This window comes from Indicator indicator, chromosome 3 (genome assembly GCF_027791375.1).
Source record: "Indicator indicator isolate 239-I01 chromosome 3, UM_Iind_1.1, whole genome shotgun sequence".
Taxonomy (NCBI): domain Eukaryota; kingdom Metazoa; phylum Chordata; class Aves; order Piciformes; family Indicatoridae; genus Indicator; species Indicator indicator.
Window position 1 is genome coordinate 11,282,321 of NC_072012.1, and position 69,924 is coordinate 11,352,244.

The 69,924-nt window shown below is 49.3% G+C and overlaps 4 protein-coding genes across 4 annotated transcripts in view; 1 reads left to right on the forward strand and 3 right to left on the reverse strand.

Annotated features, from left to right (window-relative positions):
- The first annotated feature begins 15,658 nt into the window (after positions 1–15,658).
- On the forward strand, positions 15,659–20,118 carry LOC128981049 (tubulin alpha-3 chain). Its single transcript, XM_054399693.1, has 3 exons — positions 15,659–15,899; positions 17,818–17,966; positions 19,135–20,118. Exons 1-3 carry the CDS (start codon positions 15,698–15,700, stop codon positions 20,116–20,118), a joined length of 1,335 nt encoding a protein of 444 aa, XP_054255668.1. The 5' UTR covers positions 15,659–15,697.
- A 5,854-nt stretch (positions 20,119–25,972) lies between these two features.
- Positions 25,973–29,223, reverse strand: LOC128981045 (tubulin alpha-3 chain-like). Its single transcript, XM_054399687.1, has 3 exons — positions 29,001–29,223; positions 27,719–27,867; positions 25,973–26,950 (listed from the first exon to the last, which is right to left on the reverse strand). Exons 1-3 carry the CDS (start codon positions 29,179–29,181, stop codon positions 25,973–25,975), a joined length of 1,308 nt encoding a protein of 435 aa, XP_054255662.1. The 5' UTR covers positions 29,182–29,223.
- A 5,704-nt stretch (positions 29,224–34,927) lies between these two features.
- On the reverse strand, positions 34,928–35,413 carry UCN3 (urocortin 3). The gene has a single exon (XM_054399878.1). It carries the CDS (start codon positions 35,411–35,413, stop codon positions 34,928–34,930), a length of 486 nt encoding a protein of 161 aa, XP_054255853.1.
- A 20,621-nt stretch (positions 35,414–56,034) lies between these two features.
- The window catches only part of LOC128981110 (collagen alpha-1(VII) chain-like), a 112,463-nt gene continuing 98,573 nt past the window's right edge, over positions 56,035–69,924 (reverse strand). Inside the window, 8 exon segments of the mRNA XM_054399765.1 lie at positions 56,035–56,196; positions 56,952–56,968; positions 57,626–57,694; positions 61,290–61,457; positions 62,512–62,560; positions 64,151–64,204; positions 65,719–65,796; positions 69,775–69,891. Coding sequence (XP_054255740.1) covers positions 56,035–56,196; positions 56,952–56,968; positions 57,626–57,694; positions 61,290–61,457; positions 62,512–62,560; positions 64,151–64,204; positions 65,719–65,796; positions 69,775–69,891 — 714 coding nt within the window.

Sequence of the window (69,924 nt, forward strand, 5' to 3'; positions counted from 1 at the left end):
GAGAGGACATCACACTGTCAATAAGTTCAGGTGGGATGCTGGGTATCCAGGTTGCAGCTGGTGATGTCATAGATCTATGACATGGCCTTCTAGCTTCCAGGGGAGCCCAAGTGTTCCAGGGTGCGGTAGGAAGTCAGCATGAAGCTGTGTGTGGAAGTTCCCTGTCTTCAAATCGATTTGCAGAGCTACAGCTTGGATCTGAATGACCTTTGCAGGAGGCAGTACAAGGGGGCTGTGAGAGACTGCTGCAGTTCAGATGTAGATTTGCTGAGTATTCAGTGCAGATGAACCTTTTTGAAGGCCACACTTCATTCAGAGTCAGTCACAATTGGACTGAGCTGTGCTTTATCCAATGTTTCTTTCCAGGTGCGAAACATCTCCTGGAACCTGAACTTGAGCAGAGTCAGGTCTGCCTTGTGATCAACCTCTGTCACACCCACCCATCTTTGGCTTTCAGTTACATGTTCAAGACAAAGAAAGTCTGCATCTGTCTTCAAGGAGCAGAAGTCTGACAGAACTCAAACTGCCTCCACTCTTGGAAGTCTCACCAGCCAGTGCCCAAATCCCACATTATTTTCCCAAGGGTACAGCAGTCCCAGACTGTTGGCAACATCTCTCTTCTCACTGTGAAAGTAGAAGAGTGGACACCAATCTGAATTTCAACAGTGGTGAAACATGTTTGCTGAAGGGAGGTCAGGTGGCAGTGGAAGGAGACGATCAGAGAAGAGAGAAGTAGACTGAAAATCAGAGGTCATAGAACCATAGAACTGTTGAGGTTGGAAGAGACCTTTGAGATCATCAAATTCAACTGCTCACCTCGAGCTTAAAATCCCACCACTACTACTAAGCCACTACCACTAAACCATGTCCCTCAGTGCTGCATTTAGTCACAGTTACCTTTTTCTAGAAGAGTCTTAAGTCTTTATATAAGATGAGCTTAAACTACAGAGACTCACCTACAACTGTCCTCAAACTCACGTCCATCACTCACCATAGCTATGGGATCTGCTGAAGGCAAAAGGGGAATCTCAAAGTGTTGGCCACAGCTCAGAAGAGGGAAAAAATCTCTTGTGGGCCACAGAATTCCTACTGCAGATACTTTCATAGAATCATAGAACAACAGAATAGTAGGGGTTGGAAGGGACCTCTGGAGATCATCTAGTCCAACTCCCCTGCTAACACAGGTATGGCTAGATCAGGTTGGACAGGATCATGTCTAGGCAGGTTTTGAAAGTCTCCAGAGAAGGAGACTCCACAGCCTCTCTGGGAATCCTGCTCCAGGGCTCCAGCACCCTCACAGCAAAGAAGTTTCTCCTGATAGAATCTCCTGTGTTTCTCCACTTTGTGCCCATTGCTCCTTGTCCTGTCACTGGGCACCACTGAGAAGTGACTGGCCCCATCCTTTTGCCCCCTACCTTTTAGCTCTTGCTGAGCATTGCTCAGATCCCCTCTCAGGCTGCTCTTATCCAGGCTCAACAGCCACAGGGATCTCATCCTTTCCTCCTCACAGAGATGCCCCAGCCCCTCAGCATCTTTGTAGCCTCTGATGGACTCTCTCCAGTAGTTCTCTGTCCCTTTTGAACTGGGACACTGAGAACTGGATACAGTACTCCAGATGCAGCCTCACTATGGCAGAGTAGAGAGGGAAAAATAAAGCTTCTCAACTTTTAAGAAAGCTTTTTAGGAAAGCCAAGAAGCCAATTCAGCTCAGAGATCCTTTTCATGTCCCTTGTAATCTTCTTTATTAGATTCCCACCAATTCTTGGTGTCTCTTCAGTGACTGTGGGCTCTGGGGCTGGATGGATGCATTGAACATCTGCTTCCCCAGTCCTTTCTTACTAATGAATGACCCAGAGGAGCTTGTCCATTTGTTTGGTCATGGGCATGGGCACTGTTGTTGGACCTCATGTTCCAGGCATTACTGCATCTCTGTGAGGAGGAAAGGATGAGAGCCCTGGGGCTGGAGCTGAGTCTGGAGAAGAACAGCCCGAGAGGGGATCTGCTCAATGCTCAGCAAGAGCTATAGGGTGGGAGGCAAAGGATGGGACCAGACCTTTGTCACTGGTTCCCAGGAACAGGACAACGGGCAATGACCACAAACTGGAACCCTGGAGGTTCTATCAGGAGAAACTTCTTTGCTGTGAGGGTGCTGGAGCCCTGGAGCCGGCTTCTCAGAGGGGCTGTGGAGTCTCCTTCTCTGGAGAGATTTCAAGCCCCCCTGGACATTGTGCTCCTGGGCAACCTGCTGTGGGTGACCCTGCTTTGGCATGGGGATTGGATTAGATGATCTCCAGAGGTTCCTTCCAACCCCCACCAAGCTGGAATTCGATGGTTCTCTAACAGTTGTGGTGCTCCAGGAGAAATTTTATATTTAAACTTTGCTCCATGCTTCAGCTTCAAAGCCAGAAAATATTTTTGCTCACAGGAGGGCTTTTGCCTGCCAGGTTTTCTCATTCCTGCTCTAAGCAAGGGGTAGTAGAGACTCTACTGACCTAAATGTCTGCCTTGTTGGCACTATCTCTTTTTGGAAAGATTTTTTGGATTAGGCAGGGGATTAGCAAGGCGTGCAGTAAAGGCTGATGGTTCTCACATGAGCAGGCTTAATTAGACAAAGATTAAAGCACACTTTATTGACACCCATCTCTTTCAGGATTGAAAGTATCGAGTTACTGTGTTGAATTTTATATGCTTGGCAACTTATAACTGCTTCAAAAGTAGTCATCTGGAGGATTCAAGGCAGCTGAGACATTTATAGTGCCATAAAACCTTGGGCCATAGATTGCCCATGATAAGGGTGTGTGTCACCATCTATACTGAGAGCCACTTAAAGGGGAAAAAAAAGAAAAACAACCAACACCAACCTGTCTCCTGTTTTCATCTAGAAAAAACAACCCTGGAATATCATGGGTGGTGTTTCCCAGGACTCAATATTGGGGCCAATTCTCTTTAATCTCTTTGTCAATGATCTGGATGAAGGGATTGAGGCACCCTCAGTAAGTTTGCAGATGACACCGAGCTGGGTGGAAGTGTTGGTCTGGTGGAGGGTAGAAAGGTTCTACAGAAGGATCTGGACAGGGTGGATTTAAGGGCTGAGAAATATAATATGAGGTTCATAAAGGCCAAGTGCTGGGTTCTGCACTTGGGTCACAACAACCCCACGAATTCACCAGGTTTGGAGAACAGTGTTTGGAAACTGCCTGGTGGAAAAGTACCTGGGGGTCTTGATTGACAGCTAGCTGAACATGAGCCAGTGTCTACCCAGGTGGCCAAGAAGGCCACCAGCATGCTGGCTTGGGTCAGCAATAGTGTGGCCAGCAAGAGCAGGACAGGGATTGTCCTCCTGTACTGGGTACTGGTGAGGCCCCACCTCAAACATTGGGCTCAGTTTTGGGCCCCTCAGTGATGGGCTGGAGCATGTCCAGAGAAGAGCAATGAGGCTGGGGAAGGAGCAGCTGAAGGACTTGAGGGTTGTTCAGCCTGGAGAAAAGGAGGCTGAGGAAAAACCTTCTGGCTCTCTACAGCTCCCTGAAAAGATCCTGGAGTGAGGTGGTGTTTGGTCTCTTCTCCCAAGGAGCAAGTGACAGGAGAAGAAGACTTAGCCTCAAGTTGCACCAGAGGAGGTTTAGGTTTGACATTAGGAACATGATTTCTTTACTGAAAGAGTGGTTAAGCCCCAGAAGAAGCTGGCCATTGTAATGGTGGAGTCCCTGTACCTGGAGGGATTTCAAAGCTATGTAGATGATATGCTGAAGGACATGGTTTAGTGGTGACTTGGCAGTGTTAGGTTAATGGTTGGACTCAGTGATCTTGGAGGTCTTTTCCAATCTTCATGATTCTGTGATGAAAATAAGTGCCATAAAACTCAGTGAAAGTCACCCTTGCGTTCCGGGGAGTCAGCAAGTGCTAGGCTAGATAACACATGTGCTTTTTTACCAGCCACCACAGGAACTGGGCCAAATGACATAAGCAGCTCATGAAAGGTCTCAGAACTCTTCCATCAGGCTTATGGGAGCCCAAGCTGGCCCAGCTGCTGCTGGAAGCCTCAAGTGATGCATTTCCCGACTTGCACACCAGGCAGAATTGATTCCTTTTGGAAAACAAATATTAAGCAAGTTAGTTTGGATGATCCAAGTCACTCTGCTCTTCCCTTCTCACTTCTGCAAACCTTCATGTTGAGCCTCACTTGTGTTTTGTCTCATCCAGTGAGCCAGCCATTAGGAAAGCCCCTTGAAGTGCAAGGCATGAGCATTGTTGTGAGTTATCTGTTGGCTTTGTCTGTGGCAAGGGCAGAAGCCTTTGCTCAAAACTTCTCTCCACACTTCAGCACAGCAAGGGAACAGGTCTCTAGCACAACATGACTACAACGTGCCCTTTTGACACTGCTGTGGATTTGGTTTCAGCAGCTCCAAAACAATCCTTTCCCCCAGGGAGCAGGGATATGTGCAGGAATGAGAAGGTCCCATGCAGCCAAGAACAGTCTGGACGATCAAATGCGTCTAACCTACCTTTTCCAGCCATGCAACAACTCTTTGTACACCACACAGTCAGAGTCATCCAAAGAATTCAAATTACGCCTTATGGCTGAAATCTGATGCTTCTAAAACACTCAGTGGAAAGATTCAGTTTTCAACCTCACTAAAGGCATAGAATCCTAGAAGCGTAGAATCACCTGGTTGGAAAAGATCTTGAGATCATTGAGTCCAGCCCTAACCTTATAGCTGTTAGACCATGGCCCTAAGCTCCTCATCCAGACATCTTTGAACCCCCTCTTTCTCCCCCCAAGGGCTAGTGACTCCACCACTTTCCTGGGCAGCCTCTTCCAGTGCTTGATGACCTTTTTGGTAAAGAAATGTTTCTGAAAAGAGACAACTCAGTTTCTTCAAGACATGTGCACACATGCAGGCTCTTGTGTGACAACAGTACCTGAAGGGGATCTGCAAGAAAGCTGGGAAGGGACTTTTTACAAGGGCATGTAGTGATAGGATGAGAGGGAATGGATTGAAGCTTGAGGAGGGTAGATTGAGACTGGGTGTTAGGAGTATATTCTGTACAGTAAGGGTGATGAGACACTGGAACAGGTTGCCCAGGGAGGTTGTGGATGCCCCTCCCTGGAGGTGCTCAAGGCCAGGTTGGACAGGGCTGTGAGGAACCTGCTGTAGTGGAAGGTGTCCTGCCCACAGCATGGGGATTGGAACTAGATGATCTTAAAACTCCTTTCCAACCCAAACTATTCTATGATTCTATGGTTCTGTGACATGGATTCAGCATTGTGGACAAGGAAATGTAGGAGAGAGATCAAGAAGTTAAAAAAACCCTGGATATCAGAGAGATGAAACCAAGTCATGGAACAAAAAGTTTGTTGGAGTCCTGCTGAACAAACTGAGGCTAAAAGTGCCCATGAGCTGACACTGATGTTGGACAATGTTCAGGGCATGAGAAGAACTGATGGAAGGGAAATGCATTGAGGGTGATTGAGTATGTAGAAACCAGATATGGTTAGGAAAGTCCTTGAGCTGAGTGAAAATCGGAAGAGAGGTTTCTGGAGCTATGTTATACACATTTCCCTGGCCCTTTATGCTGCTCCAAGCAGCCGCTCCTGGCCATGGTTGGGAGCAGGGCACCGTGAGGCAGATGTTTGCTTGACACCACTAACCCATGTCCTTCAGAACCACATCTATGCATTTATTAAACACTTCTAATGACAGAGATTCCACCACTGCCTTGGACAGCCTGTTCCAGGGCTTGACAACCCTCAAGGGGAAGAAATTGTTCCTAAGGTCTAACCTAAACCTCCCCTGGCATGAATTTAGGCCCTTTCCTCTTGTTGTATTGCTTGTCCTTGGGAATAGAGACCAAGTCCTACCTGGCTCCAACCACCTTTCAGAAAGCTGTAAAGAACCAGAAGGTCTCCCCTCAGCCTCCTTTTCTCCAGGCTAAACAATCCCAGTCCCTTCAACTGCTCCTCATAAAATTTGTGCTCCAGACCCTTCACCAAATTCATTGCCCTTCTCTGGGGACCTTCTCCAGCCCCTCAATGACCTTCTTGGAGTGAGGGGCCCACAACTGAAGCCAGGTAAGGTGAGGCCTCATCAGTGCCAAGTACAGGGTGATGATCCCTGCCCTGCTTCTGCTGGCCTCACTGCCTTTTGATCCAAGCCAGAATGCTGGTGGCCGCCTTGGCTGCTTGGGAACACACTGGCTCATCTTCAGCTGCTGTAAGCCAGCACCCAATATAGATATCATAGAATCATAGAATGGTTTGGGTTTTAAAGAGTCTTTAAAAGTTACCTAGTCCAACCTCTCAGCAGTGAGCAGGGACATCTTCAACTAGACCAAGTGTTAAAAACTTGTTAAAAACTTACTTCTTTCTATCTAAATGTCTCCTCTTTTAGCTTAAACCCATCATCCCTTGTCCCGTCAAAACAGGCCCCTAAAACATCTGTCCCTAGCTTTCTTCCTTGCCCATTTAAGCCTTGAAAGGCCACCAGAAGGTCTCCCTGGAGCCTTCTCTTCTCCAGGCTGAACAACGCCAAACTCTCTCAGTCTGTCCTCACAGCAGAGGGCTTCCAGCTCTCACATCATTTTTGTGGCCCTCAAAGTAAGTCCACCTGTCCTCCAGTGACTTTAGGAGAAGACTCTTCCTGAAAGCATTGAAGTGATAGAACAAGAGGGAATGGCCTCAAGCTGCACCCTGGTAGGTTTAGACTGGACATTAGGAAAAGGTTTTTCACAGCAAGAGTGGTCAGGGATTGGAATGTGCTGTCCAGGGAGATGGTTGAGTCACCAAGCCTGGATGTGTTTAAAGGCTGTTTAGATGGAATGCTTGGGGGTGTGGTTTAGGGGTGAACTTCGTAGAGTAGGGTTATCAGTTGGACTTGGTGATCCTGAGGGTCTCTTCCCATCTGAATACTTCTGTGATTCATTACTCCGAAGGCAAAGGGAGAAGAGGAGAAAAAAATGCTTTGTGACTGATATTAGAACTAAATCCTCACACTCTTGCCACAGCCTAACCCCACCTTGGAGAAGCCTATGTCCCACAGCTGGTTCCTATCTGCCTTTGGGAGCGCAGAGCAGAAGCACAGCTGTGCAGGCACAAAGGTAGGGATGGTGCTTTCTCCACCCGCAGTTACGGGAATAGCTTTGAGGCAGATCTGGTTGGGGGAATTCTGCTGGAACGAGGTTCTGCTGAAATATGTAGTTCCACTCCAATCAAGCTGTCTAGCAGAAGGGGATAGAGCTGCCAGGGTTTTATTGGGAAGGAAAAATGAGGGGAGTAGGGGAAAAAGTTGGATTGTCAAAACATCCTATCTCTGAGAGCCTTGAAATGAAGGGTTTCAGTTTTAACCACTTTTTGGAGTGATTAAATGGAGTTTGGCTGGAGGAAAAGCTGTACTTTGGAGGGAGGGGAGGGGAAGGAAACCACATAAGGAAAAGAAGCGGAGTTGTCCTGCTGGTGTTTTTCACGAGCACAAAGCAGACACCAAGGCCAGAGGAGGAGCAGTGGAGAAACAAACCCTGCATGGACAGACACACAGAGTGAAATGCTGAAGATATGCAGGCTAAGGCCTGGATAAATCATCTCTGGTTATCAGTAACAGATGCCTGAGCTGAGGTTGGGGCCTCACTGCATGATAGATAAAGGACAACACTCTCAAGAGCAGCTCTTCAGAGTCAGCCCTGACAAACCTAAATTAGGGTACCAGTGGCCTGGAGCATCCCTACAAGGAGAAGCAGGGATGTCCAGAGCAGTAGTTGGCCCATCTATAAGTGGGTGTCCCTTGGGAGCTTCCTCATTTGGTCCTCAGGCATGAGGCTGAAGGCCACACAGTAAAGCTTGCAGGGTCCACCATGTGACGGCCACCAAAGCTCCTGAGAGTCACAGTGGCCTTGTGAGGTATCTGCTGACTGCTGCCTGAGCTTTAGGAATCACTGGCACAGGGCAAGTCCCTACCCTGGCAGAGGCTTGTTGATGGGTGCTGGTGTTAAATGGGATGAGCCCAGTTTTACCCAGCTCACTAAGGAGCTCCCATTAAGGAGAGGAGTGGGGGAAAAGTTGGGTTGTCAACTTTGGTGGCTTGGGATTGCCACCTGGATCGGGGCAGTCCCAAGCACAAATACAGGCTGGGTGACAAGTGGACTGAGAGCAGCCCACTTCAAGATGCTTGACTTGAGCCAACAATGTTTTCTGGCAGCCCAAAAAGCCAACTGTGCCTTGGACTGCATCAAAAGATGTGTGGCCAGCAGGTCAGGGGAGGTGACTCTTCCCTTCTACTCTGCTCTCATGAGACCCCACCTGGAGTGCTGCATCCAGCTCTGGAACCCTCAACACAAGAAGGACATGGAACTGTTGGAGATGGTCCAGAGGCTACAAAGATGATCAAAGGGCTGGAGCACCTCTCCTATGAGGACAGGCTGAAGGAATTGTGTCTGTGCAGCCTGGAGAGGACAGGGCTCTGTGGAGACCTAATAGCAGCCTTCCAGTACTTGAAGGGGGCTACAAGAAAACTGGAGAATGTTTTTTGTAAGGACTTGTAGGGACAGGACAAGGAGCAATGGTTTGAAACTAGAGCAGGGGAGATTCAGAGTGGACATTAGGAGGAAGTCCTTACAGTGAGGGTGGTGAGACACTGGAACAGGTTGTCCAGAGAAGTTGTGGATGCCTCATCCCTGGAAGTGTTTAAAACCAGGCTGTCTAAGGCCTTCAGCAACCTGGACTAGTGGGAGGCTGGAACTAGATGATATTTACATTCCCCTCTAACCCAAACCATTCTCTGATTCAATGATACTGGTATTAAGTGGGATGAGGCCAGATTTGCCTGGGTCACAGGGGAGTGTCCATGAGTGATGTGAGTGGCTTTATCCCTCTGGAGGACAACAGGGGCAGGTGGAGACCTGCTGGGGAATGGGATCTGGCATTTGAGGCTGATGTGGAGGATGGAGATCTCCAGGACTGTTGTTCTGCATATTTGGCTAGCACTGAATTGACTTGAAAAGACAACAGCTGCCTTCAGGGAGATGAGGGTGTGGAAAGTTGGCAGCTTCTGCTCCCCAGAAGGAGGCAAATGAGAGCCAGTGGCTGGAAGCTGATGCTGGGGAAATTCACACGTGAAACGGAGCAAATGTAACTAGGTGAACAATTAAACATGGGAGAAAATTGTTCTGAAATTGCTTGATTTTGGAACTACATCAATAATTGATTTGGTGGGGGTTGGGGTTTTGTTTGTTTGTTTGTTCAGTTCATCCAACACACCAAAAATACAAACAAAAATCCCACATTTGGCTCTGCCTGAAGCCAAGTGAGAGTTGTTTCCCCCCTCACTTTTTCCTGCTCTGGCAACACCAACAATTAATACTAAATTAATATTTTCCTTTCCCAGGGTGACTCCGTGGAGATCCCTCTAACAAAAGCAGGTGGTAGAACTGAAGGGTGGCATTTAAATGCCACTTTCTGAAGCAGCATGGCAAAATCATAGAATCATAGAATGGTAGGGATTGGAAGGGACCTCCAGAGATCATTGGGTCTAAGCCCCCTGCCAAGGCAGGGTCACCTAGGGCAGGTCACACAGGAAGCCATCCAGATGGGTCTTGAAAGTCTCCAGAGAAGGAGATTCCACAGCCTCTCTAGGCAGCCTGCTCCAGGGCTCCAGCACCTTCACAGAAAAGAAGTTCTCCCTCATGCTGAGGGAGTTTGTATCCATTGCTCCTTGTCCTACCACAGGGCACCACTGAAAAGAGCCTGGCTCCTTCCTCTGGACACCCAGCCTTCAGATGTTTATAAACATTAATCAGATCTTCTCTCAGTCTTCCCTTCTCCAGGCCAAACAGCCCCAGGTGGCTCAGCCTTCTCTATTCCTGTACCCTTCTCAGCAGCCTGGTGGGTCAAGTGCCTGCTCAGAGCATGGCAACAGTTCAGTTCTCCCCTCCTCATCCAGCATGTTTTGGGACCCCATCCACATCCTCATGGGTAAGGATTTGCTCTGTAGAAGAGAACAGCTGGTGTGAGACCACGTGGTGTGGGCAGCAATAGGAAGACCAGGGAGAATGAGGAGGAGATATTTAGGACATGGGAATGGGAAGAAGGAGGCAGCAGCTGTGAGCTCTGGCTATAAAAAGGCCAGGAGCTGCCACCACGGGTCCTCTGGAGGAGGGTGGTCTCTGTCCTAGTTGTTGATCCCATTCTAAATATGTCTTGGAGCTGAGATTGCAGGCAGGTTGGCTGCCTGCACCAGACCACCATCTCCTCTCTTTTGCTTTCCATTTCTCACAAAAGACAGAAATCAGCCCCAAAATATTTTAACTTGGGTTTGACCAAAACCACACCATTTAGGGAGCAAAGGCTTCATTCTCTAAACTGCCTGAGATCCTCATTTTCTCTGTTCTCCTTGAGGAACAAATGCCTTTTGGAAGACTTTGTCTTGGTGCACACGTTTGGGAGGCTCTTGGTTTAGGCCAGAAATGAAGAGCTTCTCTATACTGAGAGGCCACCTTTATTCCCAGCAGAGGTTTGGAAGCCACAATACTGACAGCAGTGTTTACATGATGCTCTGTCTGACAAAAGAACCTTGCCTAACCTAATTATGGCTGAATTCCCTCACTTTCAAAACAGGCATAGCCGTGTGCCTGACCTGCTTGGCTTGAATTCCCTACAGCAATGGCACAGCCCCGGGCAGGAATAGGTTGATGCTCCCATTTGCCCTCAATGCAGACGTTGGGCTGAATACGGCAGTGAAAGAGAGGTCTTCCATAGATGCCTTTTTCTTGCAGGTCAGCTCATGTCTTTGTCCATCAAGGCTGCAGTCTTGTCCTCATGCCTTGGCAGAGCTGAGGGATCGATACCTGCCATGCTTCAGCTCAGTTGAGCCCACACATGGTGCTGAGAGCATGAAGGGAATTAAAACTACTCTAAAGAAGTTCACCCTTTGGCTGGAGATGTTCTAACAGATCCTGTGATCTGTGATCCTATGAACTATCAGGTTGGCACACACAGGTCCTCAGTGTGAGGGTCCATTTTGCCTCCTAAAAATTCCTTGAGGTCAGCTTGGAACAGGTTGCTTGTTCACTTCTGCAGGTAAGGTTTGAATATTTTCAAGGATGAAAATTTGCCCATTTTTAGGTTCCTGCTCCAATATCTGACCACCTGCATGGTGAGTTGAAAAGTACCCCCATCTTCAAGCCCCACACTTACCCTGTTGTTCTACATATGTCACAACCATCTTTGTGGTCTATGCTGGGCTTGCTCCAATATATCACGGTTTGTCTTGTACTGGTCAGTTCAAACTGGACCCAGTAAGCAGAGAGGGTCTTACAAATACTGCCCAGAGGGAAAACTCCCCATCCTTGACTGCCTGGCTGTGCTTATGCTGGTGCAGACAGTGACTGGGTTGTCTCCCCACAACCCCAGAGCTGTCAACCTGTTGCAGCTATGGCTGAAGCCAAGAGGGTTTGGCAGCCTTTTAGTGGGAGAATCAAGAGGTAAATCATAGAATGCATCAGGTTGGAAGGGACCTTCCAATGTGATCTTGGCCAAGCCCCCTGCAGTGAGCAGGGACATCTTCAGCTAGATCAAGTTGCTCAGGGCCTCATCAAGCCTGACCTTGAATGTCTCCAGGCAAGGGGCCTCAAACATATGTTTAGGCAACCTGTTCAGTATTTCACCACCCTCACTGTGAAGAGCTTTCTCCTTATGTCTAACCTAAGACATACAGGAGGGAAATAGTAAAGAAGCTACTACTAACCACTCTTGTCTATCTCTTGCTAGTAACAACACAGGCACTACTAGAGATTTAAGGGCAGATTCAGAGCAGTCTTAAGGATGTACCTACCCATCTTCAGGATAGGGCCAAAACTGGCTCAGATTCCTTAGATCAGCTCATGGAAGGAAGGTCAAATGAACCCTTAATAGTGGGTAAGGACAATGGCAGGTCTGAGCTGACACCTGCAAGTCCCAGAGGTGCAACAATCAGCAGATTCCCCTAAAGGTCACTGGGGATATGGAACAAAGACCAAAAGTTGCAGGATTGTGCCTAAAAATAGCCAAGACACAGTTACAGTGCTCTGAATAATGATAAAGGGAAGACTGTTCCTGCTGGACGAAGCAAATCATGTCAGGGCACACAAACTTCCCCACAGTTTCCTTCTTTTTAACCAAATCCAGACTTTGGCATTTACTATTTTTGCCCCCCAATCAAGGCTCTAGGTGGAAAAAAAAATAGTGATAAAAACTCACCCTGTGCTGTCTTCAGGGCTGTTGAATCCCAGAAACCACACCAGCTAGAGAGTAACAGAGCATTTTATCCCTTTCTAGCTCTGGGGATGCAAAGGAAAAGGAGCTCTGCTCCTTTAAGCTAGCAGAGAGCTTCTTTATATTCAGGTGGAGTCAAAGCCTTCCTGGGCTATAAAGTTGCAGGGAGAGGCAGGGGCAGCAGCTGTTTTGCTTAGATCTTAGCAAGCCTTCAGCCTCATCATGGTAAGATCTATGCTTTGTCTTTGTGTTAAGCTAAGCTTAAAATACAGAGATTGTCTTTTTTTTTTTTTTTCCCTAAGTGTCCTGAACTAAATATCCTGCTTGCACTTTTCCTCCCTCCACCTTGCCTCTCCTTTCTCCTGGGGCTGTTAATTCTGAACAGCTTTGTTTAATTGCTGATTGAGGTTTATTGATTCAGCTTTTGCTCCTTATAAGGGAAAAGTGAGGGGATGTGGTTGGAGAAGAACTATTTAAGTGGCCTCTTGCTGCCTTTTCACACTGAATTTGCAGCTCCTGAGCTGGGGTCTGTAGAGTTGCAAAGTTTCTGTCTCTTTAATGCAAGCTGGAGTTTAGTTTTTTTTGGGGGGGGTGGGAGAGAGGGAATCAGCATGTCTTGATGCACAGCTGTGTGATAGACTGAATACATTTAGGCACTGGCCCTTTTCCCAACATTTAACACTTCAGCTCTTGCACTGCCACAAAGAACTAGTGCAACTTGCAGAGACCTTTAGGATTTCTTTCTTTCCTTAGGAATGAGCTGCCATGTTGCCTTTGTCTGCTGCAAACCCTTGGGATTAGATATTTAATGAATCAAGCACCCTTTCCTTAATCAAGTCCCCCTTCCTTCTAGCCTGTTAATGGAATCTTTGCTCTTGACGAGCTTGCAGCTGTGAAAGTGGAGGGGATTGATCTGGTTACTAAAAAAACCTGCAGCCCTGGGAAGTGCTGCCTGATCTGTCTGAAACTACTTGTAAAGAATAACACAACTGTCACCTTATTCTGAATGCAAAAGAGCAACTTGCTGGAAAATCTGATGGTGTCCCTTTGCATGTTGAAGAAAACTTCAAAGTCTCTCCCAGCCAGCCAGCTTTTGAACTTTTTTCCTTTTGTCTGCTGACTTCTCAAGTCTGTCTTGGCTAGAAAACAGTTAAATATTTACATGGTATTTCCAATGGGAAAATCAGCTGGACAACAATAGGCTGCCTATAGCCAGAGTCTGTAAAATCCAGTTCATCTTGATGCAAATGTTGGAGATCTGGGATCTCAGAAAACATTCTGGTGTGCTTGAGGGAGGGGGGAAAAAACTGCAGAGAAAAAAGGCTGCAGTTTTCTTCTTTCCAGAAGGCCCCTCTATTACTTTATTTTTTCCCCTTTCTTTTTTCTTTTTTTTCTTTTTTTTTTTTTTTTTTTTTGTTTCCCTTCCCTATGCTCTAGGCTGAAAATACCAGTGGCTCCCTTGAAGCAGGTGCTGGGGCTAGTGGAGATGGAAGAGGATAGTGAGTGGAGCAGCTGTCCCAGCCAGTGCTGGTGAAAGGGGCTGTGGCAGTGACCCTTGCAAAGTGTGGCCAAGAGCTATTGCAACCATCTTGGTGATGAGAGGGTTGGGCAAATGGCAGTCAGCATTTCCCACATAGTGCAAATATCAGCTTGGAGAGGGAGGACTTAAACAGAGCCTCCACACCCAGCAGAACTGGTGGGCTCAGCCTAAACTGGGTTTAATGGTGTTTAGTCAGCTGTGAGTAAAAGGGGTTGCTGTTCCCCTGTGGGACCAGGAGCATTCACCCAGTTTTTGTTTAGATTTATGGTGTATGACCACTGGTGTTGCTTCAGGGCTGAGAAATGTCTTGGCACATAGATGCTTGGAAATTAAGAGGGAAGAAGTTGCATTGCATTCTTCTCCAGGTGGTTGGTGCCACAAAAATGGTCAGGGGTCTGGAACCCCTCTGCTGTGATGAGAAGCTGAGAGAGCTGGGCTTGTTCAGCCTGGAGAAGGCTCCAGGGAGAATTCCTGTGGCCTTTCAGTACTTAAAGGGGGCAGGAAGAAAGACTTTTAAGCAGGACCTGTTGTGACGGGGCAAGGGGTGATGGGCTTGATCTAGAAAAGGTGAGATTTAGACTGCAAGGGAGGAAGCTTTTTGCAGTGAAGCACTGTTCCAGCTTGCCCTGAGAGGTGGTGGTAGGTGTCCCATCCCTGGAACCATTCCAGGTCAGGTTGTTTGGGGCTCTAAGCAATCTGCTCTAGTTGCAGATGTGCCTGCTGACTGCAAGGGGATTGGACTAGATCACCTTGGAAAGTCCCTTCCAATCCTGAAAATTCTATGGTTCTATGAAGTGGTTGGTGTCCAAGACTGGCCAGGGGATACAGTCCTTCTGGTATGCCAAGAGATGTGCACATTGTCCCTTCAGCTCTGAGACAATTGGGCTGTCACTGGCAGTTACGCTCTGCTCAAGGTGAGCTACTTGGAGTAGGAGATCTGGACTTGGAGCTGGGGTTCTCCACAGACATGTAGCAGGGGGTGGTGTTGTGAAAAGAGGTGAGACCCAAACCAAGCTGCCCATCAGCATTACAAATAATGGGATCAGCCACAACAGTTGCCATCCCCAGCTGCCTTTCATGGTGACCCCTGGGGAAGCAGCACTGCCCCCTGCCATGCATGGCAGTAATTTGGGAGTTGGTGATTGTGAGCTGAGACATGAGCCTCTGTCATTGCTGCAGCAGTGCTTTGATCTTGGTGTGGTGGTGGAAACAGCAGAGATGCCAATTACCCAGGGAAACACACAACCATCAAAAGTCCCCAGAGTCTCCACAACATGCCAGTACCTGCAGTACTGCCCTGGAGGTAGTTGGAGGCTCCTGGAGGGTGACCTGGTTAAATCAAGACTCTGAACCTCTCCCACAGTGTCACCCTGCTCTTGTTCTGGCCCTGGGCCATTACTGATTTCCTGCTGTGACTCCCAGCTTGGCTGTGGGTTTCCCAAGTTTGGCTTCTCCCTGCTTGGTGCAGATGGTTACTTGTGTTTTTTTTCCGATCAAGCAGCCCAGAGCTGTTGTCCCTGGGACCCAGGGTCTTGACAGCTTCTCCTCTCCATGGCAGGGCCAGTTGAGCATTGAGCCAGCACTGCTCAGCTGCTTCCTGCCTCTGCATAAAGCCCATCACCTCCTTCCTTCCTCTTCTCTTGGGAGGGAAGAGCTCTTCCTAGAGTTGCTTCATGTGCAACTCAGCTGTGTCCAGCTGCCCTGCAGACCTTGGCTTGATCCTTGCTCCAGATCCCAGCGGTGGGCGGAAGCCCTTCCGCCTGTTTCCCTAATCATCCACGCTAGCAAAAATGGCTCAAAACCAGCACTGTGGGGGCTCCTGGCAGGTCACAGGATGTCTAAAAATCACCTGAACATGTCGTTTCCCCTTCCAGAGGGAGTGCATTTCCATCCACATCGGGCAGGCTGGCGTGCAGATGGGCAATGCCTGCTGGGAGCTCTACTGCCTTGAGCATGGGATCCAGGCTGATGGAACCATTCCTGGCCCCAAGCAGGTGAAACCTGCAGAGCCAAAGTCTGAACAAGTGGATTCCTCCTTTGAGACCTTCTTCTGTGAGACAGCGTCTGGCAAGCATGTGCCCCGGGCGGTGTTCATAGACTTGGAGCCCACTGTCATCGGTAAGTGTGGGGCAGCTGGGGTTTGGGACACCTTTGACTGTGACTCTTTCCCTTGGGGTTTGTGTTGCTGCCCAGATGGCCCACAAGTTCCCACTCCTCTGCTCTAGTAAAATGTCTCCAGCCATCAGAAGGAGACAGAATTTGCATTTCCAAGCAGACCTGGGAGTGACAAACCAGTGACACTTACTAAACTGACTTGATCCTTCCTATTGAAAGACCTGTCTTGAGCAGGACCCTCAGCAAGTGTAAAATAGTGTGGATTTATGAACCTCAGTGGTTCTGAACTGAATGACACCATCCACATGACACCCATTGGGCATGTAGCACTAGGGCAAGGGACAATGGTTGTAAACCAGAGAAGGGTAGATTTAGACTGGACATTAGGAAGAAGCTCTTTACTGTGAGGGTGGTGGAACTCTGGAACAGGTTGCCCAGGGAGGTAGTACAGGTCCCATGCCTGGGGATATTCAAGATCAGGCTTGATGGGGCTCTGAGCAACCTGATCTAGTTGGAGATGTCCCTGCTGACTGCAAGGGAGTTGGACTAGATGACCTTTAGAGGTCCCTTCCAACCTAAACCATTCTATGATCTGCTGAAGCACATCTGTTTTTAATGCTACCTGTGAAGCCTCTTTGGGCAGATGGGTACCACAGATTTCATGATCCTATGGAAACTGGATGTCTTGCTACTGCAAACTTTCTCTTTCCAGCTCCATTAATGACCTCAGGGGCTGATGGTGGCACTTTAATTTGATTTAAGGTACCTTCCTAGAAAACAAATTCTGGTTTTGCTCAAGGAACTGGTGGAAATTGCTCCCAACAACCTGCATCCATCTACCTGCTTTTGCCTTCTAGGCTTCTCCTGGGTGTTTGATCCTATATTACCATCAAGATGTGACTCATTTCATCTAATGAAAGGAATGTAGAGTTTTGTTTTGGTTCCACTTGCTTTTTAGGCACCTTATCAAGGCACTAAATTGAGAACCTAGTGAGCAAGCCAGTAGAATATGAAACACATCCAATATTGAGACTGACTGGGTTTAAAGACCTGCTGGAGATGTCTCCAACCTCATTGACTGGATGGAGCCCAGAGAAACTGCTCCTAATGCCTGTCTTCATAACATGCCTGAAGCTGGCTTACATACATCTAGCAGAAATGTCAACACTGGAGGCACTCTGTCTCCTCTCCGGTGTGCTGTGAAGCAGAGGATGAAGGTAGTGCTTCGAGCCACCTTAAGATGCATTGCAACAAACAGAAACAAGCTGCATGTGGGGAGTATGATCACAGGATGTTAGTGGTTGGAAGGGGCCTCTGGAGATTGTGGAGTCCAAGCCCTCTGCCAGAGCAGGATCATAGAATCTAGCACAGGTCACACAGGAATGCATCCAGATGGATCTTGAAAGTCTCCAGAGAAAGAGGTTCCACAACCTCTCTGGGGAGCCTGTTCCAGTGCTCTGTGACCCTCACAGTGAAGAAGTTCGTCCTCATGTTGAGATGGAACCTCCTGTGCTGTAGTTTCTATCCATTGCCCCTTTTCCTATCACAGGGTGTAACTGAGCAGAGCCTGTCCCCTCCCTCTTGACTCCCAGCCCTCAGATATTTATAAACATTTATTAAATCCCCTCTCAGTCTTCTCTTTTCCTACAACCAATTTGGACCTCTAGGCAATGTCCTAACTTTTGAAGCCAAATGACACTAAGATCTCAAAGTGGCTGCTAGGTGAAGGTGGAGGACCTTGGCAAGTAGCCTGGTCAGGCTTATTCTTACCTCTTCCGTTATTCTCACTCTGAACCAACCATGCCATGACCATCATCTCACGTGGGCTCCTGGTAGATCTGCTCTGTGTTTTCCTCTGTCACACTGAAGCTCAGAACCTGTAACTGTGTGCTGCTTCCCATCACTGTTCCTCCTTGTGTAGATGAGATCAGGACTGGGACCTACCATGCGCTCTTCCACCCGGAGCAGCTCATCAGCGGCAAGGAAGATGCTGCCAACAACTATGCCCGGGGCCACTACACCATTGGAAAGGAGATTATAGACACTGTCCTCAGCAGAATTCGTAAAATGGTAAGAGAAAAGGGTCTGCACCCTTAAAAGCAGCACAGCATGGACAATACAATTAAACTTCATGGCTGGCCTCAATGATCTTAAAGGTCTTTTCCTACTGAAATGATTCCAACTTTGGGTTTGGGGTAAAAGTCTTAAAAAACCCCTCCCAACCCTTTGAAGAGCTCCAAAGGTGGCTGCTGCTGTGCTTAGATTTGTGGTTCAGTGAAGCAAGGGACCATTTGAAACTCTGTATCACACAATCCCAGCATGGTGGGGATTGGGAAGGACCTCTAGAGATCACCTAGTCAAACTACCCTGCTAAAGCAGGAGCACCCACAGCAGCTTCCCCAGGACCACAATGTCCAGGTGGGTTTGGAATCTCTCCAGAGAAGGAGACCCCCCGGGCAGCCCATTTCAGTGCTTTGGCAGCCTCACAGGAAAGGGCATAGAATCTTTAAGGCTGGAAAAGACCTCTAAGATTTTCAAGTCCAAAAGTCAACCCAACACTACCATGACCACTAAACCACGTCCTGAAGGGCCACATCTACATGTTTTTTGAACATGAAAATGTTCAGATGGGACCTCCTGGATTCCAGTTTGTGCCTCTTGCTGCTTGCCCTGTAGCTGGGCACCAGTGGAAAGACTATCACTGCATACCATACAGTGTATGGTACACTTCACATACGTGTGTCAAGGGACAAAATACTAGGCCTAAGACAGAAGAGAAGGACTTTTGACCACAGAAAAAGCACATCCCGGTTGTGTAATTTGCGATATTAATTCTAAATGAACAAATGGCAGCCAGGCTGGGAAGAGCAAACCCCAAATTTGATGGGACTGGACCGGGACTGTAATAACAAACCTGGATGCCTATCAGCAGAAATGCCTTTGAGATGTCTCCAAAGGGTCTAGGACAACATGCTACCTCATTTCTGAGGTCATAATTGAGCAATTGCCTGAGAGTTTCCATCTGAGCATACAAGACCTACCTCTGGTAGCTTCTTGGCAGTGCTGCAATCCATTACCATATATATTTAAGATGGTCTATAGGGCGATATACTGTGTGAATCCACTCTAGGATGGTCTTCTGGCCATTAAGTGCTCCAAGCAGGATTTATTCCTGCAGTATTTGGGATAGCAATTCTAGTTCTTAGCAGAGAGGTAAATGCACGTTATTTTGCTGCAGGCTGACCAGTGCAGTGGCCTCCAAGGGTTCCTGGTCTTCCACAGCTTTGGGGGAGGCACAGGCTCTGGGTTCACCTCCCTCCTCATGGAGCGACTCTCTGTGGAGTACAGCAAGAAGTCCAAGCTGGAGTTCTCAGTGTACCCAGCCCCACAGGTGTCCACAGCCGTGGTGGAGCCCTACAACTCCATCCTCACCACCCACACCACCCTGGAGCACTCAGACTGCTCTTTCATGGTGGATAACGAAGCCATCTACGACATCTGCAACCGCAACCTGGATATCGAGCGTCCCACCTACACCAACCTCAACAGGCTGATCGGGCAGATCGTCTCCTCCGTCACTGCCTCCCTGAGGTTTAATGGTGCCTTGAACGTTGACCTGATTGAATTCCAGACCAACCTGGTGCCCTACCCACGGATTCACTTCCCCCTCACCACCTACGCCCCCATCATCTCGGCAGAGAAGGCCTACCATGAGCAGCTGTCTGTGCCGGAGATCACCAACGCCTGCTTCGAGTTCTCCAACCAGATGGTGAAGTGTGACCCCCGGCGGGGCAAGTACATGGCCTGCTGCCTGCTGTACCGGGGGGACGTGGTGCCCAAGGACGTCAACGCCGCCATCGCTGCCATCAAAACGCGCCGCTCCATCCAGTTTGTGGACTGGTGCCCCACGGGCTTCAAGGTGGGCATCAACTACCAACCCCCCACGGTGGTGCCCGGGGGCGACCTGGCCAAGGTGCAGCGAGCGGTCTGCATGCTGAGCAACACCACAGCCATCGCCGAGGCCTGGGCACGCCTGGACCACAAGTTCGACCTGATGTACGCCAAGAGAGCCTTCGTGCACTGGTACGTGGGGGAGGGCATGGAGGAGGGGGAGTTCTCGGAGGCCAGGGAGGACCTGGCTGCCCTGGAGAAGGATTATGAGGAGGTTGGAAGGGACTCAGCTGATGGAGAAGATGATGAGGCCGATGAGGATGAGTATTAAGAAACTGCAGCTGGTGCTTAACGAAGCCAAACCTCCGATGAAATCCAAGCCCTCTCTCACCAGGCTAAGCTGATCCCAAGTGCCTGGAGGTGCCACAGGGTGCCCTGAACCTCGACGCTGCTGTTTGCCATATTAAACCTTTCCTGCTTGCATGGTCTACGTGCTCATAGTGCTCTTCTCTAGCATGGGTGTCTTGAGCTTTATCACGCTGCTGTTTATTGCTGAGCAGAGCCCAGAAGGTGCATGACTTGATGTTGAGCACCCATCTTGCCTAGGCAGAGGAACCTGCTTCCTCCTGCAGGGGAATGTGGTGAGATGCCTGCTTTGGCTGAAATGGCAAAATCTTGCTCTGGCTGTTACTGTAAAAGCACCTTTTTTAACTAGAAATGCAACTCTCCACCTCTTTGCAGCTGTTTGGGTTTTTTTTGTATTTGAATAAACCCTTTTTTTTTTGCCTTGAGTTCTTTTGGATTTGACCAGGGTGAGGTTCTTACCCATGGATGGATGGATGTTGTCTTGGGGAGACAAATGCTGTTAAGTGGGTGCTCTGAGTAGGCCACCTATGAGGATCCCAGCAGTGTGGGGTTGGAATGAACTTCTGGAGGTCATCGAGTACCCCTGTCCTGCTAAACCAGGGTCACCCACAGCAGCTTGCCCAGGATAAGAATGTCCAGGTGGCTTTGGAATCTTTCCAGAGAAAGAGACTCCACAACCTCTCTGGGCAGCCTGCTCCAGGGCACCAGCACCCTCCCAGCAAAGAAGTTTCTCCTTATGTTCAAATGGAATCTGGGAGGTTCTAGCTTGTGCCCGTTGCCTCTTGTCCTGTCACTGAGCACCCCTGAAAAGAGTCTTGCCCTGTCTTCTTGTCCCCCACCCTTTAGCTCTTGCTGAGCATTGAGAAGATCCCCTCTAAGCTGCTCTTCTCCAGGCTCAACAGCTCCAGGGCTCTCAGCCTCTCCTCTTCACAGAGGTGCTTCAGGTCCCTCAGCATCTTTATAGCCTCCATTGGACTCTTTCCAGTAGTTCCCAATCTCTTGAACTGTGCAGCCCAGAAGTGGATCCAATACTCCAGCTGTGGCCTCACTAGGGCAGAGTAGAGGGGAAGGAGAACCTTCTTCAACCTGCTGGTCCCACTGTTCTTCATGCATCTCAGCAGACTATTAGCTTTCTAGGCCATTAGGGCACTTGGCTGGCACATCAACCATAATTACTGTTGTTAGGGAACTGTCCTATATCCACGGGGACTTGCCTGTCTGCAGCTGTATGTTGCACCTCTCACCTCCAAGAGTAGCCTACAGGAGGCATGTCTGGCAGGAAATCCCCACTTTGACAACTGCCATCATGGTGATTGGTGCCTTGGTAAAGAGCACCTTTCTGGTGGGGTTTTCTTACCTCACCATCTTTGCTACAGCTTCTTTTGTTGCCTGAGCAAGTCCTGCTCGTTGGGGTGTTGCTGTAGCTTTGGGCTTGGGTCAGGAGCTGGTGTGAGCACAAAACCAGCCCCGTGTGCCTGGGGCTGGAGTTTGCCTGGAGGAGGTGAAGCAAGCCCATGTGATGGGATGACTCAGGAGAACAAGTAATGAAATGCCCCTGGTAAGGTATGGAGAAGAGGTGCTCACAAGCCTGTGGGACAGCAGAAGGGGCAGCTCTGTGCTGCGTTCAGTCTCCATGCTCATGGCTGTTCCACTGCTCTTTGTGTTTGTTGTATGCTGCAGCTCCACATTCACCTCTTCCTTCATTGCTGGGTTTTGTCTCCAAGTGGAGTCAGTCTGTCCTCCCAGGACCTCCTCCATGCCCTGTAGCTGCCCTCTCCACTGATGAGGACATGACTCTGGACATGCTTTCATGACAAACTGGGAGGTACAGCCAAGGATGGCTTGAGGGATGGGGGAGTGCTGTTGTGTCCTGTGCTTGGGAGATGAAGGTGGAAAGACTTCAGAACTCATTGTTGGCTGCAGTTAGCTTAAAACATTGGGTTGCTGACAGCATGAACAGGCAGTAGTTGGGCCTCTAGGATGATCCCTGTTGGGCTGAAACCTCTGTGCTCATCAGGACTGTTAAGGGTGTCCTATTCCTCTGGAGGAGGCTGAGCATCAGACTACCCTCTGAGACTGGTCCTTCTGGGGATGGTAACCTGCTCCTGACTCACTGATGAGTCTTCTGCTTCATCCAGCTCTGCTAGGGTGATGGAGCCCATTGAGAAACCCCAAAGTTGGTCAGACCAAAGACCTTAGGGCTGACAGAGTCACCTCTCATTTAGTCTAGGTGGTCACTTTCCACCCCTTGAATCCCAAGGGCCAACCACCCTTCCTGGGTTTCTAGTTGGTTGTCCCCACACTGTGCCCCTAACACTGACAACCCTCCCAGAGGAACAGCAACCGCTCCCATTTGTCAGAAATGAGACTGGTCTGGGTGCTTTTAAAAAGACCAAAGACAACTTGTGGCTCTGGTCTTGCAGGTAGATGTGATAGGAAGATTTCAGACATGGTCTTGAGGCCTACCAGCTGTCCCTGGTAGCTCCATTCCCACATAGACAGCTGGGGCTGGAAGCTGCTGGTGCAATGTCCTAAAACATGAGTGACAGCAACCAGTGGTAGACATGGGACAAGCATCACTCCTGCTTGGAGCCATGAGTCAATGAAGCATTGCTGAGCAAGGGCAGGGGTGGAACCAGGTGCTCCTACTTGGAAAGCCATCAGCAGAGCACCAGGGGTGATGTCATGGTTTATGACTGACATCAATCATTCCAGTGCATCCTTCAGTCCAGACCTGCTCCTGGCCTCCCACAAATGCAGGGAGGAAGGGAAGAAAAGGATTTTCCTTCAGGAAGAGCAATCTCCTGGCTTCTGGGGAGTGGGCATCTCTAGCTTAATGGCCATAGGCAATGCTTTGGCCTCCTCCATGAGCAGTGGATCCTCAAGACCAACACCCAAGAGCAGCACACACTTCATGGCACAGCTTCAGCCAGAAGGGCAAAGCTGGTCATTAAGAGTGACCACTGACCAGGCACACATGATGCCCACAGAGCAGCATCCAGGATTCATGTCACCACCATGTTACCCCAGCCCCTTCATCACCATTCCATCACTACTTTGTTACTCCCACAAGGGTAGATCAGAAGGCTCAAGGCTGATTTAGTCATCATCATCCTGCAAGGGTGAGGCTCAGGGTGCCTGGAGAGCTCTATCACTGGCTTCTCACAAGGTCTTGGGCATGTTTCCTCTTCCTTGGTGCTATCCAGAGCAGATTCAGCAAGATCTGCTGTCTCTCGCTTCCATCCTGTGGCACAGTAGAACCCAAGATTTGTCTGGAGTAGCTTAGAAGTTGTGCACGGTCCTCCTGAAGCCAGTGATGAGGCTGTTTGGGGGTGGGGGCATTTGGTCTTCAGCACATCAGAACAGGGACTTCCTATGGTTGGGAGGCAAACTGTCTCACTCCACCACTTCTGGGCCCATCTTAGGGCCATCACACAGAGATGGGACAGAAAGGATCCTGCTGCCATCACAAATGGGTGAGCTTGAAGCTCATGAACATTCACAAAAATATCCTTCTGGGGCTGCCAGGCTATTGGACAGGACAGTGCTGTGACAGTAGAGATGCACATGTCCCACATTCAACCAGCAACTGGACCTTTCCTCAACTCCTACCACAGGTAAGAGCTGTGCACCACCTCACACCACACAGCTCTGCATTCAAGACCTGTTTGGCCCTCCAGAAGATGCCCATGGAGATGAAAGCTTTCCAGCATCATAAAATCAGATAGATTAAATGTGACCTCAGGCCATCAGATGTCGCACAGCTACTCCTGCAAGATAACCTGCTGTGCCAGAGGGTCACAAAGTGGGCAGGCCATGAACCACAAGAGGGCCTCTATCCCAGGATATCTGTGCTGAGCAGAAGAGAACCTCCCCTCACCAAAAATAGTCAAGCAACCCTCACTCAGCTCCTGGCCAAATACCCAGGAGGGGAAGGCAGATCTGGTGCTGCACCTGCCTGAGCTGTGTGCTGCTTTTCCCCCCCTCTCTTTGACTTTGAAGAGTGGTTTGGACACCACAGAATCCCAGCACAGTTGGAAAGGACCTCTGGAGGCTTAGTGTGCTTGTCCTGCTAAAGCAGGGTCACCCAGTTTGCCCAGGATAAAAATGTCCACGTGGATTTGGAATCTTTCCAAACAAGGACACTCTACAACCTCTCTGGGCAGCCTGCTCCAGGGCTCCACCACCCTCACAGCAAAGAATTTTCTCCTTATATTCAGATGGAACCTCCTGGATTCCACTTTGTGCCGACTGCCCCTTCCTTGTCCTGTCACTGTGCACCACTGTAAAGACTCTGGCCCCATCCTCTTGCCTCCCTCCCTCCCTTCAGCTCTTGCTGAGCATTGAGAGGATCCCCTCTAAGCTGCTCTTCTCCAGGTTAAAGAGTCCCAGGTCTCTCAGCCTTTCCTCCTCACAGAGATGCATCAGAGCCCTCAGCACCTTCATGGCCATCCCCTGGAGTCTGTTCAGTGGTTCCCTGTCTTGAACTAGAGAGCCCAGAAGTGGAGCCAGTGCTCCAGATATGGCCTCAATAGGGCAGAGGATTGCTTTGGGGTCTATATTGGGTCTCTGCAGAGACATTTTCCAGCATCTAAATCTGTATCTGGAAGTCCTGTGAGGCTCAAAGGTGGGACAGGAGAGAGCTCCTTCACTCTTGGGCAGTCATCCCATTGCCAGCCCCATCAGTACAAGCAGCATTGCTCCCCCAAGCAGAGGGCAGCTGGAGGTGAGAGCCCCCATGAGCTCCTACCTCAGTGAACTTGGGAGATCACCACTGCCAGGAGCCCAGCTCCTGGCAACTGGAGATAGGCTTTAAGAACAGCCACCTCCCTCCACCCTTGCCTCAGGTGGTTTAAATTTCCTCCAGTGCAACCCAGAGCCAACCTTGTCATCCCTTCAATTATGTCCTGACTACAGATCCAGCTGCTCCACCACATCCCAGCCAGCTCCTTTTCTTGGATCACTTACTGGGAGGGGAGTCCCCAGCGGAGAAATAACCTGCTGCAGTCCAGGAGAGCTGCAGGGATCAAGTTAAATCTCCTTTTTCTGCTCATTAGCTGCTTGCAGAGGTTCTTGCATCATGTCTGGGGAGCAGCTATCATCTAGCACAAGAGGGAAGAAGTCCCACTGGGGAAGAGAGCTTCCATGCTTCACAACTTAGAGCTGGGACACGATTTGGAAGCTTTTGCAGGGATCTCCCAGACAGCAGAGGTATTTGAATTCTCATCTCAACACCAATTAGACTTCCAGGCAGGCCCTGTCCTGGCAGAAAGACGTGGATTTTTTTTTTTTAGCAGGGTCTTCTGTGGCAGCAGTGGACCAGAGAAACCTTGATCCCACTCCCTGCTCTACCTTGGAGTAGTGAGAATAGAAAATCCAGACCCAACGCACACAGAAGCCATGGACAACTGCTTCTTGAGTGGAGTCATCACCCACATGTTCATTTTAGTGCAGCAGTTCAACCCCAGGGCAGATGGTCGCACAACAGCATCACCTATCCCAGCCCTCAGGGCTCACCTCAGCAGGAATGGAGTGACCAAGGCAAGGGAACAACTACCCTGCAGTCACCACAACACAGCCACTCATCCATGAGCTAGTCTGGTGGTACATCAAGACAGGAGAAGATGTTTTGCTACTCATTTATTCAGGCAAATTCATGTCTATATACAGATCCTGGCCAGAGAGACACATATGGCCAAGCTGCAAAGTTTTCAAGTTACATTTCCACAGACCGAGGCCACGACTCCTCTTGCTAGAAGGAGCTGTTAGGACCAGGCTACAAAAACCTTCATCCAAGCCACTTTCACACAGATAAATTATTATTCCTCGTCGGTCTCATCATCGCCTCCATCTGCCCAGGCCCTTCCAACCTCCTCATAATCCTTCTCCAGGGCAGCCAGGTCCTCCCTGGCCTCCGAGAACTCCCCCTCCTCCATGCCCTCCCCCACGTACCAGTGCACGAAGGCTCTCTTGGCGTACATCAGGTCGAACTTGTGGTCCAGGCGTGCCCAGGCCTCGGCGATGGCTGTGGTGTTGCTCAGCATGCAGACCGCTCGCTGCACCTTGGCCAGGTCGCCCCCGGGCACCACCGTGGGGGGTTGGTAGTTGATGCCCACCTTGAAGCCCGTGGGGCACCAGTCCACAAACTGGATGGAGCGGCGCGTTTTGATGGCAGCGATGGCGGCGTTGACGTCCTTGGGCACCACGTCCCCCCGGTACAGCAGGCAGCAGGCCATGTACTTGCCCCGCCGGGGGTCACACTTCACCATCTGGTTGGAGAACTCGAAGCAGGCGTTGGTGATCTCCGGCACAGACAGCTGCTCATGGTAGGCCTTCTCTGCCGAGATGATGGGGGCGTAGGTGGTGAGGGGGAAGTGAATCCGTGGGTAGGGCACCAGGTTGGTCTGGAACTCAGTCAGGTCAACGTTCAAGGCACCATTAAACCTCAGGGAGGCAGTGATGGAGGAGACAATCTGCCCGATCAGCCTGTTCAGGTTGGTGTAGGTGGGACGCTCGATATCCAGGTTGCGGTTGCAGATGTCGTAGATGGCTTCGTTATCCACCATGAAAGAGCAGTCTGAGTGCTCCAGGGTGGTGTGGGTGGTGAGGATGGAGTTGTAGGGCTCCACCACGGCTGTGGACACCTGTGGGGCTGGGTACACTGAGAACTCCAGCTTGGACTTCTTGCTGTACTCCACAGAGAGTCGCTCCATGAGGAGGGAGGTGAACCCAGAGCCTGTGCCTCCCCCAAAGCTGTGGAAGACCAGGAACCCTTGGAGGCCACTGCACTGGTCAGCCTGCAGCACCAAGGAAGAAAGCAGAAGGACCATGTTAGGAGTTATTTTGGTCTACTTGGGCTTAAATTAAGCTGGAGTGCCATGTTCAAGCATCAAGTCTTTTTTTTTTTTTTCTTTTTACCCCTGCCTACAAACCCCTTCCAGTTCCAACAGCTGGGATCTGTTGGACACAGCAAATGCAGCTGCTCTTACACTATCACCTCTAGCAAGAGAAAGAACCTGGCCTGAGAGGGTGATATGATGGGTCAGACTCATGACACTAGTAAATCAAGAGATTAGAAGTCTGAAGGCTTCTAAATGGTTCCACCTAAAAATCAAGAATGCCTTGGTGTTAATCACAGTGCTTGAGAGCATCCACACGGGTGAAATATCATACTCCAGAAGCTACTGCAGAAACTACGAGATGTAAAGCAAGACCCTGGCCAGAAGCTGAGTTGTTTGGTTGGGGTGGGATGCTGGATCAGGGTTGACACAGCAGACACTACACCCATTAGGAGAAAGCCATCTTGCCTGAACACTTATATCACGGCTCCTTCTTTCCCTGCTGCAAATGGAGGTATCTTTAGTCCCTTGGTTTCCCCCCAGGTCCCATCCAGCAAGCCACACCCACATACATCCCATCCTGTTGTTGTTCCAGAGCACAGTGGCATGGTCAAGCCAGGCCTGCTTGTCTGTCCTGCCCCCACCTCCCCGACCGCTGCATCACTTGATGGCCAGGTCAACTGCACGCAGAGTGCTAATGCAGAAGACCTTTCCCAGGGCCATTACCATTTTCCGAGCCCTGTCAACCACAGAATCAATGATCTGCTTCCCAGCAGTGTAGTGGCCCCGAGCATAGTTGTTGGCAGCATCTTCTTTACCACTGATGAGCTGCTCCGGGTGGAAGAGTGAGCGGTAGGTCCCAGTCCTGATCTCATCTGAAAGACAAATGAGGTCCCACAAGTCTCAGTCACTGTGTGGTAATTTTAGGCTGTGCCTAGAAAATTTTTCACAGATCTTGAAAGAAGTAAAATGTAAATAAATCACTATTGGATGTAGAAAGGAAAATAATGGTAAGTTCTAAAGAATCCCACTGGTCAGAGAACTAAAAGAGTTAGTTTGGTAAACTAACTTACTCTCTTTTCAGCTTCCTTTGCTCTAGCAGATGCTAACTTGTGCTTCTGCTGGCTTTGCTGACCTTGAATGTGTCCAGAGAAGGGTGACAAAGCTGGGGAGGGGTCTGGAACACAAGCCCTGCCAGGAGCAGCTGAGGGAGCTGGGGTTGTTTAGCCTGGAGAAGAGGAGGCTCAGGGGAGACCTTATTGCTCTCTACAACTACCTAAAGGGTGATTGTAGCCAGGTCTCTTCTCCCAGGCAACCAGCACCAGAACAAGAGGACACAGTCTCAAGCTGTGCAGGGGGAAGTTTAGGCTTGATCTCAGAAGGAAGTTCTTCACAGAAAGAGAGATTGCCCACTGGAATTGGCTGGCCAGGGAGGTGGTGGGGTTGACATCCCTGGAGGTGTTTAAGAAAAGCCTGGATGAGGCACTCAGTTGATTAGCCAGGGTTGGGTGACTGGTTGGACTTGATGAGCTTGGAGGTCTCATCCAACCTGGTTGATTCTGTGATTGCCTTCTTGTACTAACAACAACTCTCTGCTCTTTCTCTTGTCCTGTGTGCAGGGGGAGGGAAGGGAGCAGGGAGGGGAAGCTATTAGTAGCCCCTGGTTTTGTCCAGGGGGTTTCTTCTGCTATTTGTAAATATATATGTAAATATTGTATATTTTCTACATATTCAGTACATTTCATATTTAGATTGTGGGTTTGGTTGTAAATCCAGCTTCATTTGCTTTCTAACTGAGTTGGTCTGGCAATTGTATGTTGGGGGGAATTTTCAACCCACCACCCACTGGCACAAGATCCACTATCTACCAAGTTCCTGGCAGTAATTTAGATGCATTTATCAAAATGGAGCAGCCTCACCAGGAGTTTAGGTGGCCAACACAACACTTCAGGACAGAGAACAGTCTCCCTTGACTCCCAAAACGGTTTGGAGACCTTCCATGACTTACCAACAACACTGGGCTCCAAGTCAATAAACATTGCTCTGGGAACATACTTCCCTGAGCCTGTGTCATTGAAGAAGGTTCCAAAGGAAGAGTGTAATTGCTCTGAGAGTGCACTGGGGGAGATGGTGCCATCTGGCTCGATTCCATGCTCCAGGCAATACAGTTCCCAACAGGAGTTCCCCATCTGGACACCAGCCTGGCCAATGTGGACAGAAATACACTCCCTCTGGATGGGGAAGGGAGAGAAGGATGTTAGGAATGTGCATTGAGGAATTAGACTAAAGCTGGAGCTTCTGGGTGTCTTTACAGAGCATGAGGCCAACAACCTATGGACAAGAGGAGTATTAACCCAGCTTGGAAGCAGTCAGGACATTTTCACCATAGCAGGCACCCAAGACCTGCTGAGTGAGCAAAAACTAAGCATTAACCCTTCAGAGAGAGGTTTCAGTCTCCCACCAGGGCTGAGGCAGAGGTTAGTCCATTACAGTAGGTCCTTCTACATCCCAACACTGTCCTGACATTGCTCAAGAGCCCTGGTCCCAGGAGCAGGCCATCAAGCCCAAGAGCTGAACCTAGGGCACATCATGGCTGTCGAGTCCAACTGCTCAGTTTCTTCTCTTTGCTTTGCTCACCCTGCCTTGAAGCAGAAGAGAGAGCACAGAAAAACCTGCCCAGGTACTTCACCTGATGTGGGAACAATCCATCTCACCCAACCTTAGACAGCAGTGCAAGCACTGCCCTTGCTCCCCACCCAGATGGGCAGCAGCAGAGGACCTCTGCCTGTCTGATGGGAGAAGCTTGGGCTGTTTGGCTTCAGGAATCTGAGCAGTTTGTCATCTCCAATTACACCAGATACAACCTTGCAAGATCACCTGGCTGGAGATAGCTAGAGAGGATCCAAGTGATGATGGGTAGGGACCATCCATCTTCTTCATACAAGACTAACAGTTGCTCCATGAAGCAACTGCTTTGGCTGGAACCAAAGGGAGGAAACCCTGTGCAGAAAGGGTGGCTGAGTACTGAACTCCTTGCCACAGGAGGCTGTGAAAGCCAAGCTTTTGGGTTCAGAGGAACTGGAGCAAGACTTCTGCTGAAGTTCACCAGGCAGGGAAAACCCTACATCCACTTCAGGAAGGCCTGAGCTACAAGATAGAAAAGCCTCTGATGGGCTTACCCAAAACTTAGACTGCCCTCACCACCTGCTTCTAGGTGTAGACTGGGCTGGAGACCCAGCACTGCAACATTCAGATTTTCTTCTTGCACAGGAGGACCCCAGCCAAGCACAGAACCAGGACAGCAAATTCTTGCCCTAGGGTCCTGTCTAGTGTATCAGTCCACAGCCACCACTGCAGCTTCCCTTCCATGCCAGCAGTGCCAGAACAGGGATGTAAGGCCAACCTCCACAAGGAGAGCCCTTCATCCCCTGCTCCATATCTGCCCAAGCTCCACAGCAGCACCAGGTGAGCAGCTAGCTCAGCCTTGTGTCAGAGGCCACCAGCAAGACCTTCAAAGTACCTTCACACAGAAAGATAGAGAGGTGTGAAGGCATCTCAGAAAGGTAGACCTCTCCAGGTCAGAAGGAGGTGGATACCAGCCTAGTAGCTCTGGACACCCTCAAGCACAAGCTCTGCACTGCTCAAGAACCCCTTCTCCAGGGCTCACAATGCTCCTCTAGAGCCTACAACCACTTTTGCCCCCAGAGAAGCCCACAGCCAGGAGCAAGACACCTTCCTGCAGCTAGAAAGTAAAAGCTGCCTTCACCGGCACCCTCTTACAGAACTGAGGACGACCAGTCCATGGCTGTCAGAGAGCAAACCCAAGCCCCACAGCTACTCACCATGGCTCTGAACCTCCTGGGCTCCTCACCACACACACCACCACCCCACTGAGATCAGACTACATCCCACCCACCTCCCTCTTGGACCTTTTATAGAAGGTGGAGCTGGGATGTGCTGAAGAGGTGGCAAAGAGGCCAGGTGTTTCTGCTCAGGGAGATGTAGCCATGTGTGGTCATCAAGATGCAAGGACTTGCACCTGCAGACCCATGGAGCCTGGAGTTTCTTTGGCTTTGAATCTCCTGGGGATAGGCAGGAATTGCATTGAGGGGGCAGTGTCATGGGGCTGGACTGACTTCTCCATCACTGATACCACAAGAAAACTGAACTCTTTCATCTCTAGGGCAGTGCTGGCTCCTCTTTAACCAGTGCCACAAAAGCTGGATGCCCTGGAGGACTTGGGGCAGCTGTGGAGAGAGGTGACAATAAATGACATAAGGCCATGACTGAGAGGCACCAAGACCATCCCACTGCAAATGGACAATGGTTTTATTTTCCATGCAGCACACACAAAAGCAAGAAACTCCCTGACATGGGATGTCCCAGAGACCAGAAACACAAGTTCCAAGAGCTAATTTAGACTCAAGGCATGGAGATAGCCTCTAGAGGAGCTACTAAAGCTACTAAAGTGTCTTGGACATGGGAGGGATACGCTCTGTCCCACTGCTCTTCTTGAGTTTGGTGGGAGGTTTGGAGCCTGCCAAGAGGGAGAACAGATAATGAAACTCTCCCTGGGGTGAAAGCTGGAGAAAGTGGCCTGGAAGATGGAAGTCCATGAGTGAAAGCAAAAGCACATGACAGGACCATGAGGCAAAGCAAAGTACCCATCTGTCAGCCAGAAGACTTGGTGCTGAGAGGGAGGGCAGCTTCTCACCCTCCCTTGAAGAGTGGGATTGGATTTTGCATCTTGATGTGCTCCTGTCCGTGTTGTGATTGTGTTGAGAGGGACCTGTGCAGAGCTCCTGTGTGTCTCAGGGTGGCTTTGTTCCTGGGAGCAGGACAGGACATCATTAAGGATGATGGGGCACTGGAACCTGCTGCCCAGGGAGGTCATGGGCTCTCCTTCTCTGCAGACTTTCAAACCCACCAGATGGACATGATCCTGCACAACTTGCTGTAGATGAACCTCCTTTGACAGGGGGGCTGGACTAGATGATATCCAGAGGTCCCTTTCAAACCTCACCATTCTGTGATCCCAGGAGCAGGGCTGGACATCCCAAGAGTAGGGCAGACCACCCAAAGAGTAGGATGGGACATCCCAGGTGCTTGAGGCTATTTTCTTTCATCTTATCACTTGTTTCTTGGGAGAAGAGAACAACCCTACCTGTCTCCAATCTCCTGTCAAGGAGTTGTGAAGAGCCAGGAGGTCTCTCCTCCTTTTCTCCAGGCTGAACAACCCCAGGTTCCTCAGCTGCTCCTCACCAGACCTGTTCTCCAGACCCTTCACCAGCTTTGTTGCCTTTCTCTGGACACAATCCAGCACCTCAATGTCCACAAAACTGAACCCAGTACTCGAGGTGAGGCCTCACCAGTGCTAGGTACAAGGGGGCAAACCTTTCCCTGTCCTGCTTGTGACAGGAGCAGCATCTCTGATTTGCTTTGATGTGGGTGAAGGAGGCTTTTGACCATTGTCCCGTGGAGGAAAAGGACTTAAAGCAGGTTCCTGGAGGCCAGGGAAGACCTGGCTGCCTGGGGGAAGGATTATGAAGAGGCTGGATGGGATCCAGCAGTAGGTGCAGGAGGATCTGCTAGTCAGCATGAGCGTGAGGTGGCTGTGCACCCACACCTGAGCAAACCAAGCTTTTTGAGGACAATGCCAAGAGTTTGGGTTTCACCCCTGTGTGAAATGGCAGGGGAGACCCAACCCTCATGTGGCTTCTTCAGAGCAGCACATCTTCAATGCTGTCCTTCCTGAGTGTGGTGGCATTGGCTCTGCATGCTCCCAGCCCCAGGTGTGTGCTGATGGAAATGTCAGTGCTCCTGTTCCCATTCAGCCATGTGGCTGTTCTGACCTCCACCTGCATCTCAGCCCTTCCAAGCAACCCCTGGGCTCCTGTGGCAGAAGCTGAGGAGGAGGATTAATTGTGGAAGGGTTTGTCCAAGCTCATGGTGGGTGTGGGTGAGATTCCCCCACAGGGGTGCATCTAGGGAGGGAAGATCTCTGCTTTCTCCATCACGGATCATCAACTGGTATCTGCTGTTGCCATCTCGGTTTTGGACATGCAAACCGCAGCCACCAGCCATGCAAACAAGGTGCCAGCAGACACCTTGGGCTCATCTACTCCTATGGTGTCACTGGAGTGTTATTTGCCTGCAGTAAAGGAGAGCAGAAGAAAGACTTAGGTGTGTGCCTCAGGCATGTGGCATGTGGGTTTCCAGCACAGGGCTGAGATACTGCCTTTGTCTAACCCACTGCTGGGAAGGGACCACAAGTAGGGCTGGTGCAGATCCCCACAGCAGCTGATGGTGGGGAAAAGCTTGTTCCCATCCTGGACCAGTGCTGTACTGGAGCTCACTGGGGAAAATCCTTTCAACTTTCTGCTCAAAGCAATGGTTTCTCCCATGGCTCTGCCACTTCTTGCTGTGCCAAGACTCCTCTAGATAGGTCTGTGCATCAGAAAGTCTGAGCTAGACAACCTGGGGACACCTCTGGCCAGATCCAGAAAGGGCTAAGAGTGTGTCCAGCTGCATGCCTGGCCAGGTCTGGGCTTGCTTTGTCCTGCTTTGCCTGACCATGAATGTTCATGTGGGCCTCAGTTTCCCTGGGTGTAAAACAGGGAAAACACCTCATGGACCTGCTATATGATTTTGCTTTTGGTTTTTGGGTCCTGAGTGGATCATCTAGGAACCTTGTTCTCCTAAGCATGGGCTCTCTATGGCTGAATTCAGCTGTGTTACCTGCTCTGGGGATGGTGAGGAGATTCTAGCTATGCCTCTGGAGATGGCTGCCACGCCTTCAACCTGAGACATGTCTCCTCTTAGTGTTCCACCTGGAGTGCTCCCCATGACTGTGCTCTGGATGGGGCTGGTGGGAGCTGCATTGCTGCTCTTGTCAAACATCTCCTGGGGAAGAGTGGTCAAATTTGTCTCCACTTCCCATGCCTGCTGCATGCAGGGATGAAGGCTATGGGATGCAGTTTCACCTTGGAGCTGGGCTGGGAGGTGAAGAGAAAGGGAGGTTTAAAGGAAGGGATAAATAGTCCAAGGTGAAGGAGTGGGAGCTTGGTGAGCTGGGGTTCAGTGGAGGATGGAAAAGAACAGGGGACAGTCTGTGTATGGGGAGCCCCAGGACTGGAACAGAGGTCTACCAGGAAAGGGGGAGAGACAGAAAAGTAGGCAGGTGGATTGGACAACATGGACAGACCCCATGGGGTGTTTCTGGAACAGTCAGGGAGGGTCCTGCAACTGCTGGGTCCAAACTCACCAACCCAAGGCCTGGGGATGCTCACGGAGGGACATGTGGATGTGGAAGTTGTCAAGATGTTGTCCCAGCTGTGATTGCTGAAGCTGCTGCTGAGAAAAGGAGTGGTGGCAAGCGTGCCTTATAACTGAGAGAGGCCTCGAGAGGAGAGCTGGGCAATCTCTCCTGGGGGCCCTGACCAGTCTCGTTTTTCCCTTCTCAGTGGTGATGACTGTGTGTAGTTTTGGGTTTGGGGACTTCTGAAGGAGTAGCATCTGGACTGTGGTGGGAACGGGGCTGTGAGGCTGAGCTGGAGAGATGCTTTGGAAAGGCTACAGAACCAGACAGACCTGAGCCAGACCTGAGCCAGACCTGGTGGAGGCGATGGGAGAACAAAGCATTGGAAACTCAAGAGAGTGTAGCTTTAATCAGGGATCTTCCAGAGGTGACACCCCCCCTGCCCCGCCTTGGACACGAGCCCCTTCCCCGCACATGGAAACGTCCCGGAGGAGGGATGGAGGAGACCAGGAAGGAGAGAAGGAGGAAGAAGAGATATGAAAGTTGGGTAGCTCTATGGTCAAAACTATACAACACTGATATCGTACAGGGCTGTCAGTCCCCTTGGGCTGGTGGGCTGGGGCGGGTGGTGGCCCCCAGCAGCCAGCCCCGCTCCGAGCTGCCCCTGCCCGCCGGGGTCACTTCCGCCGGCCGATCTGGGCCATCAGGTGGGCGTTGGCGGCCGCCTTGGCCCGCAAGTTCTTGGCCTTGGCGATGTTGAAGAGGATGTTCATGATGTTGGTGGGAACGTCGAGGGAGAGGGTCACCTTGGTGCGGCGGTCGCTCTTGGCCCGGTTCTGGTAGCTCTTCCCCTTCACCTGCGCCTGGGAGACGTATTTGTAATGGCCTTCCCCCGGGAACGTCCTTTTCCCCATCTCTTCATCCACCACGTCCTCCACCTCCTCCTCCTCCTCCTCCTCCTCCTCAGGTGCCTCCTGTGGCGATGGGGAGGCAAGGCCGCGCTTGTCCAAGATGGTGTTTTCCTCTGGGTGGCTCTTCTGGGCATCAGCGAGGGCTGCGTTGAGGCAGCTGAAGATGGAGGCTGCGTTGTAGAGGTGGAGAGCCCGGCCGGTCTCGGCGGCACAGAGGAGGGTGAGGAGGAGCAGCAGCCTGGTGTGGGGCATTGTGGTGACCTGCCTGGTGGAGAGAGCAAGGGGAGGGTAGAGATGGACGTGAGCTTCCCACAAAGCCCAGGGCAGACCACCATCAGCCTCTCATTTTCCCTCATCCCATAGACCTGGGTTCCCCTCCCTGATTCCGCATTCCTGGCTTCACCTTCCTGGTCTCCCCCTTCCATCTAATGATTAGGACAGGTGGCAATGATTTGTCTTGGGGTCTCTTCCTTCAAAGTGCAACCCCTCAGCCTTTGGTTTTGGGGTGCTGGATAGGTGGTGGGGTGCTCACAGTGCTTTGCAATGCTTCAGCCTCCACGGATGGGAGGATTTGGCCATCCCCTCACTGGAATGCAAGTGCCTGCTTCAGGAGAGCTGGTTTCTACAGTTGGTGCCTCCTTGTCTGGGACAATCTCATTGGTGTCCCCAGGCAACCCTCTCCACCTTGCTAACACCTCCCCTGAGTAACTGTTGGTACTGCCAGCTGCTGTAAAGGGGAATTCTCATTTCAGTTCCTTTCTGCTCAGCCTGAAGCCACCAGAGAAGTTTCTGCATCCTTTGAAGCCAGAAATTGACTCTTCACCTGCTCACACAACTCCCTTTGAAAAGCACCTGGAGAGTAGGGAACAGTCAGCCTAAATGCTGGAGGGATGATCTACCACCCATCCAGTGTGATGGCTCCATTACCCCTCTCCAGCCCTGGCCTTGGATGCTCTGAGAGTTCTTGTTACACCGTGGCTCCATCCCCAGGGCCCCCTTTTACCCTGTGTTCAGGACAAGCTACCCCATCTACTAGATGCCCTTTAAGGGTCCCTTCTAACCCTAAGCATTCTATGATTCTATGATTTGATGGCACATTTGGGGCACAATCCCTTCTGTGGAGAGCCCTGCCTGGGGACTTGGGGGCATGTCCAAAACCACAGCTCAGCAGCATCACTCCCTGCATGAAATATGGTCATTCTGGGCTTTGGGGAAGACTGAAGACCTCTGGACAGTCCTCCTGCTCTGCAGAATCTCCCCATTTCTATATTTTCAGGAAGCAATCCATCTCTCTTCATCCCCACACAGCCACTCAAGAAGGCCACCAAAAGGGACGTCCCGGTGGGGGTCTTTGCCAACCTCAAGGTCAGATGGATGTCCCCAAGCCAGCCCCGAGGTCATCCAGCCCCTCCCAGTGCCTGGAGTCGTGCTGACATTCCCAATCTTCGGGCCCCATCTTGTGGCAAGCACATCTCATGGCAAGCCCTGGCCTTGGGGAGGCTGGGGCAGGTTTATCCCCTTAGCTCTGCCCTTCGCTGGCTCTCAGTGGAGCTTCCCCAGGCAACAACCGTCCCCTTGGCTCTGCCCTGTGTCCAGATGAAAGATGAAGGGCATGCAGAAACCATGGCGTGACCCAGGCAGCACCACCAAAGTCATCACTGTAAGAGAGGGTTGGAAAACCCTTTTCCAGGCACAACCCCTGGGAGGGCAATTTGGATTCAAATCTCTCATTCTCTCAGTCCCAAATTTAAATCCTGGGACTTAGTTTCTGGCTGCTAAAGTGTAACAGGATGAAGACCTTCCTCCTACCCCAAAACCTTCCCCTTTGAAGCTGTGATGTAGCTCTGGGTGAAGCAGCTCCCCCCACCCCCCAGCAAACTCCCTGCAAGCCCTTCTAGCAGGATGAAGGGCTTGGGGCATGATTTTAGGAACTATTAAATTTCTTGTGCCTGATTGAATTTCCTGCTCTCCTGGGGACATTGTTTGGCCCTGAGCCGCTGGGTGGAGAATAAGAACATCTTCAAAAACCCTTGCAGAACCTGCATAGCTGCTGGGAAAGAACTGAGCTGGTTTGAGCTGTCACTGGCCTCTCCTGGGCTGTGGAGAGCATCTCCACCTCACCTCTTCCCATAGCAGCATGTCCACCTCACTGTTCCTTATAGCAGTATCTCAACCTCACATATCCCTGTAGCAGCATCTTCATCTCAGCTCTCCCAGTAGCAGCATCTCCATCTTACTGCTCCCTATAGCAGCATCTCCACCTCTCCTCCCCCAGCAGCAGCATCTCCACCTTGCCTCTCCCCATAGCAGCATCTCCACCTCACCTTTTCTCCATTTATCATCACCACCTCACTTCTCCCAATAGCAGTGTCTCCACCTCACCTCTTCTTGATGCATCATCTCCACCTTGCCTCTCCCCATAGCAGCATTTCCACCTGACCCTTTCTCCATGTAGCATTTCCACCTCACCTTTTCTTGATGCATCTCCACCTTGCCTCTCCCCATAGCAGCATTTCCAAGCTGACCCTTTCTCCATGTAGCATTTCCACCTCACCTTTTCTTGATGCATCTCCACCTTGCCTCTTCCCATAGCAGCATTTCCACCTGACCCTTTCTCCATGTAGCATCTCCACCTCATCTCTCCCCACAGCATCATCTCCACTTCACCTCTCCCCATAGCATCATCTCCACCTCACCTCTCCCCACAGCAGCATCTCCCCCTCACCTCTCCCCACAGCAGCATCTCCACCTCACCTCTCCCCACAGCAGCATCTCCACCTCACCTCTCCCCACAGCAGCATCTCCACCTCCCCTTTTCTTCATGCATCATCTCCACCTTGCCTTTCCCCATAGCAGCAGCATCTCCACCTCACCTCTTCTCGATGCATCATCTCCATGTCACCTCTCCTAGTAGCAGTACCTCCACCTTATCTTTCCCAGTAGCATCCTGTCCACCTCTCCTCTTTCTGACAGCTATTTCATGATTATCTCAAATGGGTGTTTTGACCCTGTGGCCATCTTGGTTTTTTTTTTTTTTTTTTTTAAATCTTTGGGGACCTTGGTTGAGCAAGGGGAACAGCAGGACAAGGGGGAAACGTGATTGAAATGCTTCCACACTTCCAAGTCCGGGATGGGGTGACTATCTTGGGGTGGGGGAAGGAAAAAAAAAAAAGAAAGCAAAAATCAAATTAAACCAGCAAAACATATGCATCACCATGAGCTGATATTATGGAGTTTAATATTTTTTCATGTTTGTTTGTTTATTTGTTTTTTCATGTCCTGGCATGCCAGAAAGTTTGTTTGGACCAGGAAGCAAGCTGGGATTTAGTTTTATTCCCCTAAAAATACATAAATAATAATAATAATAAAACAATGAAAAGAAGAAAAACCTCCTGCAGCAGATCTGAGGAAGATGGAGTTAAATCTGCTGCTGCCGGAGGGTGACCTGCAGGTCTGTGCCTGCTGGTGGAAATTGCTGGGATGCCCATGAGCAATTTCCAGGCAGAGTATTGAGATGGTGCCAACAGCCACGATGGGACCATTTTTGTGTCAGCTGAAGATTGCCTCTTGGCTTTCAAGGAGAAAAACTCAATCCCTCCAGCAAGGCAGCTCTGCAAACTGGGACGAAGCTATGAGCTGGATATCACAGGCTCCTTGGCAGCAAAGATGCTGGATGAAGCGATTTTTCTTCCCCATCAAAAAGTAAGTCTGGTATAAAATATCACCCTGGATGAGACCTGGAGATCTTCTAAACTCTTTCTGTCTAATGCAACTTCCACTTTCCTGATGAATCCTTCCTGACCATGATGGTTCCCAAGGCTCCAAAATTCCAGCTGGACCAGGCTGTGCAGTGTCCTCCTGGACCAGGCTGTGCAGAACAGATCAGGTTGGGCAGTGTCCTCCTCTCCTCCTCATCTCAGCAGTGGTTTGTAGCCTTTTCATTTCCCAAGATTTTTAACCCCTTTCCCATGCTGCCCAGCCTGATCTATCTCCCCAAACTGCTCTAGTGATAAAATACATATTACTTAGATTTTCAAATTCCTGAGATTTCCAAACCTTTCCCATGCTGCCTAGCCTGATCTAACTCCCAAAACTGTTGAAGTATTTTTTTTTCCCTCAGGAGGGAGGGCTTGGGGGGAAGTTTGTTAACATATTGAACAGTTTTTCCCAACCCTGCCTTTCTTTTTTTCCTGCAGGGAAAGGTGGAATCTGCTTTCCCAAGGAAAATACTGAAACATTGAAAGTTTCTGCTACAGGAGCTGGATGCTCCTTAAGAAATGAAATCCAGGCACTTACCTGGGTTTGCAGCCTTACTTTTTGATTTCTCAACATTTCCCAACTTTTCTCATGCTGCCCAGCCTGATCTAACTCCCAAATCATTACAGTGATAAAGAAAAGATATTCCTTACTTTTATTTCCCAAGATTTCCAAACCTTTCCCATGCTGCTCAGCCTGATCTATTCTCCAAAAGTGTTATAGTAATAATAATAAAAAAATAATCATATTCCTTACTTTTCAATTTCCCAAGATTTCCAAACCTTTCCCATGCTGTCCAGCCTGATCTACTCTGAAAAACTGTTGGAATAATAATAATAATGAATATATTTCTTTGCTCATGAGGAGGGAGCAAAGATTTATATTCTGGATTTATATCCTTACTTCTCAATTTCTCAGCATTTCCCAACCTTTCTCATGCTGCTCAGCTTGATCTGCTTCCAAAACCTCTTAAAATAATGATCATAATGTTAATGATTATGATAATAATGTTAATAATAATAATGCTAATAACAATGTTAATAATAATGTCCATAATGTTAGTAATGTTGTTGTTAATAATAATAGTAATTTTTTTTTTTTGCTCAGGAGGGAAGGTTTGGGGGGAAGTTTCTTAATATATTAAACAGTTTTTCCCAACCCAACCCTGCCTTTCTTTTTTTTTTTTTTCTTGCAGGGAAAGGTGGAATCTGCTTTCCCAAGGGAAACACTGAAATATTTAAAGTTTCTGCTAAAGGAGCTGGATGCTGGTTAAGAAATGAAAAAAATCCAGGCACTCACCTAGATTTACAGCCTTACTTTTTTGATTTCCAAAGATTTCCAAACCTTTCCCATGCTGCCCAGTCTGATCTAACTCTGAAAACTGTTAAAATAATAACAATAAAAAAGATATTTCTCTGCTCAGGAGGGAGGGTTGGAGGGGCATCTCTTACTATATCTTGAATATCTTTTCCCAGTCCTGCCTTGGTTTTTTTTGTTTGTTTGTCTGTTTTTTGTCTTGCAAGGAAAGGTGGAATCTGCTCTCCCACTGAAATATTTAAAGTTTCTGCAAAAGGAGCTAGATGCTGCTTGAGAAATGAAATCCAGGCACTCACCTACCTGGTTGTCCTCGGTGGTCAGGATGGGAAGGGATTGCTGTGGTCTCACTCCAAGGAGAGAAGCATCAGGCACGTTCTCCTGAACTTCTGCACCCTGGCTTTTCTTTTATTGTTATTCCAGAGGCTAGTGAGATTTTTTTTTCCCTTTTCTTTTTTTTTTTTTTTTTTCCTGTTGGTCTCTCTATGGAAACGCTTTCCCCCTCCCTCGTGTATCTGTAAAAATGAGAGATCACGAGGTCTGAGGCGTAACTCCAGACGCGGAGCCTTCGTTTGGGGCATGATTGCATTAAAATGAAATCAGAAAGAGCCGGGAACGTCATGGGGCTGTGGTGCCTCTCCCCATTCAGAAGGGGAAAAAAAAACAACAAAAGAAGCGGGGGTGGGGTAGTTGGGGGGTAGAGGGCGGGGGGGGGGGGACTGGCAGAGAGAGAGAGGGAAACAAACAAAAAAGATGCCTCCCAACAGCCTGGTGAGAGTCACCCACAAGTGGAGTTGTCACCGATGTTGAGACTCTGTAGGACCACCCAGAAGTGCTTTCCCCCCACTCCTCCAGGTAGCCAGCTGCTCAGTGCAAAGATGTTTGAAATGCAAAGATTTTTACACCCCCTAAGGATGTCTGTTGGGGCTTTCAGAGTTAATTAACAGCCTTATCCCAATTAACATTTCTTTTTTGATGAGTGGGGACTTGGCAGGGGTTTGCCCTAGGCCAGTGCTTATAAACTGCAGCAGTAGTAAGGACAGAATTGCCCTGCTCCACCTTCTGCCTGCTTTCCCATCTCTGGGGCTTTTCTCCTCCCATGCAGGCAGAGAAAACCTCTGGCAGACTGACGTCTTGGGCAACTTCTTTGAGGATGTGGTAGCGTGGTCCCAGGTGCAGCATGGAGAAAAGAGATAGTGTGTGTCTTGAAAACCTTCAAACTCCCTAAAGCCATGAAGAGCCAGCAGAATTAACTCAGATTGCCCCAAGACAGCAGCCAGGCAGGAAAAAAAAAAAAGCCCAGTCTGCAATCCCAGGACCATTCCGGTCCTGGTGTGGTCAGACAGAGGTCTCCTGCAGTGTCCCCTGGCACTGTTTTGCAAGCAGCAATGCTTTGTGCTAGAAGGAGGATGGGGATGAAGATCTCCTCCTGGAAACAGGGGTTGTTCCATGTGGTTCTGTGCTCAGACCCCCAAAATAGTAAGACCTCTGGTGGAGGGTCCTTCCAATGGCCACTGCAGATCTGCAGCTGGGCTGGTGGCTTCAGCATGCTACTGAGCCCTGCCTCTAGAGCTCTTCTCTGAAACTTGCTTTGAAATGTCATAGCCACCTTCTTCTAAGCCAAGGCCTTGTAGGGAGCAGGTAGAATTATAGAATCATAGAACTATTGAGTTTGGAAGAGACCTTTGAGATCATCAGGTCCAACCACTGGGAAAACACAAATCCTACCATAAGTGGGGAAAATCCTCTAGGCAACCTCATGAAAAGTAACAGCAGCCAATAGTGACCCTGGATGCATTCCAGATTAGGATGGGAAGATGTTCTCACTCTCCATCCACACACAAGTGATGGTCACAGCTGTTCCTTTGAAGAAGAGGAGCCATGACTGATATTATTGGATAAGCATCTTCTCACTCAGCCCCTGTCTGAGAGGCAGTGACTGGTAATGCTGAGAGCTCCTCTTTGGCTTCACTTGTGGGTAGAGAGTTTTCCCCTCAGTCACCTCCAGTTGTTGACTGAGATACATCAGGATCCAGCACTCCAGCAGTTCACTTCTCTCTCATTTTCATTTGAAGCCTTCATCTCCTGGACAAGTTTTCCTTTCCTCTCCTTCACTGGGACCTGGAAGGTGGTTTGGTTACTCAATCTATGGAGCCTTTGGATGTACTTTTGGGCAAGCAAACCCACCTGCAGACTCCAACATAAAGAGCCTTGTGGTCCTCTTCCCAGCAAGAGTGAGGGAAAGCACCATCTGGTCTGCAGTCCTCTCTCCTCTCCTGCTGGCAAAAGCTTGTGGACTCATTTATTGCAGAGGCACAAGGGCTTCATGGTCCCTGGAACTGATGAAGCCCTTCAGCTCATGTTTTGTGGTGAGGAAGCAGTGATGGATGAGAGCTATTTCCAAGCCGTCCCCTGTGGTGGAGGTCTATTAAAACGATTTCACTTTGTGCTTGTTGTGGATGTGTGAGTACTATCCTCAGCAACCTTTGGCTCCTTCCTGCTTGGCTTCTGTCTTGCCTTTCCTCAACCTTCACAAGGTGAGAAGAACTTGAGTTAGTGCTGGTAGCTCAGTTAGCATTGCTGGATCAGGGGATGTTGCAGGGATCCCTGAAGCTGGCAGGAAGTATCTAACTTCATAGAAGCCTGAAGTTTGGCAGGAGGTATCTAACTATGCAGTTCTTTGGGTAATGCTGAACTCCACACAGGTTTGACCCAACCCAAATTTGCCAACCCATGGAAGAAGGGTTCTTGCCTGAAGTGGACAGTGAGGACTTCACCAGTGGTTCTCTCCCATTGTATATCCTTGGAGAGGTGTTTTTTGTAACCTTTTTCTCCCTGAGGGCTGCAGGTGATTGCTAGAGTCTTGAAGAGCACTCAGGAGACCCTATTTGGCCTGCATGCTTCAGAGTGGCTTATGGACTCACCTCTCCTGATTTTATTGGTCTAGGGATGGAAGAAGGAGGCTGAACAAACAGAGACGTGGAGTGATTTCATTAGGGGAAAATAGGAAAGAGAAGATAGCACCTAAGAAAGAAAGATGGGAGAAGTCAAAGTGCCTGGTTCATCCCTACCAGTCTGCTTTAAAAGCAACTCTGACTGGTTTGGCTGTCACTGGTGGGCTACCATGGCTTCCAGATGCCTGATTCGGACTTTTCAAGGGATGAGAAAGGAGATTGTTCTGCAAAACTGAAAATGTCATGGCATGAAAACCACTCCAGATAACCCTAGGGAAGGAGTGAGACACACTACGAACAGCCTGGAGCACCCGTGGGAGCTGGGTGGTGGCACAGAGGACTCAAATTCTCAAAACAAGTGGCCAGCAGATGGAGGGAGGGGATTCTGCCCCTCTGATCTGCTGAGACCCCACCTGCAGTGCTGGGGCCAGCTCTGGAGTCCTCAGCACAGGACAGACATGACCTGTTGGAGCAGGGCCAAAGGAGGCCACAGCAATGATGGGAGGGCTGGAAGCCCTCTGCTGTGAGGCCAGGCTGAGAGAGTTGGGGTTGTTCAGCCTGGAGAAGAGAAGGCTCCGTGGAGACCTTCTGGTGGCATTTCAGTGCTTCAAGGGGCTGAGAAGAAAGCTGGGCACAGCAGAGCCTGTTGTGACAGGACAAGGGGTGATGGTTTTTAAACTAAAAGAGGGAGATTTAGATTAGAGAGAAGGAAGAAGCTTTTTACAGTGAGGGTGGTGAGACCCTGTCCCAGGTTGTCCAGAGAGGTGGTAGCTGCCCCATCCCTGGAACCATTTCAAGTCAGGCTGTTTGAATCTTTGAGCAACCTGCACTAGTTGCAGCTGTCCCAGCTGACTGTAGGTAGATGACCTATAAAGGTCCCTTCCAACCCAAGCCATTCCATGACTCTGTTTTTAAAAGTTTCTCCCCAAATGACCAACCTCCTGCAAGATCATGTCATGACCGTCCCCGCGTGGCTCCCTCCTGCGTCTGTCTCTCCAGGAGCAGGACACCTTCCCACCTCTCTGCAGCCTCTCCTGCTCTCACCCAGCTCAATTTCCTTTTGTGAATCATCATTTAAAGCCAAAATGTGGGCAGCTGAAGAGGATCTTATTAAAGTTTCATCACTACAACCATTCTGCTACTGGGGAAAATAAGACACAGTGACTTGTGGTCACATCATAGCAGAAGCCTTGAAAGCAAAAAACGTGCCCCAGATACCTGCACAGAAGTTTTACTTGGCTTGGGGAGGCAGAGAGAATGTGATTTGAGGACCTCTTCAGTGCTTCCAGCATCACAGTTGCGTAGAGTTGGACATGGATGCACTGTAGAGCCATAGAGGGGCTTGAATGGTTTGCTTCATCTCTTCCTGAATCATCTCTAAGGCTCAATCTACATTTTCAAGGCTGCAGAGGGAGAAGGATCTCATTGTGATATGAGATTGCCTCTCTCCCATCGCTCCATAACCCTACAGAGAACAGCCCTTCCTCTCCCATGAGCCTCGTTTTCCACGGGTTTCTTTTCCCTGTGACCCCGTTTCGGGGGTGATTTTCACTCTTTCCAGCAGCTCAGCAGAAAGTCATCACAGAATCACAGAGTCATAGAATGCTTTGGGTTTGGAGGTACTGTAAGGATCATCTCATTCCATTCTCCCTGTCATAGGCAGGGACATCTTCCACTAAGTCAGGTTGCCTGAAGTCCTGTCTAACCTAGCTTTGATCACTTCCAGGGATGGGGCATCCACAGCTTCTCTGGGCAACCTGTTCTGATGTCTCACCACCCTCACAGCAAAGAATTTCTTCCTAACACCTAATCTAAATCAACCCTCTTTTTGTTTGAAGGGCCATGTAGATGCTGAGGGGCCTGGAGCATTTCTGTGAGGAGGAAAGGCTGAGAGCCCTGAGGCTGTTGAGCCTGGGGAAGAGCAGCCTGGCAAGAGCTAAAGAGTGAGAGGCAAGAGGGAGACTCTTGTCAGCGGTTCCCAGTGACAGGACAAAGGGAAACCCAGGAGGTTCCATCTGAACACGAGAAAAACTTCTTTCCTGTAAGGGTGATGGAGATCTGGAGCAGGCTGCACAGGGAGTTGCGGAATCCCCTTCTCTGGAGAGATTCCAACCCCACCTGGCCATTGTGATCCTGGGCAACCTGCTCTGGGCACCTCTGCTGGAGCAGGGGGGTTGGACTGGATAATATCCAGAGGTTCCTTCCAACCCGCACCTTGCTGGGTTGCTGTGAAACTCTTACCCCTTGTCCTACCACTACAATCCCTGATAAATAGCCCCTCCCCAGCTTTTCTGTAGCCCCCCTTTAAGTACTGGAAGTCCCTGCACGTCTCTCCAAGGTGGCTGTAGATTGGCTGTAGAGCCCTGTCACTTCCAGCTGGGATGTCAGCAGAAAGATGAGAGGAGCAGGGGACATGAAGCTTGTTAGCTTTGCAGGGGTTGAATTATTCTTTTGCCTTTCTTGCCCTTTTCTTCACCTTCTTGGGCCCCAAGTCTCTTGCTTCTTCTCGGTCACAGGGGATTTACAGCCCTGGTTGTACGAGAAGCACTTGGCTGCCTGTAATGAGCCCACCCCACCTTCAGCCTTTCAAGTTCCTGGCAATTAATGAGCTTTTCTTTGAGCTCTTGATGCAAATGCAAGATCAGAAAGTCTCTTTGGGATAAAATTTGTTGGGGCTGTTTTGCAGATTGCTACTTGTGCTTCTCCAAGGATCCCTTGGGCCAAGCCTGAAGACCAGCTTCAGCACTGACATCAAGAAAACTTGGTTCTTGATATTTTCCCTCCAAAGGAAAGAAAGAAAAGAAGCAATGAAGAAAGAAAAAAATGGTCTTAAATCCTCCAAATTGTCTTCCCCAAATTTTGGCTGCAATGTTTTAGTTGCTTTCTCTGTGTTGTACCTTCTACCCCTTCTACAAAGAGGTGTTTCACCTACCTGTACATATGGTCTGTGCCTGCAGCTATGTGGACATCACATCTCCAGTTGGAAGGAAACATTTGAAACCTAGGAACCATCTAAAATCAAGGAAAAACGGTAAGGGGAAGCAACAGGAGCCCAAATCCAAATGGTGGATTCTACACAGAAAACCTTTTTGTACCCCATGGAATGGGGCTGCTTCTCCTTTATCCTGCCTCTGTCAGCGGAGGCTGCAGCAGCTAGATGGTGCGAATGGGCAAGACAATGATCAAGAAGGGTGACGGTTCATGGAATTGTAGAACTGTTTTGCTTGGAAAAGATCCTTAAGATCATCCACTCCAACCATTAACACAGCACTGCCAAGTCACCACTGAACCATGGCCCTCAGGCTTCCACATGGCTTTTCAGTCCCTCCAGGGATGGGGAACTCCACCACTGCCCTGGGCAGCCTGCTCCAGGGCTTCACGACTCTTTTGGGGAAGAAATTTTACCTCATATCCAACCTAAAGTTTCCCTGGTACAACTTGAGGCTGTTTCTTCTTGTCCCATTGCTTGTTCCTTGGGATAAGAAACCAACACACACCTGGCTCCAGTCTCTTTTCTGAGAGCTGTAGAGAACTAAAAGGTCTCCCCTCAGCCTCCTTTTCTCCAGGCTAAACAATCCCAGTTCCATCAGCTGCTCCTCAGAGGACTTGTTCTCTAGACTCTTTGCCAGCTTTGTTGCCCTTCTCTGGACACAATCCAGCAGCTCACTGTCCTTCTTGGGCCCAAAAATAAATGCAGTACTCAAGGTGTGACCTCACCAGTGCCCAGTACAGGGGGACAATCCCTTCCCTACAGATTATTTCTTTACCAGTGGATTGTATTGCTCCTCCAGCAGTTCTTTGCCAGTGGGATCATGGCCATGGATTGTCCCCTTGGCTTTATGATCCATGGGGAGGTGGTTGGGATGGTTTTAGGTGCAGAGTGGGATACATCTAGGGGATGCAAGGTGCACCACTGGAGCTCAAGGTAGAGGATGGGCCAGGAGCCATCCAGAGGAAGCCTGAGTGATCAACTGGGATTTACCAAGGTGTTTTGGGGGAGCAAAATGGGGCAGCAGAGACAGTCTGAGACAGCTCCTACAGAAGAACCAGATCCTGGATGGGGAAAGCTTTTCTTTGTTGTACCTCCTAATCCACATTGCAATGATGTCAAGAACAAATCCATCCCCATTTTTGTTCCTGCTTGTCCCGGCTCCAACAAGCAGAGATGCCTTCCTGGCACACAAGTTTCTTTCAGGCTTTTTCAGCATTTTCCCTCTTCTCACTGCCCTGATCATGTGGTGGAAGTCCTCTCCATGGAGACAATCAAGGCCAAACTTGATGGGGCCCTGAGCAACCTGATCTAGTTAAAGATCAGGTTGCTTAATGTAGGGGGGATTGGACAAGATGCCCTTATAGGGTCCCTTCCAACCTGCTTAATGTAGGGGGGATTGGACAAGATGCCCTTATAGGGTCCCTTCCAACCTGCTTAATGTAGGGGGGATTGGACAAGATGCCCTTATAGGGTCCCTTCCAACCCGATACATTCTATGAGTCTATGATTCTCAAGGATGTTGTGGCTGTTAGACTGCAATCACAGAATCAGACTGGTTTGGGTTGGAATGAACCTTAAAGATCATCTAGTTCCAACCCCCTTGCCATGGGCAGGGACACTTCCTTCTAGACCAGGTTGTTCAACGCCCCATCCACCCTGGCTTTCAACGCTTCCAGTCTTGGATCCCCCACAACTTCTCTGGGAAACCTCTTCCAGTGCCTCACCACCTCCATGGGGAAAAATTTCTTCCTAAAGTTCAGTCTAAATCCAGCTTCTTCCAGTTTGAAGCCATTACCCCTCATCCTGTCACTCCAGCCTTGCAGTGGGGAGGGGACAGTGTTCACCAGTGACCTCCCAGTGACACTGGCAAGAGGTTGTGTCTGCTCGTACGGTGACATAACAATTACTGCAGCTCCAAAAAGTGATGAATATCACCCAAAGGGGCTGTGGACAGCACACAAACGTCCACCAGCTCCCACAGAGAGGACATGGTGGAGGCTTTTGCCAGAGGGACGTGCCGATGCTCAGGTCCAGCACTGCATTAACTCACAGCCGCTTGCTCCGCAGCATCTCCGGAGCCTAAATTACTCCTGCTCCCATCAGACCATGTCATTAACGAACCTGGCTGGGCACAATTGGAGCTGGTGACATGGAGGTGAACTTTTTAGTTGCTTTTCAGTCCATCAAGAGAGAAGACAGGGGCTTTTGTCAGCTTCCTTCCAAACAGCTTTGGACATGTTGTCGGCTCCAATCTGCCAGGAGCAGCCCGAAGGTGTTGGATGCCTCTCCAGGGCCCAGCTCTCAGTGCCGGTGGCCATTTCAGGGACTGTATCATTATCAAATTACTAAATTATGGCGGCCCAGCCTCTGCCTCTCTCGTGATCTATTTTCTTTTGTCAGGGTTGCTAAGGAACTGCCCGCGGACATCCGATGCTGCAGTGAGGTGAGTGTCTGCTCTCCACACCTCCTGCAAGATTTCACTGGCTGGATGCACAAGAAACCTGTAGCTGAGTGTGGTCAACTGATAGGTGCTTGTATGTTCAGCACAGCAGACACAGGGACCTGTTGGCGCAGAGCCAGAGGAGGCCACAACAATGATGGAAGGGCTGGAAGCCCTCTGCTGTGAGGCCAGGCTGAGAGACTTGGGGTGGTTCAGCCTGGAGAAGAGAAGGCTCCAGGGAGACCTTCTGGTGGCCTTTCAGTGTTTCAAGTGGCTGAGAAGAAAGCTGGGAACACTCATTTTAGCAGGGTCTGATGTGACAGGACAAGGGGTGATGGCTTAAAACTCAAAGAGAGAGATTTAAACGGGAGAGAAGAAAGAAACTTTTTACAGTGAGGGTGGTGACACCCTGTCCCAGGTTGTCCAGAGAGGTGGTAGCTGCCCCATCCCTGGAACCATTCCAGGTCAGGCTGTTTGAATCTCTGAGCAACCTGCTCCAGTTGCAGATGCTCCTGCTGACTGCAAGGGGGGGTTGGACTAGATGACCTTTAAAGGTCCCTTCCAATCCAAACCATTCTCATATTCTATGTTCATAGACACAGCATAGTGGGCTCAGCTCTAGAGTTGTGTGACCCACAGGAAACAAGTGGTGTCGTCACTCATGCTCCAAAATCACCCTCCACTTTGCAGACACCATGGGGATTGTGGAAGCTGCTTTGATGTGTATTAAAGCCCAAGCTTTTCACATCTTTGGGGTTGGTTGCCCATAGTCATATTGCCAGGTTTTGAACAGGTTTCCCAGAGAGGTGGTAGATGTCCCATCCTTGTACCATTCCAGGTCAGGTTCTTTGGGGGCTCTGAGCAACCTGCTCTAGTTGCTGATGTCCCTGCTGACTGCAGGAGGATGGACTAGTTGAGTTAGAAAGGTCCTTTCCAACCCAAACCCATTCCCATTCAACATGAGGAAAAATTCTTTACTGTGAGGGTGACAGAGCCCTGGAGCAGGCTGTTGAGAGAAGTTGTGGAGTCTTGTTCCATGGAGAATTTCAAGACCCACCTTGATGCCTTCCTGTGTGACCTGCTTTGTCAGGGAGGTTGGACTCGATGATCTTCAGAGGTCCCTTCCAAATCCTACCATTCTATGAGTCTATGTGATCCTGTGATGTTCTGTGCTTTCTAAGGCCTTTCTCTGACATGCCTTCAGGAATCTTCTGCCTTCTCCCTGTCTGGAGCAGCTCCAACAACCTGCACCTGGAAAGCAGCCGGCTCGCCAGCGAATCGTTCAGCCCTGAAACTCTCTTCCCCCTGCCTACAATTAAATAATTTTAAGAAACTCAATTAGAATGACATGACATTTCCAAGACAACACTGAGGAGTCATTCCGGTAATATTTTGGCCCTGCCAAAGTGGTTCAGATGGCAAATCAATAGTAAACATTTAAGGCTAGATGTATTAAAAACAAAACAAAGACAAAAAAAAAAAAAAAAAAAAGGAAAAAATCAAGTTATTTATTTCCCATTACGCCTGAGCTCCCAGAGCACTGATGGGAAATTGGAGCTGCGTTCAGTACACCTGGCAGAGGAGTGAACAGCTTGGTCTGATGGACTTGCCCATAGGAGTGGTTTTCACATCTCAAGTCTGCCAGCAGCATTGCACCTCTGAATTAAGCCACTCACTCACAGAATGGTTTTGGTTGGAAAACACCTCTAAGATCATCGAGTCCAGCTGTCAAACTGACACAACCAGGGCCATTAAAACATGTCCCGGAGTGCCATCTCCACACATTTCTTGAACACCTCCAGGAATGGTGACTCCACCACCTCCCTAGGCAGCCTGTTCCAATGCCTGACCACTCTCACAGGAAAGAAATTTTTCCTAATATCTAACCTAAGCCTCCCCTGGTGCTCCATGGTGAGCTGCTGCTATGGTCTGTGCCAGAAAACATCATTTATGGTGACAGGTCTTGAGCTAAATGACCTTCCTCAAGAAATTCTGACCCTCTGGTTTGCATACACCTTGACCATAGAATCATACAATTGGTTTGGTTGGAAGAGACCTTTGAGATCATCAAGTCCAAATATTAACCCAGCACTGCCAGGTCACCACTAAACCACGTCCCTCAGCACCACACCTCCAGAGCTTTTCAATCCTTCCAGAGATGGAGACTCCATCACTGCCCTGGGCAGCATGTTCCAGGCCTTAACAACCCTTTTGTGAAAGAAATTGTTCTTCATGTTCAACCTGAACCTCCCCTTGCACAACATGAAGCTCTTTCTTCATCCAATGACTTGTTTCTTGGAAGAAGAGAGCAACTGTCACCTGGCACCAAGCTCCTTTCAGGAAGTTCTAGAAAGTGAGAATATCTCCCCTCAGTCTCCTTTTCTCCACACTGAACCACCCCAGTTCCAAACCACAGAATTATAGTGTTTGGAAAAGATCTACAAGATTCTGAAGTCCAGCCATCAGCCCAGGACTACCATAACCCAAAGTGCCATGTCTACATGTGTTTTTTATCACCTCAAGGGATGGTAACTCCACCACTTCCCTGGGCAGGTTGTTCTAATGTCATGAAACCAGGCAGCCAAATTTGTCCCTTAGACCTGGCTATGGGAGACATGCTCTCCTCACCGTTCTTGGAGCCAAAACCACCAAGAAATTCTGCAAGAAGGAAGGTGAAGTCCTATTTTCATAGAATCATAAAATTGTTTTGGTTGGAAAAGACCCTGAAGATCACGGATTCAATGATCTTGAAGGTCTTTCCCCACTGAAATGATTCTATGATTCTGTGTCATAGAATGGCCATCTGAGTATGCCAACCCTGTGTTTATCCTGGAGGCCACTGGTGCCTTCACTGGGGGGGTGCTGGCAGGGTGAGGACCGCAGAGGAAAGAGAGATGCTCCAAGGGTTTTCTTTCTTATAATAATGAACATTCTTAATGAGCTATTTCTGTGTTAATTAAATAGTGAGAACTCTGACACAGTGAACGTGTTCGTTGTGCTTTCAGTTGTTTCTTTGTGCGGTCTTCACAGCATGTCCCTTTTGCCCATCCCTGGTTTTGCTTCAGCCCAACTATGGGCTGGTTTGGTTCAGGAAAGCTCATTTGGGCCACAGGGGGTTGCATGCAGAGATGTCCCAAATCAAATCACAGAATCATAGAATTGTTTCAGTTGGAAAAGTCCTCTAAGATCATCGAGTCCAACCATCAATCTAACACCACCCTGGCTATTAAACCATGTTCCATGTCCACACATTTCTTGAACACCTCCAGGGACAGTGACACCACCACCTCCCTGGGCAGCCTGTTCCAATGCCTGACCACTCTTTCAGGAAAGAAATTTTTCTGACTTAAACCTCCCCTACCACTATTTCAGGCCATTTCCTCTTGTTCTATCACCCGATACTAGGGAGAAGAGACCAACCCTCACCTCCCTCCAATGTCCTTACAGGTAATTGTAGAGAAGCAAGGAAAGAATCACAGAGTCAACTAGGTTGCAAGAGACCTCCAAAATCATCAAGTCCAAATGATCCCCCAACCCTAACTAATTAGGTACACCATGGCACCAAGTGCCTCATCCAGTCTTCTCTTAAACACCTCCAGGGATGTTGAGGTGGCCCAGCATGGGCAGGGATGCCTCTCCACTAGACTTAGGTGCAGCCTGGCAGCCAGTTCCCAACCATCACAAGGACCGCTTGTCTAGACCACCATTCATCAGTTTCTGCAGGAGGAGGCTGTGGGGAACCATATAGAAAACCTTAGAGAAATCCAGGCAGACAATGTCCACTTCTTGCCCCACATCAGCCAAACAGGTTGTAGAAGGTGAAGTAGCTGTAGCCTTCTACAGTCACTGCAGCCTTCAAGTCACTCCACATCTCCTGGGCTGCTGAGGGCTAAAGCCAGCCACAGCTGCCCAGTTTCCCAACCTGGTTGAGTCTCTACAACCATCAGCCTTCCTTCCAAAATACCCCCATCACTGTGATGCCAAGGAAATGTGAGGATGTGGGGTCATTTAAAAAACAAACCACCCTGCTTCTTGACATTGTTGCTTCACAAGGAAATCCAAAAATGTTACCTTTTTTTTTTTTTCCTGGATGCTGCTGCTCCCCCTGTCTTGCTCATCTGGGAACATTTTGTTTCTTCTCAAAGGGAATATCTTTCTTGCAGCGACACAAGACCTGAATGTTTTTCTTGCTGAGGTACATACTGATACAGAACATCATTGCCAGAGGAGAGGCTGGAAAGGTTGATCTGAAAATGGCACATGGCTCACTGCCAACATTTACCAAATTGTATTTATTTCTTTCTTGAGTAATAAAAAAATTAGTTATGAAGGGGACAAAACCCCCCAAAAGCTCTGCTGGTCCCTTCTCAGTGCTTAGGACATTTTGGGTAAGAAGAATCTTTCTGCCTGTGCTATCAATGACCAGAGCTGAGTGCAGGGGGACAGTCCCTTCGTTATGATGGGAGGGACCATGATTTGTACCCATGGATGCTCACACTGCCAGGGCACAGCAGGGTTCCTCAGGCCAAGGACTGAGAGCCCAAAATTCAGCACCAAAATGTCAGGGAAAGCCTTGCCAAGCTGGTAGCATGGACAGCAATGACATCAGAGCTGCTTTGCCCCTTCCCAGAGGCTGGCATGCTTTCCCATGATTTGTGCTTGTCTTATTGAATAAGACCCCTTTCAGCTGGGTCCATGTGGCCACCCAGAGGCTTAGCTTCCCACTTGTTGGATTTCCACACCTTTCTGTGCACCAGCTCCAAACACCCTGAGGAGCTGGAGGTGTCATTTGGCAGGGAGAAGGTTACTTCTGAACCCTGTGTGGATTTTTTTTTTTTTACTATAGAGGTTGGAATATTTTCTCTTCATCTGTCCAGGCAGTGGTCAAGCAAAGGGGAATGTGGACTTGCTAAAGACCACGGTCAAGCTGAAAGGCCATGGGATGAGGCCATGCCCACCTGATCTGACATGGGGAGATAGAAATTCCCACCTTTCTCTGAGGGCTTCATCTCTCAGGTGAGTGATGAACCAAATTCTATGTGGCAGCATTCACACATCTTTATTTTACAGAAATAAGCTCAGGGGGATGTGCCACCTGCTTCTGCACAGTAGTCCTATGGGTCAAATGGTGCAGTCACAAGCCTCTGGACATCTCCACTTCCCTGAGCAATCAGATGCTTTCCTTTCCTCTTACCACTTTATTTCCAGGTCATGATTACAGTTTCCCAACATCATTTCCCCCGCCCCCAAATCTCTTCACATTAAATGGTTTGTCTTGTTTGTCCAGTCTCTGAGGTGTCCTGAAGACACTTTTTGCATCTCTGTGTCTCTTTTGAGTTAATGCAGCTCCAGCAGATCATCTTCTGACTGGTTTTCAAAGCAACGAAAGAGAAAACACAGGGGATGTTAGAGGTTGGTTGCAGCTTGGGCTTCTTCTTGAATCTCCTATGCTCACAGTGACTCAGGAGGTCCTTGATACCTTGGTGCCAGGTCATAGAATCATAAAGGCTGGAGAGGATCTTTAAGATCATTGAGTCTAATCATTAACCCAGCACTGCCAAGTCACCACTAAACCATGTCCCTCAGTACATCTACAAGACTTGGAAAGCCCTCCAGGGATGGGTACTCCACCACTGCCCTGGGCAGCCTGTTCTCAGCCTTGACAACACTCTTGAGGAAGAAAGTTTTCCTCATGTCCAAGCTAAACCTTCTCTGTCACAACTTGAGGCCATTTCATCTTGTCCTGCTGTTTGTTCCTTGGGAGAAGAGAACAACCCCCACCTGGCTCCAATCTCCTTTCAGAGAATTGTAGAGAGCCAGAAGGTCTTCCCTCAGCCTCTTTTTCCTCAGACCAAACAACTCCAGTTCCCTCAAATGCTCCTCATAGGACTTTTGCTCTAGACCCTTCACCAGTTTTGTTGCACTTGTGTCACACTGCGTCAGGCATCCATAAAGCAAATGTCCTGATCTTGGTCAGCTTCTGGCACAGTTTAGGGAGCACCTGGTTTTGGATGACTCCCACTCCCCAGATGCCACTTCTCTCCACAAAGGGATTACAACACAATGCTGGAGGTACCTGCAGCTGCTTTGTGAAGGCTACACTGTCTCTTAATGCTTACACCCCATGGAAAAGTGTTGGATGGGAAGATGTTCTCTTATTACTTGGTGCTGCTGGGACTAGATGTTAAAGCATTGAGAGTGGCATCCTCTCACAAAGGCAAAAAAAGTAGGCCACCAAACATGAGCAGTGACCAAGCTAAATGGGCCAGCTGGTCTACCTTGAATGCCTTTATGGTCAGCAAAGATAGGCTCCCTTTCAAGCCCAAGGAGTGCTGCTAAACCTTGTTAGGTTGGGGAGAGACTCACACACAAAAGAGGGCAGCCAGTTTGGGCTGGCAGTAAACACATACTCCTCCTCATCAAAGAACACCTCAGGACCACCTGACAACCCTGAGATGAACCTGAACTTAGAAATGTCTTCCTCTAGTTTCTTTCTCTTTTCAAAATGCCTTTGAAGACAGAGCAGATGGATCTCACCCAAGGGTTTTTTTTTTTTTTTAATGTATTAATGCATTTCTCCTGACACCCAGAAGGGTTGTCTCCATGTAGAAGAAAAGGCTGAGAGAGGACTACCTAAGGAAGGCTGGTGTCAGGGTCAGTAAGACCCCATTTCTCCTGCATTGACCTACCATATGCCTGGAAAGGAGGAAGGGCCATGGAGCCTGACTCCGTGAACTCTACACCAGGCAATGGAAACCCAGAGGGGCTTTGCCCACTGTAACCCTGGATGAGTTATGACTTCAATGAACGACTGCTCATTGTCTAAATCAGGGCAGCTCCATAAGCTTCAGATTCTGCCTGAAGTCCTTGGTCACTGGAGAACCCAGAGAGGTGCTTGGATAGACCAGTCCAGGGTTCAGAGGGCTCCAGACCCCAAATTCCTGCAAACCTCAGCTGTCAGAATGCATGAGGTAACTGAGCTCAAGGCATGTGAACTATCAGGATCTGCTATCATGTGACAGGAATCTGTCTCCTTCTGTGACAAGCTGACCTCCTTAGTGGACAAGAGAAAGGCCAAGAAAGTTGTAAAGCTTTAGACACTATTTCCCCCAGCATTTTCCTGGAGAAACTGACCGCTCCTGCAGGCTGATGCCCACAGGGACCCTCCTCATCATCCACATATCTGCCTGCATCTCATAAGCAGACATGGCTCAAGGGAGGAGCTAGCAGGGACCAAAGTGAGCTGGGAGTGGGTGGGGAGTGAGACCTTGCAAACTAGAGGCATCTCTCAGAGTCCTTGCTTGGTCCTGGTAGGGCACCATGAGGCAATGGAGGTGGGCAGGTCATGGCTAGGTTTTCCTGTTTTGACCTCACTCCTGGCTGGAGGAAGAGGAGGGTTGGATGGCTCAGGGGCTGCCTAACCTGCTGAGGGCTTGCACCGCTGCTCGCACTTCCACTTGGTTTTGAAGCGGTTGCTGTTCCCTTGGCATCCCCCAAAGATGAAGGGTCTGCAGGTGTTGGCCTTTTGGTGATAGTACCACAGCAGGGTGTAGTGGTGGCAGGAGCCCTCATCCATGGGCTGCATGGGGCTGCATGCAGGGACCTGTGGGGAAACACCCCCGCCCACCCCCATTGTATGTTGGACTCAGGTGGGAAAGGGCCCACGCTGGTACCCCAATTCCCTCCCATGGGCAAACGTGTGGGGCTGGTCCAGGGACTTCTACTGCCCAAAAGTCATAGAAACTCACAGTTCTGGTTGGAAGAGATCCTTAAGATCATACAGTCCAACCATTAACCCAGTACTGCCAGGTCAATACTAAACCATGTCTCTCAGAACCAGATCAACTGCCACCTGGATCCAACCTTCTTTCAGGGAGTTGTAGAGAGCAAAAAGGTCTTCCCTTAGCCTCCTTGTCTCCAGACTAAACAAACCCAGGTCCCTCAGCTGTTCCTCACAAGACTTGTGCTCTATAACCCTTCACAAGCTACACAGCCCTTCTTTGGACAGACTCTAGCAGCTCGACGTTCATCTTGGAGCGAGAAGCCCAAAACTCCAAAGCAATGGGGCTGGTAGAGAAAAAGGGGCAGGAAGGACCAAGGAAGGGGACATCCAGCAGTGGATTTCCATAATGGGAAGAGCATGAGGCTCCTTATTTCTTCATGATACTGTCCACCCCTCTGGTGCTCATCATGGTGGATCTCTGACCTTTGCAAGGGGGCAGCTAAGTTCTAGGTCTTGGGTGTGGGTCTTTGCAGGGGTGATTGCATTCAAGGTGTTGCCTTGGAGATCTTCAAAGCTTCCTTCCAACCCCTACCATTCTATGATTCTGTGACTCGCACCAGGCATTTTGCTGGTGAGGCTGGATAACAATGGACTGTGTGAAGACACCCACCAGTTTGGTCACCACCAGCTTAGTTCCCTGCAAAAACCCCATCTGGCTCAAGCCAAGTCACACAGAATGGGTAGGGGGTGGAAAGGGCTTCTGGAGATCAAGTCCAACCTCCCTGCCAAAGAAGGGTCACCTAGGACAGGTCATAAAGGAAGGCATCCATGTGGGTCTGGAAAGTCTCTAGAGGAGACTCCACAACCTTCTCTGGGCAGCCTGTTCCAGGGCTCCATTAACTTCACAGTAAAGAAGTTTTTCCTCATATTGAGGTGGAACTTCCCGTGTTCTGGTTTGTATCCATTGCCACTTGTCCTACCACAGCACACTACTGAAAAGAGTCTGGCCCCTTCTTGACAGTCACCCTTTATGTATTTACAAACATTGATAAGATCTCTTCTCAATCTTCTCTTTTCCAGACTAAGCAGCCCCAAATCATGGAGTCCATTCCCCCCTGCCAAGGCAGGTTCACCCAGAGAAGTCCAACCCTAAGTTTTGAACCTCTGTTTGCTGGCACACATAACCCTTTCAGCACCACATCCTCTTGATCCCAATGCCAAAAAGAAAGCACTTCCCACCAGGCAAGTGACTTCTCTGAATGTTGCTTCATTCAGGTCTTTTCACCTGGTAACTGACTGCGGGCTTCTCGACGCCTGTGCTGAGAGACACCCATCCTTGGCTGTGCCCAGGGAGCTGTTGGGGAAGCAAAGGAAAATCACATGGAAAGAGGGCACGCAAACAAATTAGCCACCATTTAAATATAGATCTCTGGAGCCTTACAAGGGCTTTCCACCAGCCAACAAGTCCTCTTCATAAATGTTACAGAGCAATTGGCGAGGAGAGGGAGAAACCAGGGGCAATAAAAGTCCTAATGGTGTTAAACAACTCAGACAGAAAGCTTGGGTGTTAGTCAGAGTGAATGGAAGCATCCGTGGCTGTTTGCAGGAGATAAATGTCAGGGTGGGGGTGGGGGGATGTTCTGTAAGTCTGTGAGATTTGAAGAGCCAGGAGCGATGGTAATCTGGCAGCAATAAGCCTGCGACTGCAGAATCCTGTTAAGGTTCGGAGCATCCATCCGCGCTCGTGGCTGAGCACAGCGATTTATGAGCCCTGCTGCCTCCGAGCTGCGCTCTAATGGCATTGTCGGCTGGCCGCGGCTGCAGCTCTGATTCAATCACGTGTGGAAGGCCCCATCCATCTGAAACCACCCAGATCCCAAGCACTGCCTGCAGAGAAAGGAGTTTAAACCCAGATGGATGATGGTCATGGTGTCCTTGATGTGTGACATAGACAGCAGGAGACAGCCTGGGGGCAGGCAGGAAGGTGAGCAGGGTGAAGGTGAGAGCCTAGAGGAGGGCCACAAAGGTGATCAGAGGGCTGGAGTACCTCTTCTATGAAGACAGGCTGAAAGAATTGGGGCTGTTCAGCCTGGAGAAGGGAAGGCTCCTGGGAAACCTTATAGCTACATTTCAATATCTGAAGGGGACCTACAGAAAGGCTGGGGAAGGAGTGTTTAGAAGCACCTGGAGTGCTAGGAGAAGGGACAATGGTTTTAAACTGCAGCAGGGTGGATCTAGATTGGGCATTAGGAGGAAGTTCTTCACAATGAGAGTGGTGAAATACTGCAACAGATTGCCCAGGTATGTGGTTGAGGCCCCATTCCTGGAGACATTCAATATCAGACTTGATGTGGCCCCAGGCAGCTTGATCTAGTTGGAGGTTGGACAGGGGGTCAGGGTCTATTCCAATGTGATGCAGTCTGTGAATCTGTGATGGTTGGGATCAAATTCTAGGTTCAGCTGGACTTGGAAGATATGTGGCTTAGCTGGATTTGGGGGAGATTTGTTTGGTCCTTAGCAGACTGCACAAGGGGAAAAATTAAGATCATCATAATTTTGATCATTACCAATGGGATTGACTTAAAACTCTTCTCAAAGCTCTAGGAAAGGGCCATCTTAGATAATAAAGGTCAATATATATCAACTGTAAGCCAACAGCTTGTATAGAACCATAGAACAGACTCATAGAATTGTTTTGGTTGGAAGAGACCTTTAAGATCATCAAGTCCAGCATCAACCCACCACTAAACCATGCCCCTCAGCACCACATCAACATAACTTTTAAATCCTTCCAGTGATGGGGACTCTACCACTGTCCTCGGCAGCCTGTTCCAGTACTTGACAATCATTTCAGGAAAGAAATTGTTCCTCATGTCTAACTTAAACCTCCCCTGGTGCAACTTGAGACCATTTCCTCTGGTTCTACCACTTGTTCTTTGGCAGAAGAAACTGACCCTCACCTGGCTCCAACCTCTTTTCCAGTAGGCTATGGTTTGTTTTGGGGTCTATAAGTATGGAGCATTGGGGAGTTCTGTTCCTTATGTGGGTATTTTTAGTTATTTCTTGTGCAGAAGGACTGGTTGACCAACCCAGGTAGAGACTGGACAACCAGTGAGCTGACTGGCCACTCAGATGCTGCATGGCCAGTCAGAAGAGAGCTTTGCCCACAGATGCTCGAGGACAAGAGTTTGTACAGGATCATTGTAGAGACACAGGATTGAGGGCTCCCTTCTGCTGAGATGTGCTGGCCTTGTGAATACCTTTTTCTCTGAGATGCTGTCCCCTTGCCTCTGTCAACGGCAGCTCCATCCATGCTACCCAACTTTCCTCCTCTTGGTGACAAAAATCAGAGCAGCCACATCTTAATTTTAGATTTGATGGACTGCAAGAAATGAGGCTGAATTCTCCCTTCTTTTGAGTTCTGCCCTGTCTCATGATGTGTTTGGACTTGGCAGAAGGCCCTCCTCAAGCAAGCCTGTAATCCTCTATTGCACCCCTCCCCAGCCCTTCTGCATCATGTTTCCACTCCCTGTCCTCTATAAATCAAAGTTCAAAGCCAGATCCTGATGAGGAGGTTAGAAGATCCATGGGTGGCTGTGGCATGGATTGGAAGTTGTGATGGACCTGGAGGAGGGCAGCTTCTGTGGTCCTTACTAGGTGAAGGTCACTTCCAGGTTGCTGCTCAAATTTAGGATAGAGCTACCTAGAAACCCCTCAAGGTGATCATGTCAAAGGGCTGCTTATTGCCCCTATCAGCATCCCAGGAGACAAGCAGGCCCAGAAGGCTTGGAAAAGCCACCTGTGAGCCATTATACCATGGGGACAGAAGGAGGATATCCAGCTGTTAGCTCTTCTGTGCCAAGGGGACCATATTGCTCATCAGGTCTGCATGAAGCCAAGCCAAGCATTCCCTCATTGTAATGCTCACTACAGTAAGTTCATGGTCAGAAGAAAGGGTAGATGATCTGAAATGCAGCTCCTGGAAAGCTGGCCCTTCTCTGCCACATATTAATGGATTTCCCTGCATCCATTGGGGTCTTCTCCTAGATTTTCCCACCAGCACACTGTGTCTCAGTGCATCCAAAGGTGGTCCTGGAGCCTCCTAGGGAATCACTCCATCAACTGTACCTACGGACTGGACCATGAACCTCCCTCCAGCCCATGGGCAAGTACCAGGACATAGTTCACCTCCTGTGCTGATCAGCCTTCATCCCCAAAAATGATGGTTGCACCTCAGATGCCTGTTGCTGCTCAAGATCCTACTGGAAGCCTGGAAACACCTAGAAATGTCACCAGTCTTGGATCGTGCTCTTGTCCTGGCCAGTTGCCTAGTGTAGAGGTAGATGTGGTGGGAGGAGATGCCACAAACTCACTGGTGTTCATGTACAGGAAGGTCTGTATTTCATGTGTTCAGGGCAGGAGCTTGGCACTTCTCCTCCTCCCTCTTAGACAACACAAAGGGACAGAAATAGAGCAGGTTGTTTTCCCGTTAGCTGTAATTAGCAGTTTTACCCATTAAAGGGTTCATGAGACCCTGGGCAGAAATCGTCTGAAATAACTCCAGTGTTTGGTCTCAGGCACGTAGTTTCTGGCTGGTAGGAAGCTCTACTAGAAGTTGCAAAGGACATGGTGGGGAGAGGTAGAAAAAAAATCAGCCTGAAATTACCTCCATCCTTCCAGCCCTTCAAAATATGTTCCTTTTGAAGGTGATGATCATCACTAAGGCTTTTTCCTAACCCCATAGCCTTGCCAGGAGCATCATCTCATGCCATCTCTGAACCTTTTTCATCACAGGAGCATCTCAGTGTAGGAGCCCTCACTGGAAATCCCACCACTGCCTTATTTCTGTTCAGTCCCAGGGAAGAGGATTTAGCACTGGGTTCATGAAGCACTCCAGAAGATGCTATCTGCTGCGGTTGGAAAGATGGAAAGCATACAGCTGCACTTACCTGTGATAGGTGAAGGTGGCTGCATGAAGGGCTTCACTGAAGTCACCAACATGGTCATGCTCTGAGTATTGTTGAACATTTCTTCCTGGCTTTCACCATCACTTCTGCTGTGTCCTCGAAGCTGAAAATACCCTTGGAGCTGCCTGTTGATTTCAGCTGCCTCCAGACCTGCGGATTAAATGGCTGGAGCTTAACACAGTGACTACCACTGCACAACATGGGGTGGGAGACAGGTCACATGCACCTGGCTGAAGTTTCAGGCTGGTTTAGGGCAAAGAGAAAAAGCTGATTGAGAGAAATTGTGGATGCCCCATCCTGGAAGTATTCAAGGTCAGGTTTGACGGGGCTTTGAGCAACCTGATCTAGTGGAAGGTGTCCCTGCCTGTGGCAAAGGAATTAGAACTAGATGATCTTTAAGGTTCCTCCCAACCCAAAGCATTCCATGACTCAAACTCAGGACATGTTTCCACTGACTATTTTTCATCCATTTTGTTCCTCTCTTTCTAGTATTCAGATGCCTCCTAACACCTCTAGACAGAAACAAATGTGACTCCAGTTAAATGGCTGAAGCATCTTGCAAGTGGTGGTGAACCCCAACCCACCTTGGCCATAGGCAGACCCCAGGTGTGGAACCAGAATAGGACAGCTTTCTGCCACCCTCAGGTAGCTGGGCATTGAAGAAGACCTCAAAACCTGACACCTTCATGATATTGCGGTTCTGGGGTAAAAACATTTGTAAACATGGTGGGTTTTGTTATTGTGGTGGTACAGGTTGGCAGATATTCTCTGCTGGAGAGAAGAGGTCTTGGTGTTAAGAAGTGCCACAAAGTAGACAGAAATTAAAAGGCTGTTATTAGACAAAATGCAGCTCCAAACTTTCCCCTGCCACCAAGAACCTTCCACCAAACAGCAGGGGAAACAGACATGACCAGGGCAGAAAGCTTTGCTTGACAAAACCCTGGAGAAGAAATGGGAAAGAGAAAGGGTTTGAAAGGAAGAAATTAAGAGTTTGAGTAGGAGGTCAGGACTACAGCAAGGAACCTCATGGCCCAGAAGCCCGTGCTTGTCTCTGAGCATGATGAGGTGACGCCTCTCCACTTGCTGCTAATGGGGTGATATTTGCTCTACCAAGCCAGCCTGTGCTGGGCCTCAAATTGCTGCAATTTAGTTGCTGGCAGGTGTCAGAGTGGCAGCCCCAAGCATGGCGAGCTGGCTGACTTACCGCATCTGCCTCTTGTTTCGCTCCTGACCACCTCCTTCACCTCTTCCTCCTGTGCCATCAGGGGAAAGCAGAGGTTAGTGGAGATTTTTCTAACCCAGCATTGTCTCGCTCCACTCTCTGCCCCATCCCAGCTCTGCTTGCTCCTGCTCTGGTGAGAAGACCATCTCAGCTTGGGTATGATCGTGGTGAGGTGGGGGGTAGTTGAGGTGGTTGTAGAGGTTGTGGTGAGGTGGGGTGATAGGACAAAAGGTAGTGGCCTGAAATTGGGTCCAGTGAGGTTTAGATTGGACATTAAGAAAAACTTCTGTGCAGAAGGAGTGGTCAGGCATTGGAACAGGCTGCCCAGGGAGGTGGTGGAGTCACTATTCCAGGAGGTGTTCAGGAAATTTGTGGACATGGCACTGTGGGACATGGCAGTCTTAGGCTGATGATTGGACTTGATGATCTTAGAGGTCTTTTCCAACTGAAACAATTCTATGATTTTATGATTCTCTGGTTGAGATCAGGGATGTACATTTGGATTCTGGTTCAAAATTTGGGGCATGTCAGGGAAATGATTCCCTTTGCAAATTCATGGCTATCCTGTAGGGCTGGGATCCCCAGGCAATGTGAGGCTCATGGCACACCTCTAAGCCTGGACTGGCTTTCCAATGAGTCTCTCCATCCTTTTGGCACTACAGCTGAAGCCATTTTCTCTCAGATGTCCCTTACCTCTGAGAAGCTTCATAAAGTCATCTGCATTCTTGCAAAGGGGCTACACAAAGGATACTACAGGCTTTACCCACAAAAATGGGCTGTAGCACAGGACTGCGGTAAGATGTCACTGCATCTCATTTTGTTCTTCTCTGCTTCTTCTTTGCCATCTAACACTTCCCACAGAACAAGACATCTGGTCTCTTGGATTTTGAGCCTTGTCCTTCACCCTTGGGCCAGCCAGCTGTTACTATTTCAGCTGAGCATCTTCAAATGTGATGGTTGATTGTCTACTGAACTTCATGTGGTCACCACCTCTCGTCCTTCTAAGGATGACAAATTCTGGGGCACTTTCTACATGAGGAACTAGGCTCTTAAGCAGGAGCACTGTTGCTCGTAACACCCATGGCTAAAACTACTCCTGCTTGGCCTCTAGACGCTGGAATGATGGAAATATCACATCATATCAATCAAGTGGCACAAACCAGATTTGCTCAGACAGGAGAATGGAGACCCTAATGGTAGGGGGAGCTGCAAGAGGGACCCAGGTGGGTCAACCACTCCTCCTTTTTCAGGATTTCTAAACCCAGAGCAGCAGCTTTTGCAGTGATGACATTTCTCTCTCCTACTCTGTCTTTGCATTTGTTCATCCCTGGAGCAGTGGCACTGATCCTATCTGAGTTTGAAGTGTCATGGGGAGGATGGAAGAAGAAGAAATGTGCCTTGGGCTCTGGGTCATACACAGCTCAGCACTGCTCCCACCCCACCAGCCTGGGCAGGTCTGATGTCTCTAGGTAATGGCCAATGCACTCATTTCCCAAATATTCTCTGAATGAATCTGTTTCTCAGCACTTCCCTCCTCCCCTACACCTCTTAGGGGCAGTTTGTCCTATTTTCTCTATTCAGGTCTGGGTAATAGGATGTGATCTTATACTAAAGTACTCACAGAAAGACCAGGATCTCCTTTTTCTCCTTTCTGGCCAGTTGGAGCATTTTCACCCTGTTAAAAACACTTAAGTCATTACAAAAGCTCAGTAGATTGACCATTAAATGCTCCAAAAATAAGTGCATCAGAGAGGAAAGGAGATGCAAGGAAGGGAGATGGGGGAAAAGGCTCACATGTTTAGCTATAAATTTTAGGGGTATCTGTGAGCAGGTCATGGAACAGAACGGAACAGACTCATCCACATGCAAGGAAACAAGAACAAGTGTGCATTGGCCTTTGTGGCCAAAAAGGCAGATGGTCTCGGAGACTAGGGTGCATGAAGAAGAGTGCGTCCAGCAGGCCGGGGGGGTTCTCCTCTCCCTCTACTCTGCCCTAGCCAGGCCACAGCTTGAGAGCTGGGTCCAGTTCTGGGCACACTAGTTCAAGAGTGACTGGGAGCTACTGGAGATAGTCAAAGTGGAGGGTTACAGGGATGTTGAGGGGACTGAAGTATCTCTGTGAGAAAGAAAGGCTGAGAGACCTGGGGATGTTTAGCCTGGAGAAGAGCAGCTTGAGAGGGGATCCTCCCAATGCTGATCAATACCTAAAGGGTGAGCGGCAAGAGGATGAGGCCAGACTCTTGTCAGTGGTGCCCAGTGACAGGACAAGGGACAATAGGCACAAACTGGAACCAAGAAGGTTCCATCTGAACATGAGAAATACATTTCCTGTGAGGGTGTCGGAGCCCTGGAGCAGGCTGCCTAGAGAGGTTGTGGAATCTCTCTCTCTGGAGAGATTCCAAACCCACCTGGCCATTGTGATCCTGGGTAATCTGCTGTGGGTGACCCTGCTTTAGCAGAGGGGTTGTACTGGGTGATCCCCAGAGACCCCTTCCAGCCTCCACCACTTTCTGATTCTGTGAGATGCTAAGATTTGCAAAGAGGGCTTTCTACCTCCTAGAAGAAAACCAGTAAAAACTAGATTTTTTAATTAAAAATACTTCAAAATATTAAAGTAGAAGGAGCACAGGAAGAATGAGCTAAATTAAAGCTACAATAGCAATTTTTCTCAAAGGCCTGCTTTTTTTTTTTTTCCACAAGGCCTGCTAAAACACAAGGAGAAATCCCATTACCTTCTACCAACACGTGGAGCTAATACAATGCCACCTCCTGATGCAAAAAGTCATTGTGCCAATGCTGGCAAGACCTGCAGCATGCAGGGAATGACCTAAGAACATGAGTTGCAGGGTAGAATCTTGAGATTTACTGTCTATTCACTCCTGTTCTGCCATGGTGAGCACAGCTGAGGATGTGCTGCCCCAAAATAGGATGACTTCCTCAAGAAGTTTTATATAAAACAACTGGCAGCCCACAAGACTCTCAGCAGTTATCCTTGCTAGAGATACCTTCAAGAAGAAATGAGGGCAGCATTGTCTGTGCCCAGTACCTGGAGCTGGGAATTAAAAAGCTCTTTGTGCTTTTGTTGTGGCAAAATTTGGAGAAATGCATCCTATAAGAGTCACAGGTGATCCAGACATCTGCACTGCTGCAGGGTAGTGAGGAACCTCACTGGCTCAGCCCCATACTGACCATTTCTCCTTTTTGCCCGTCCATGCCTGGGGGTCCTCTGAGACAGATCTGAGCTCTCCCTCTTCTCCCTCGTGGACCCTAGAGAGGAAGAGGAGAGCTCAGTTAGCAGTGCACAGGCACCCTCCAGATACCTCACATCACTGGTTGAGATTTTCCCCCTAAAGCCCAACCTGGATATCATTAGGAACCACAGAATATGAGGTTAGAAGAGCCCTCAAGGATCATCTGCTCTAACCTTTTCTTGACACTAGCATGGTCTAGACAAGATGGCCCAGCATCTGCTTAGCTGAATATTCGAGTTTCCATGTTGGGGATCCCAGCATTTCCCTGGGGAGATTATTCCAATGGCTGATTGTTCTTGTTGGAAAAATGTTCCTCTTGTGTCCAACTGTGATCTCCCCAGGAGTAACTTGTACCCATCACCCCTCATCTTTTCCATGTGACACCTTGTAAAAAGGAAGTCTCCATCTTCTTTGTAGCCACCCTTTAAATACTGGACCATGCTGAGAAGGTCTCCCTTGTGCCTTCTTTTCTCCAGGCTGATCAAACTCAGATATTTTCAACCTTTCCCAATCTAGTGGGTTCCCTTTGTGGTCCTCCTCTGGAACCGCTCCAGCCTGTCCACATCATTTTTTATCGTGTTTTTTATCTTCTGTGTGAAGAAGATACTGAGTCCTCTGGATCTCAGATGCTCCTTCGACAGATCAGACAGGCTGGGTCTTTGGCTTTGACCTTTCTGCCCTAGGCAACCATGAGGTGTTTCCTGTGGTCCCTCCCTGCAGAAAGGATGGGTGCAGCAGGGACAGGAGAAAGTTTTCTGTCTCTGACACTGTTTGTCCCAGCACTAATTTAAGGATCAGAGTCTCAGCAGGAGAAGAAGAACTTGCAGATGGAGATAACACCCTCCCACATTCAAAAGCTGCAGCACAGACCCAGGGACTTAATCTTTTAATTCAAGGAAAAAAGACAAGTAGCAGTGTGGGTGTAGAAGCTGGCATCTCACAGTCTCTCTTTAATCAGTGTCCAAACGAAAGCCATTCATTATCTCATGGAGGGCTTCTGGAGCATGCAGAGCTTGCAAATGCTAACAGAAAAAGTTTCAGCCTTTTTAAACATACATGAGGGCATCTTTAGGCTTCTTTCTTTCTGTTGTTCTTTTGATACATTTTTCATTGCAAGGTACAGGCTGAGGAGAAAGACAAAGAAGAATGCTGCTGCTGTTATGGTCTGAAGCTGGATTTAGTCCATGTTTTATTATTCTGGAAGGGTCTACAGCACTAGTCTTATGAGGAGCAGCTAAGGGAACTGGGGTTGTTCAGCCTGGAGAAAAGGAGGCTGAGGAGAAACTTCATTGCTCTCTACAACTCCCTGAAACAAGGTTGGAGTTGGTCTTTTCTCCCAAGGAACAAGCAATAGAACAAGAAGAAACAACCTCATGTTGTGCCAGTGGAGGTTTAGATTGGACATGAGGAACAATTTCTTCACCAAAATGGTTGTCAAGGCATGGATCAGGCTGCCCAGGGCCATAGCGGAGACTCCATCCCTAGAAGGGTTTCAAAGCTGTGTAGATGTGGTGCTGTGGGACATAGTTTAGTGGTTCCTGAGGGATGTAGTTTAGTGGTGAGCCAGCAGTGCTAGGTTCATGATTGGATCTTAAAGGTCTCTGGTAACCTAAACAATTTTATGATTCTTTCTACACCTGCATTCCTTTGGGTGACAGCCTGGGGACAAATCACCTCATAATCACCTCAAAATCTCCTCATAATCACCCTGGCAGTGGGTCAAGCCTTTACTTGATGACCTCTCAGGACACAATAGAGACGTTCAGTTTGACCATCAGTGCAACATGGACCTTGCTGAACCACCTACATTTTCTCTTACATTCCTTCCTTAAGACTTAAAACCCAGTGTTGGTATTTTTTGGTTTCTGGCTTTCCCAGCATTTGATGTTCTTCTCTCTACAGGGGAAAACCAGGTTACATAGACACCTTTATACCAGCCCAGTCAAAAGTCCTGCAAGGGGCTTGAGGACAGGGAGACATTTGAGACCCAGAAGAGGGGATCTAGTAAGGTCTAGACACATTAAGACTTTCAGACAAAACTGGGTCTGAATTGTCTCACCTTAGGGGTGCTGGTGGGTGAAAAGCTTGACATGAGCCAACCTGTCCTGGGCTGATCCCCAACAGTATGGGCAGCAGGGGCAGGGAGGGGATCCTGCTCCTCTGCTGTGCTTTGCTGAGACCCCACTTGCAGTGCTGGGGCCAGCTCTGGAGTCCTCAGCACAGCATGGACAGAGACATGGACCTGTTGGAGCAGGGCCAGAAGAGGCCACAGCAATGACGGGAGGGCTGGAAGCCTCTGCTGTGAGAACAGGCTGAGAGAGAGTTGGAGTTGTTCAGTCTGGAGAAGAGAAGGCTCCAGGGAGACCTTTTGGTGGCATTTCAGCATTGAAGGGGCCAAAAAGAAAGCTGGGGACAGACTTTTTAGCAGGGGCTGTTGTGGCAAGGCAAGGGGTGATGGTTTGAAACTCAAAGAGGGAGATTTAGATTAGAAAGAAGGAAGACATTTTTATGCTGAGAGTGGTGAGACCCTGTCCTAGGATGCCCAGAAAAGTGGTAGCTGACCCATCCCTGAAAGCATTCAAGGTCAGCCTGTCTGGGGCAATTTGCTCTAGTTGCAGATGTCCCTGCTGACTACAGTGGGGTTGGACTAGACAACCTTGAAAGGTCCCTTCTAAGCCTATTTGTGATTCTATGATTCTGTACCAATTGGTCTTTCAGGTAGTTACCCAACTCCAGTTTTTCTTCTGCTCTCAGTTCTGCCAAGTGAATTCAGATCCTGCCCTGCCCAAGCCTGACACTCAACCAACCCCACCACATGTCTGAGGAAGGTATTTTCATTTCCAGCCCTCTCTGACTTGAGAAGTTCTCTGTTACTTAATGGATGCTGTCTAAGGGTGGGTGATTAACATTAATCTCCAACATCATCCCTCCACAGCAGGGAGACACTCCTCATTACCATAGAACCTGGGGGCAGCATGTTCCTCCTCATAAACACTATTAGCAGGTCTCATTTCCAAGTCTTTTTGTTACATTTCAAAAGGTGCCCAGCATGCCTGGCATGCAAAAATACTTATTAAGTGTGGTCTGCAAATGGGGGCAGAAAGCCTCCAGCTCTTTCGGAAACCTTGATCCCCAGAAAATTAACAACAGGAGAGGTGCACTTGATGGCCCTGCTAACTTGAGATTATCAGCCTTCCTTTCTCCACTGAGGTCACAGCTCACACTGAAGATAGGAAAAGAAGTGAGGAAGGGGGGAAAATAAAATCTTTGTTGATAAATGCACTAAGAGACAAAGTAAGTTACAGAATTGTAGAATGATGGGAGTTGGAAAGGACCCCTGGAGATCCTTGAGTCCAACACCCCAGGATCACCCAGAACAGGTTACACAGGATTGTGTCCAGGTAGCATTGGAATCTCACAGAATCACAGAATTTAAGGTGTTGGAAGGGATCTTGAAAGATCATCTAGTCCAGGTGATCCCCTCCCAGAGCAGGATCATCTGGAGTAGAGAAGGAGACTCCACCCCCTCTCTGGGCAGCCTTCTGCAGGGCTCTGGCACCCTCAAAGGAAAGAAGTCAGATGGAACTTCTCCATAGTCAGATGGAACTTTCTGTGTCCAGTTGACCAAGCTGACTAACATTTCACAGAAAGACAGCAGACTTTGCAGCCATCTCAATGTGGAAGACCTCAGGTTCCAGCTGTGTACGTGGTGACATCATCGGTGAATCACCGAATGTTGGGGATTGGAGGGACCTTGAAAGATCATCTAGTCCAACCACCCTGCCAGAGCAGGACCACCTAGAGCAGGTCACACAGGATCATGATGTCCAGGTGGGTTTTGAATGTCTCCAGAGAAAGCCACTCTAAAACATCTCTGTTCCAATGTTCTGCCACCCAGACATGTGGCACACATCCAGGGTGCTGTATCCCATGAGGATGTAAGATGCAGCTGGCACCCGAGTTCAGGGCATGCTACAGACCTCTTGCTGCTCACCTGTGGCCCTGGTTCACCCTGTGGCCCCTGAGGTCCATCTGGTCCAGCAACTCCAGTCTTCCCAGGCCATCCCATCTGTCCTTTGAAGCCTCCCAAGCCAGGAACTCCCTTGGCCCCGAGAATCACCAAGAGAGCAGTTCAGGCATGGTT

Coding starts and splice junctions, on each gene's coding strand:
- LOC128981045 (XM_054399687.1), bottom strand. CDS start 29,181: ATGGGGAACTCCTGTTGGGAACTGTATTGCCTGGAGCATGGAATCGAG. Junction 27,868..29,000: donor CTTGGAGCCCAGTGTTGTTG/GTAAGTCATGGA, acceptor TTTGTCTTTCAG/ATGAGATCAGGACTGGGACC. Junction 26,951..27,718: donor TTGACAGGGCTCGGAAAATG/GTAATGGCCCTG, acceptor TTGGTGCTGCAG/GCTGACCAGTGCAGTGGCCT.
- LOC128981049 (XM_054399693.1), top strand. CDS start 15,698: ATGGGCAATGCCTGCTGGGAGCTCTACTGCCTTGAGCATGGGATCCAG. Junction 15,900..17,817: donor CTTGGAGCCCACTGTCATCG/GTAAGTGTGGGG, acceptor CTCCTTGTGTAG/ATGAGATCAGGACTGGGACC. Junction 17,967..19,134: donor TCAGCAGAATTCGTAAAATG/GTAAGAGAAAAG, acceptor ATTTTGCTGCAG/GCTGACCAGTGCAGTGGCCT.
- UCN3 (XM_054399878.1), bottom strand. CDS start 35,413: ATGCCCCACACCAGGCTGCTGCTCCTCCTCACCCTCCTCTGTGCCGCC.